We start from the raw sequence: 69,186 nt of genomic DNA on the forward strand, positions 1-69,186 counted from the left end.
AGCAAGACATTTTTGGACTCACCTCACTTGAACAGGAAAGTGGCGCAGCAGTCATTCTGGGCAGAATTTGTCAAACTGTCATCAGTCTGGCATTCTCTGGACTTATGGTGCTTTCAAGACAACTGGAAACTTGATGGCAGGGACCTAGCGAGCTCCCTGCCCCAGTGATGTACTTGGCCATACGCACTACCCTCTGTAGTCCCTTGCAGTCAGATGCCAAGTAGTTGCCATACCAAGCGGTGATGCAGCCAGTCAAGGTGCTCTCAGTGGTGCAGCTGCAGAATTTGAGGATCTGAGGGCTGATGGCAAATCTTTTCAGCCTCCAGAGGTGGAAGGGGCATTGTCGTGCCCTCCTCATGACCATGTTGATGTGTCTGGATCATGAAAGATCCTTAGGGACGTGAACACTGATTTCAGTTTCCCTGCATTAAAATCACCGGCCACTAAAAGCACCGCCTTCGGGTGTGCATTTTCTTGTTTGCTTATGGCCCTATACAGCTCGTTGAGTGTGGTCTTAGTGACAGCATTGGTTTGGTGGTGGTAAAATGGACAGCTACGAAAAATAGATAAAACTCTCATGGTAAATAACATGGTCTGCAGCTTATCATGAGGTTTGGGGACCCAAGCATGCAAAAACATTAGAGATCATGCACCAGTTGGTTAACAAAGAGACAGACCCCCCCATCTTACCTGAGGATGCTGACCAGTCTTGACAATGCATGGAAAAGCCAGAAGTATATTATCCATGTTCTTGTTCAGCCAAAACTCCATAAAACATAGAATATTAAAGTTCTTCAGGTCCCATTGATAGAATAGTCTCAAACGGAGCTCATCCAGTTTGTTCTCTAGTGACTGGCGGTTTATTTGCACACCAACGTATTCTAGTCAGAATGCCAGCTGGTCTGCCACAAATGCAGCAACCACCGTTGGATATTTTAACAAAATAAACAGGTACTTAAGTTAAAGGCTTTTTATTTTCAATTGGTAGGTTGATAGCGGTCTACAATAATAAAATACAACAAATCAGAAAAAAATAGGAGAAATAATCAATACAATTATTTTAATGTACAAAAGCCTAATCGCCCACACAGTCCCCAAGACTTATCCCCTCCCCAATCACCCTGATCTGGTTTAAAAAACAGCAGCAGCATACTTAAGTTGCTGTCTTCTGTGGAAATAATATCTGTGAAGATAATACGGCATGAGGACAAAACTGTTTTCTTCTATAGATTACAGCTGAGAGTTCATAGTATCAGGTCTGACGTGCCTTTAGCGTAATTGCAATATCGACCCAGTTGGAACGATAAAACTCACATCACTGAATTCCATTCAATAGTTAACATGGAATTCTGAGACACAGTGCAATTCAAGGAATTCAATCCGTGACAGTCTATGATAATATCCCTACAAAGGAGCAGAGTAGATGAATGACCGTTGAATGTGCACAAAGCTGCAAAACATTCATACAAATACACTGTTGGCTACAATTACATTTAATAGGAACAGTGTGTCCCATTTACTCACATCAAATAGAATTTGAGGGAGTAGAAATTAAAATCAGGAGTATTGGGGTGAAGTATAGAGATAGGGCTTCAATTGAAATGAAGGGCCAACAGTACTATTGAGTCAATTCATCCAATGCAACAATGTTAATCTACAAAAACAAATATGCATTTGGCAACATCAAATACTATCAAGGGAATGAGGCAGGACTGAGGTGGGATATTTCAAGAAAGAAAATGTTCAATATAACAGATCGAGAAATGCAAGTCCTGTTGGGAGAAGCTTGGGGGGGTGGGAGGGGATTGTTGACAGTAGGGACAATAGCCCAGTCCCAAAACCACTAACCCTTTGCAGATGACAACAAACCAGATAGGTTTAAGAAATATAGATAGATCCCCTAAAAGTATTACAAGATTCAGTCCAGAAGCATCTATCACTTAGGTTTTTGCAGATCTAAAGGGATGAGACGGATATAAACAAACTAGTGACAGCTCAACCTTTCAATGAGGCTTAGGGGAGCTTACATCATGTTGCTTATACACATCTCATTCCTTCAGATCTGTAAACACTGAAGAGGTAAGAGCTATGGTTAGTTCTGGACCAGACCAAGGTGAAGCCATTGTATTGTCATTTCTTAGTTACACCTATCCACTTCCTTAAGACAGCAAACGGGAAATTGGTGAGGGAAAGAGGCAACGGGCTATTTTTGGAGTGAACAAAATGGCTCTTGTGATTAGAGGAAATAAGGTGTTGTTGTTCTGGGAGGGATGACCCGCTCCGAGTCGGGCACGGCGCGGAACAGCTTGGGCTCCCGGGTGTTCACGTCTTTGAAGACCATGATGGAGGCAATGTTTCCACAGCGGTAACAGTAGTTGGGCGCGGACCACACCGTCACCAGCTTCTCGTCAAACATGAACTTGTAGCCCTCGTGGACCAGCTGGTGTGCACGGCAAATCAGCTTCAGATTATTGATGTGAACAAACTGAAATGGGTCAAACAGAACCACAGATGAGCTCAGTATTCAACATAGGTCTCTCTTTCAAATTGAAAAAAAAAAAAAATGCACAAAACAAATTGGGCAGCAGGGATCTTGATCCAGGAGGTGATTGTCTCTGCTATAACCAAGAAGCTTGAGCTTACAAGCTAGCAAGTTAGAGAACCAAATGCATAACTGGAGCCCTGAACTGAAGATGAGTTAACTATCTAAGATGTGCCAAATAAATTATATTTTATAAGCAGTGGCGTAGCATGCAAACCCCGAGCATTTTTACTGTATTGAAAATCATACCGGTATACTGTATATACCACCCAAGCCTACCGTCTAGGTCTATTCATATCATCATTATAAGCTGTAGTAGTTAGCCCTCTACTCAGGACAATTTGATGCGTTTACCTCATTAGTGACCTTGGCGCCAAACAGCCAGCCTGCACCTCGCGGACTGATGGCCCAGGTGTCCACATCCTCTGGGTCCGACCACACCAGGTCACAGAAGGCCCCCTTGTGGGGAATCTCTTGGTTGCGCTCGATTGTGCGGATCTGGTCCAGGGTCTTGATGTCAGGTGAAAGACCACCATGCACACAAAGGACCTGCTCGTCTATCAACTGTGGTAAGAAACTCTGTAAGTGATTGATTCATATGTGTGGGAAAATGTAAGATAGATAAAGCACATGTATTCAAAGAAGTGTGAATGGTCATGGTGATTGGACTTACAGCCGCTACTGTTAGCATGTCAAACACTTTAGTGCAGTATCGCCACGCATTTGCATTTCCATATTTAGTTTGGCACTCATCTGCAAAAAATAACAGGTAAAAATCGAGAACACTTTACAAATCTGGCAGCACTTATTATTATTATGTTTTTTACACTGAACGAAACTATAAGCATAACACGCAACAATTTCAAAACTTTAACTGAGTTACAGTTCACATTTATGTGTTCCCTAGTGGCACAGAGGTCTAAGGCACGGCATATCAGCGCTAGAGGCGTCACTGCAGACCCTGGTTAGATTCCAGGCTGTGTCACAACCGGCCGTGATTGGGAGTCCTATAGGGCGGCACACAATTTAACCAGCATTGTCCGGGTTAGGGTTTGCTGGGGTAGGCCGTCATTGTAAATAAGAATTTGTTCTTAACTGACTGGCCTAGTTAAATAAAGGTTAAATAATAAAATGTAGAGAAATCAGAAATTTGAAATTAATTAATTAGGCCCTAATCAATGGATTTCACTCGACTGGGAATACCGATATGCATCTATTGGTCACAGATAACTTTAAAAAACAATTGGGGCGGGGATCAGAAAACCAGTCAGTATCTGGTGTGACCACCATTTGCCTCATACAGTGCAAAACATCTCCTTCGCATCGAGTTGATCAGGCTGTTGATTGTGGCCTGTGGAATGTTGTCCCACTCTTTTTCAATGGCTATGTGAAGTTGCTGGATATTGGTGGGAACTGAGACACGCTGTGGTACATATTGATCCAGATCATCCCAAACATGCTCAATGGGTGACATGTTGGGTGAGTACGCAGGCCATGGAAGAACTCCAAGAATTGCAGTGTTCGTACAGACAGTGGCAAATCAAATTCAAGGACTTTTTCAAGCACTAATATTTTCAAGGGCCATCAATTTGTAATACTTAATGTTATAGAATTGTTTCTGGTCACCACCAGATGGCAGTATATCGCCACAACCGCATGAAAGAAAAACAACTACCATAGTATTTATCACTACCCTATAAGTTCTACTCAATAATACATTGTTTCACTACTTATTTACTCAATACGTGAGTGGTAAATCAGTACGGATTATTTTGTCATCTGAGTAGTGACGAATCTACATTTGCCCGGCATTTTAGCCATTGATGTGAGGTTTGGCGGCGTCAAATCAAATCTAATTTTAATAGTCACAGTGAAATGCTTACTTACAGACTCTTAACCAATAATGCAGTTGAAAAAAATAATAGCAAAAAGTACTTAAAGAGCAGCAGTAAAATAACAATAGCGAGACTATATAGAGGGGGGGTACCGGTACAGAGTCACCGGTTAGTTGAGGTAATATGTACATATAGGTAGAGTTAATAGAGTGACTATGCCTAGATGATAACAACAGAGATTAGCAGCGGCGTAAGAGAGGGGGAGAGGTGGGACAATGCAAAAAGTCTGGGCAGCCACTTGATTAGGTGTTCAGGAGTCTTATGGCTTGAGGGTAGAAGCTGTTTAGAAGTCTCTTGGACCTTGACTTGGCGCTTCGGTACCGCTTGCCGTGCGGATGCAGAGAGAATAGTCTATGACTAGGGTGGCTGGAGTCTAACAATTTTTAGGGCCTTCCTCGGACACTGCCTGGTATAGAGGACCTGGATGGCAGGAAGCTTGGCCCCAGTTATGTACTGGGCCGTTCGCACTACCCTCTGTAGTGCCTTGCGGTCGGAGGCCGGGCAGTTGCCATACCAGGCAGTGATGCGCAACCAGTCAGGATGCTCTTGATGGTGCAGCTGTAGAACCTTTTGAGGATCTCAGGACCCATGCCAAATAAGTTCAGTCTCCTGAGGGGGAATAGGTTTTGTCGTGCCCTCTTCACGACTGTCTTGGTGTGCTTGGACCATGTTAGTTTGTTGGTGATGTGGACACCAAGGAACTTGAAGCTCTCAACCTGCTCCACTGCAGCCCCGTCGATGAGATGCTTGGTCCTCTTTTTCCTGTAGTCCACAATCATCTCCTTTGTCTTGATCACATTGGGAGAGAGGTTGTTGTCCTAGCACCACACGGCCAGGTCTCTGACCTCCTCCCTATAGGCTGTCTCGTCGATGGTCAGGCCTACCACTGTTGTGTCATAAGCAAACTTAACGATGGTGTTGGAGTCGTGCCTGGCCGTGCAGTCATGAGTGAACAAGGGAGTACAGGAGTGGACTGAGCACACACCCCTGTGTTGAGGATCAGCATGGCGGATGTGTTGTTACCTACCTTTACTACCAGGGAGCAGCCCGTCAGGAAGTCCAGGATCCAATTGCAGAGGGAGATGTTTAGTCCCAGGGTCCTTAGCTTATTGATGAGCTTTGGGGGCACTATGATGTTGAACGCTGAGCTGTAGTCAATGAATAGCATTCTCACATAGGTGTTCCTTTTGTCCAGGTGGGAAAGGGCAGTGTGGAGTGCAATAGAGATTGCATCATCTGTGGATCTGTTAGGGCGGTATGCAAATTGGAGTGGGTCTAGGGTTTCTGGGATAATGGTGTTGATGTGAGCCATGATCAGCCTTTCAAAGCACTTCATGGCTACAGACGTGAGTGCTACGGGTCGGTAGTCATTTAGGCAGGTTACCTTAGTGTTCTTGGGCACAGGCACTATGGTAGTCTGCTTAAAACATGTTGGTATTACAGACTCGGACAAGGAGAGGTTAAAAATGTCAGTGAAGACACTTGCTAGTTGGTCAGCGTATGCTTGCAGTACACGTCCTGGTAATCCATCTGGACCTGCGGCCTTGTGAATGTTGACCTGTCTAAAGGTCTTACTCACACCGGCTGCGGAGAGCATGATCACACAGTCTTCCGGAACAGCTGGTGCTCTCATGCATGTTTCAGTGTTATTTTCCTCGAAGCGAGCCTAGCTCGTCTGGTAGGCTCGTGTCACTGGGCAGTTCACGGCGGTGCTTCCCTTTGAAGTCTGTAATGGTTTGGAAGCCCTGCCACATCTGACGAGCGAGCGTCAGAGCTGGTGTAGTACGATTCGATCTTAGTCCTGTATTGACGCTTTGCCTGTTTGATGGTTCGTCAGAGGGCATAACGGCATTTCTTATAAGCTTCCGAGTTAGAGTCCCGCTCCTTGAAAGCTCAGTGTGGATGTTGCCTGTAATCCATGGCTTCTGGTTGGGGTATGTACGTACGGTCACTGTGGGGACGACGTCATCGATGCACTTATTGATGAAGCCAATGACTGATGCGGTGTACTCCTCAATGCCATCAGAGGAATCTCAGAACATATTCCAGTCTGTGCTAGCATCTGCTTCACCTGACCACATTTTTATTGATCTAGACTGGTGCTTCCTGCTTTAATTTTTGCTTGTGAGCAGGAATCAGGAGGATAGAATTATGGTAGATCATGTGGTCTACAGCTTATCATGAGATACGCTACCTCAGGCGAGCAATAGCGAGACTTACTTAAATATCGTGCATCAGCTGTTATTTACAAAAATACATAGCCTTCTGCCCCATGTCTTACCAGACGCCGCTGTTCTATCCTGCCATTACAGCGTATAACCAGCCAGCTGTATGTTGATAGTGTCATCATTCAGCCATGACTCTGTGAAGCTTAAGATATCGCTGTTTTGAATGTCCCGTTGGTAGCTTAATCTTGCGCGTAGGTCATCCGTTTTATTCTCCAAAGATTGCACGTTTGCTAGCAGAATGGAAGGAAGTGGGGGTTTATTCGATCGCCTACGAATTCTCAGAAGGCAGCCTACCCGTTGGCCCCTTTTTCTCCACCTCCTCTTCATGCAAATCACAGGAATCTGGGCCTGTCTCCGAGAAAGGAGTATATCATTTGCGTCTGGCGCGTCAGACTCGTTAAAGGAAAAAAAGGATTCTGCCAGTCCGTGATGAGGAATTGCAGTCCTGATGTCCAGAAGTTATTTTTGGTCATAAGAGACGCAACATTATGTACAAAATAAGTATTTAAAAAAACAAAGTCAGTTCAGCCCAAATTAGAATTAGCAAAACCAATACATTTTTCTAATGTTTTTCATAAATGTATTTGATCATTATCTGTTCTCCTCATTTTAATTCAAGTACCAACTTGAGAAAATGTCTGAGTACTTAAATTTCAGAATGCCAAATTCACATACTTTAAGCACCTCAAGCTCCTTTTGCAAACCCTGGAATTGTGTACAGATCCTTGCGACATGGGACTGTGCATTATCATGATAAAATATGTAATGGCGGCGGATGAATGGCACGACAAAGGCCCCAGGATCTCGTCACGGTATGTTGTCTGTGCATTCAAATTGGCATTGATAAAATGCAATCATGTTTGTTGTCCGTTGCTTATGCATGCCGCTGCCATAACCATAACACCACCATGGGGCACTCTGTTCACAATCTTGATATCAGCAAACAGCTCGTCCACACGACACCATACACACGGTCTGCCTGGTACAATTGAAACCGGGATTCATCCGTGAAGAGCACACTTCTCCAGCATGCCAGCGGCCATCGAAGGTGAGCATTTTCCCACTGAAGTCGATTACAACACTGAACTGCAGTCAGGTTAAGAACCTGGTCTCAGAAGAGCATGCGGATGAGCTTCCCCGAGATGGTTTCTGACAGTATGTGCAGATATTCTTCCATTGTACAAACCCACAGTTTTATCAGCTGTCTAGGTGGCTGGTCTCAGACGACCCCGCAGGTGAAGAAGCCGGATATGGAGGTCCTGGGCTGGCGTGTTTACGGTTGTGAGGCCGGTTGGTAGTATTGTCAAATTCTCTAAAATGACGTTGGAGGCGCTTTATATTAAAGAAAGTAACATTCAATTCTCTGCCAAAAGCTCTGGTGGACATTCCTGCAGTCAGCATACCAATTGCACACTCCCTTAAAACTTGAGACATCTGTAGCATTGTGTTGTGAGACAAAACTTCACATTTTAAAGGGGCCTTTCATTGTCCCCAACCCAAGCTGCACCTGTGTGATGATCATGCTGTTTAACCTTTTTGGGATAGGGGGCAGCATTCTCACTTTTGGATGAATAGCCCAGAGTGAACTGCCTCCTACTCCTTCCCAGATGCTAATATATGCATATTATTATTAGATTGGATAGAAAACACTATGAAGTTTCTAAAACTGTTTGAATGATGTCTGTGAGTATAACAGAACTCATTTGGCAGGCGAAAACCTGAGATAAATCCAACCATGAAGTGGGAAATCTGAGGTTTGTAGTTTTTCAAAGATTGGCCTACCAAATACACAGTGTCTCTGGGATTAAGTTGCACTTCCTACGGCTTCCACTAGATGTCAACCGTCTTTAGAAACTGGTTTGAGGATTCTACTATAAAGGAGGGGCTCATGAGACCAGTTTGAGTCAGTGGTCTGGCAGAGTGTCTCAGGCTCGTGATGCGCGCTCCCGACAGAGTTTCCTCTCGTTCCAGTGCTTTTCTTCAGACATAGGAATTCTCCGGTTGGAACATTATTGATGTTTTATGTTAAAAACATCCTAACGATTGATTCCATACATCGTTTAACTTGTTTCTACGACCTGTAACAGAACATTGAGTTTTTGTCTGGATGAAGTGCTCTCGCTTCATAAAGATAAATTACTGGGCTGAACACGCTAACAACAAGTGGCTATTTGGACATAAATGATGGACTTTATGGAACAAATCAGTCATTTATTGCCGAACTGGGATTCCTGGGAGTGCCTTCTGATGATCAAAGGTAAGTGAATATTTTTTGTGTTATTTCTAACTTCTGTTGACTCCAAAATTGCAGATATTTCTCTGGCTGGATTGGTCTCTGAGTGCCATTCTCAGATTATGCTTTTTCTGTAAAGTTTTTTAAAAAAAATTTAATCTGACACAGCGGTTAAGGAGAAGTCTATCTTTAATTCTGTGAATAACATTTATCTTTTATCAATGTTTTATGAGTATTTCTGCAAAATCACAGGATGTTTTGGAATCAAAACATTACTGCACGTAACTCTGCAATGTAAACTGAGATTTTTGGATATAAATATGCACATTATCGAACAAAACATACATGTATTGTGTAACACGATGTCCTATGAATGTCATCTGATGAAGATCATCAAAGGTTAGTGATGAATTTGTATCTATATTTCTGCTTTTTGTGACTCCCATCTTTGGCTGTAAAAATGGCTGTGTGTTTTTTTGCTTGGTGGTGATCTAACATATACATACAGGTGTTGCATCTCAAGAAGCTGATTAACCTTTCTAGTGCTAGCCGAACCCCTCGACAACATTCCGCTGAAAAGGCAGCGCACGAAATGTAAAAAAAAAAAAATTGAAATATGTAACTTTCACACATTAACAAGTCCAATACAGCAAATGAAAGATAAAGCATTTTTGAAATCGGACACGATGGGTTTATCTTTCATTTGCTGTAAAGCATTTTTTAAATTGGACACGATGGGTAGATTAACAAGAAGTTTATCTTTCATTTGCTGTATTGGACTTGTTAATGTGTGAAAGTTACATATTTCAAAAAATATTTAGTGCGCTGCCTTTTCAGCGGAATGTTGTCGAGGGGTTCCGCTAGCGGAACGCCTGCGCTAGAAAGGTTAATCAGCTTCTTGAGATGCAACACCTGTCTGGTGGATAGATTGTCTTGGCAAAGGAGAAATGCTCACTTTGATAGAAATAAGCTTTTTGGACATATGAAGAATTTCTGGAATCTTTTATTTTAGCTCAAGGTTAAATGGTAATTACACCATAATAACTTAGAAATTCAGCTACTTGTTTGCTTCTTGATACCAGGTTAGTTACCAATTGTTCCAATAACTATGGCACGAGACCCTACAAGGATACATATGGTCTTATGTGTTGTTAGAGTTAATGTGCCCCCAGCAATTAGGCATGTTGCTCACCGTAAAAGCCGTACACCTGTGTTATCTGCCTGCTTTCGTGATTTCCTCGTAGAAGCGTGATGCGGTCCGGCCACTTGGCTTTTAAGGCTAGCAGATACGTGAATGTCTCCAAGCTGTAGTATCCCCTGTCCACAAAGTCTCCCTGGGCAAAACAGACAGGCATTGACCAGGGTTCAGATCAATCGCAAGTCAGATCCAGCTTATGTTCTAAATTCATTTTTTTTTTATGCAGGGCATAACAATATAATACAACTTCCCACTTACCATAAAAATGTAGTTTGTGTCTGGAACTTGTCCGCCAGTTCTGAAGAGTTCACATAGGTCATAAAACTGGAGACAGTGTTCAGAAAGAGAATTTCACATTTACTATAAAAATGGGGATATTCAGAATGTGCACAGTAGATATATTTGTTTGATCATTTAAAACAAAACAACCACACATTGGGATAATGCATTTAAAATCATGGACGATGATTTTTAATGTAGAAACAAAACAAAAAAGAGTTAAAGAACAAATTAATTTGGGAATGGTATCAAAAAGAACATTGGATATTACCTGGCCATGAATGTCTCCACAAACAGTGACTGGGGTGGATACTGGTTGAACATTTGATTCCTCGAGTAGCAAATCACATACATAGTCACATAATCTCTGAGAGGGATGAGACATGACAAAATTATTAGGCTGAATAATAAGGCTTGCACACTGGACCTACTGCTATTTCTAAAGGACCATCTTTGAATTGGCCAATTTTCGAATATTTGGCCATATCATCAGAAACCCTCTCTAAATGGGAGGCATCTTCATAGGTATCCAGGTTTCTCAACTCCACGATCACATCAATGGACCAGATGTAAATATCGTGGAGTTGATCAACCCAGCCTCTTCACATGTTATTTGTTAAAACTAGGTTTGCAATGGTAGTTAGCTACAACTTCCTGGGCCCTGATTGATACGTCTCACATTAGCTAACCAATACTGAAATAATGTTGTGGTTTCAGGTCACAACGTTACGTTTTCGAAAGACACCAATATTTGCTCTGTACTATACTAAGCTGGCTAGCTGACTATAAATGTACGTGCTGAAAGCTATTATCCTTCCTATATAGTAATCTGCTACATAGCTAACGCGTTAGCCTGTTAGTTAACAAACCATGGCTGAACCTGACATTAGCCCACGAACGTTAGCTACCGTTAACGTTAGTCATCTGCATATCTAGTTCACAGGTTTAACTAGTTAGCAAGATCTCTAAAGGCAATAATATACATCTATTCCATCGTGGTTATCCCAAGGTTTGACGTGTTCGGCTAACAGGCAAGCTACTGTACTGGCTAACGTTAGCTGCTTTCATTTAATTGAAGTCGGAAATCATGCTAGCTTAGCCAGCCATATTGATGTCGCAATATGATTGATATAGCCAGAGCGAATGTACTAACATATGGGTATTGGTTAAGTACACGAATAAAAATAATATTAATGCTCACCTTTAAGTCGTTTTCTGGTAAATATTTGCACTGTCTTGCAATCTCAACATACTTATCCAAGTCTAACGGCGCCATTTTAAAAACAAGAACTTCAGAAAAATAGGAAGTATAATGCGCATCTCGAGCAATGGGCCAGGGTTCCGGTCTAAAGGGACGGTTTCGACTGCTCCTACAGTTTTGCTTCGGTACTGCGGTTTAATTGACGCCCGGCCAAGAAATACAATTTCCAAAAACAGTCACATAAGAGATTTAAGACACTTTAGTCATCACCCGTGTGCACAAATAATCCATTGAATTATTCAAATAATTGTCGCTGAGGCCGACTTGTTTCCATCACTCACAACCGAAGATGTTAAACATTTTATTTTTATCCAATGTCTGCAATGTTTTTGGATGACTTGACAACGTAGACGCTGCTCACCATGCTCCCTGTGCACTGTGCTAGTGCGCATGTGATATTTGTCTGTATAAACAGAGAGAAGAGAGCGAACTCAGCGAAAAATCGGTCTCCCACCAGCAAGTTTTTGTTGTTTCGTCCACCAAGTAAGGATTCAAGGTGAGTGTTGAATTTGGTCAACACATTTTTTTTTAATATCTTACATGCTACTTGAGGTTTATTTGATCGAATATACATTTTGCAATGCTTAACTTGTTACGAGGGTACTGATATAAGTAGGCCATTTTGAGAAAAAGCACTTTATATCGGAGTTCTCGCGAGATGGCTATGCATATTCATGAATGGGCTAATAGCATATCTTCTCTCTCCATTGAATACAGGCGTTTGACGTCAACAACCCTCATCGCATATTCAAAATGAGATTACAATAATGAGATGTATCCACCAATCCAAAGAAAAGAAAGGTAGGAGCTGGACAGCCGGCCCGGGGGGGCTCGGGTCAGTCTGTCATATCTGGTATGATTCTCCTATCTTATCTGGTGTCCTGTGCGATCTTAAATGAAGTATGCTCCCTCTCTACCCTGTTGCACCCTCTATAACAGTCATCACCAACCCACTATTCAATCTCCAAGGATTTCCTAGTCTATTTTTCGGGCTATTAGCAGTCTGTGGACTTGATTCAGCAGCCCTAGTGCCGGGAAGGCAAAGTGTTCCCAATTTTAACAATTGCATGTGTCTGAAGGTAGATCTCTGCCTACCCAGCAGGCTCAGAGAGCAAATCATGTGCACTTTTAGGCCTACGGCTACAACCAGCACTGCAGCTGCAAAGAGCTCCGATAAGCTTGCGTTGATATTATTAGCTGCTTGTGTCTTTTTTAATATCGATGAATTGGTGCATGATCAGAAATAATGCAGAGATACTCAGTGGTGTGTATTCATGGATGCCAAAGGAAGCCAGGCTTTCCCCCAAAATTGACCAAGAAAATACATTTTCTTTAGTTTCTCTGTGTTTTCATGATTTCCTTCCAATTCACAAGAGGCTGAATGTATCTCACAAGAGAAAGCATTCCGAGCGAGCGGGGAAGTTAGTTTGGATTTGCGTTCACTCCTATCATATCTTATCAAGATAAATATATAATTGACAGAAACAACTTGAATTGTTGCATCTCATTGTGTTGTTGTCCTCCGGTGTCTAGCTAGCTAGCTAAAAGTGTCCCTTTCCTAAATTAGCCATGGATGGAGATAGGGATTTGGACTTGTGGTTTTACTTAATTCTCTGTACTGGCCGGTGATTGTAATCCAACCATAAATTCATACATTGTGCCCTTGGATTTAGAGGATGGATGTTCAATATGTAGCTAGATGTAGAAGGCTACATATTCATGGATGCCAAGGGAAGCCAGGCTTTCAACAAAAAATGACCAAGAAAAAACATGTAAAATAATTTACCTTTCCTCTCTCTGTGTTTTCATAATTTTCCTTCAATTCGCAAGAGGCCGAATGTATTTTACCAGAGAAAGCATCAGAGCGAGCAAAACAGCGCTCCTCTGTCTCTGTAAGTGTAGCCCATCTATCTGATGCACTCTGATCATAAAGAGTATGACATTGTTGCCACCCATAGCAGAGGGAGGGAGAGTGGAAGCCTCACCACTGTTCCCTCCCCTCAGAGTGACCATCAGATGCAGGCAATACTGCCCTTTCCCACTTGGACAAAAGGAACACGTACGTGAGAATGCTGTTCATTGACTACAGCTCAGTGTTCAATACCATAGTGCCCACAAAGCTCATCACTAAGCTAAGGACCCGGGGACTAAACAACCCTGGGACTCCCTCTGCAACTGGATCCTGGACTTCCTGACAGGCTGCCCCCAGGTTGTAAGGGTAGACAACAACACATCTGCCACACTGATCCATAACACTGGGGCCCCTAAGGGGTGCGTGCTTAGTCCCTTCCTGTACTCCCTGTTCACCCACGACTGCGTGGGCAAGCATGACTCCAACACCATCATTAAGTTTGCTGTCGACACAACAGTGGTATGCCTGATCACCGACAAGGATGAAACCGCCTATAGGGAGGTCAGAGACCTGGCAGAGTGGTGCCAGGACAACAACCTCTCTCTCAATGTGTGCATGACAAAGGAGCTGATTGTGGACTACAGGAAAAGGAGGGACCAACAAGCCCCCATTAACATTGATGGGACTGAAGTGGAGCGGGTCGAGAGTTTCAAGTTCCTTAGTGTCCACATCACCAACAAACTATCATCGTCCAAACACACCAAGACAGTTGTGAAGAGGGCACAACAACACCTTTCCTCAGGAGACTGAAAAGATTTGGCATGGGTCTCCAGATCCTCAAAAAGTTCAACAGCTGCACCATCAACCACCACTGGTTGCATCACAGCCTGGTATGGCAACTGTTCTCGGCATCTGACCGAGAGGCAATACAGAGGGTAGTGTGTAAGGCCAAGCTTCCTGACATCCAGGACATATATACTAGCCGGCGTCAGAGGAAGGCCCAAAAAATTGTCAAAGACTCCAGTCACCCAAGTCATAGACTGGCTATGACTTGGGTGACTGGAGTCATAGCCCTTTGTTTTTACAATGCTGCTACTCGCTGTTTATTGTCTATGCATAGTCACTTTACAAATGACCTCGACTAACCTGTACCCCCGTAAATTGCCTCGGTACCAGTACCCCCTGTATAGAGCCTTGTTATTTTTATTTACATTTATTGTGTTACTTTTTGATTGATTACATTTGTTTTAAACTTAATTTAATGGCTCAAGATATTTCAGCTTTACATTTTTTATTAATTTGTAAACATTTCATAAACCATAAATCCACTTTGACATTATGGGTTATTGTCTGTATGCCAGTGACCACTTTAAAAAAAAAAATATATATATATATATACAGTGGGGCAAAAAAGTATTTAGTCAGACACCAATTGTGCAAGTTCTCCCACTTAAAAAGATGAGAGAGGCCTGTAATTGTCATCATAGGTACACTTCAACTATGACAGACCAAATGAGAAAAAAAATCCAGAAAATCACATTGTAGTATTTTTTTATGAATTTATTTGCAAATTATGGTGGAAAATAAGTATTTGGCCAATAACAAAAGTTTATCTCAATACTTTGTTATATACCCTTTGTTGACAATGACAGAGGTCAAACGTTTTCTGTAAGTCTTCACAAGGTTTTCCACACACTGTTGCTGGTATTTGGCCCATTTTGGCCCATTCCTCCATGCAGCCACCACCATGCCACCACCAACATCACCATTGGCCTCACATGCTGACCACACCGCTCGCTTTGCAAAATAAATTTACACATACTATTCAATCATGTAATCTAAACTGCTCATGCTCGTCAACGAGCGTATGCGTAGCCAGGCACTAAAATATAACTTGGTTCTATTTTTGACACTTGATGTGGCTGCAAGTCCCGCCTCTCCCACCTTCTCATTGGTTTTTAGGAGCATATACATATATGGGTGATTGAAAGCTGAACTGAGGTCTACATTCCAGTCCTATTGGTGGTGGTAATGCACCTTAAAGTTGGTTGACAGCCGCCATATAAAGTCTGAAGAAGAAGACTGAAGGAGGAGAGATTACTAGAAACTAACTAGGTTTACCCTTTTATCTGTGTATTAATTGTCGGAGTAGAGGACCTTGTGCATTTCAGATAAAATAACAATCCAATGTTTATATTCCTGGACAAATTCGCTAGCAACAGCAAGCTAACAAGATAAAAGTCCATAAATGTTTAATGCTTTTCGACCTGTCCCCAAATTAATATAGTTGGTTCAGAGTTGGTTTTGATATTTTAATCTGTGTGTCATGATCGCGTCAGGTGTGGATAGACAAAATCAACATGCGCGCGATGGTGCACGGTCTAGTCGGCATGTCATGGTGAAATCTCTGAGCGGTTTCCTTCTCTGGCAACTGTGTTAGGAAGGAGGCCTGTATCTTTGTAGTGACTGGGAGTATTGATACACCATCCAAAGTGTAATAACTTCAACATTCTCAAAGGGATATTCAATGTCTTCTTTTTCTATTTTTACCCATCAACCAATAGGTACCCTTTGCGAGGCATTGGAAAACCTCCCTGGCCTTTATGGTTTGAAATGCAATGCTCAACTGAGGGACCTTACAGATAATTGTATGTGTGGGGTACAGAACTGAGGTAGTCATTCAAAATTCATGTTACACTATTATTGCAGTGAGTCCATGCAACTTATGTGACTTGTGAACCACATTTTTAATCCTGAACTTATTTAGGTTTGCCATTACAAAGGGGTTGAATACTTATTTCATACTTATTTCATGAAATGTTTAATTAGTAACATTTAGAAAAACATAATTCCACTTTGATATTATGGGGTTGTGTGTGTAGGCCAGTGACACATCTCAATTTAATCCATTTTAAATTCAGGCTGTAACACAACACAATGTGGAAAAAGTCAAGAGGTGTGAGAATTTCTGAAGGCACTGTAGGTGGGCTACTTTTATCTTTAGTTGTGTGCATGCATTCACAAATGGATGGATGGTGGTTCTAAAAATGTCCCCTTTAACCTCGGAAGATGAGTTACTGGATAAAGAAGCCATTTTAATAGAGCATCTCTACAACATCTGCTTTTTAGTCCTTAACGTAATTTGTGTCTGAGAAACAAACCCAAATATTAACATACCTTTTGGTTTTACATTTGATACATTGTTGCAATGTAGAAATTCACATTTGATATGAAGTGGAGAGCCTTGATTTTCTGAAGCAGGGCACCACTAAAAGGAATTATCTCTGGCATCACATTGGACATTACACTCTGTCGGAACATTCCATTAGCGGTAGATGCATGTCATTTGACCCTAGTGATGGATGGGAAAAGAAAGGAAAACCTATAGCTTTTTAAATCAAATCCAATCAAATGTTATGCACATGCGCCAAATACAACAGGTGTCATTACAGTGAAATGCTTCCTTACAAGCCCTTTAACCAACAATGCAGTTTTAAGAAAATACAACAAAAAAGTAAGAGATAAGAATAACAAATTATTAAAGAGCAGCAGTAAATAACAATAGCGGGGCGATATACAGGGGGAACCTGTACAGAGTCAATGTGCGGGGGAACCGGTGTCGAGTTAATTGAGGTAATACAATTGAAGTTGGAAGTTTACATACACCTAAGCCAAATCCATTTAAGCTCAGTTTTCACAATTCCTGACATTTAATCATAGTAAAAATTCCCTGTTTTAGGTCAGTTAGGATCACCACTTTATTTTAAAAATGTGAAATGTCAGAATAATAGTAGAGAGAATGATTTATACCAGCTTTTATTTCATTCATCACATTCCCAGGGGGTCAGAAGTTTACATACACTCAATTAGTATTTGGTAGCATTGCCTTTAAATTGTTTAACTTGGGACAAACGTTTCTGGTAGCCTTCCACAAACTTCCAACAATAAGTTGGGTGAATTTTGGCCCATTCCTCCTGACAGAGCTGGTGTAACTGACTCAGGTTTGTAGGCCTCCTTGCTCGCCCACAATTTTTCAGTTCTGCCCACAAATCTTCTATAAGATTGAGGTCAGGGCTTTGTGATGGCCACTCCAATACCTTGACTTTGTTGTCCTTAAGCCATTTTGCCACAACTCTGGAAGTATGCTTGAGGTCATTGTCCATTTGGAAGACCCATTTGCGACCAAGCTTTAACTTCCTGACTGATGCCTTAAGATGTTGCTTCAATATATCCACATAATTTCCCCCCCTCATGATGCCATAATTTTTTTTGTAGACCTCCACAAGTCTGGTTCATCCTTGGGAGCAATTACCAAATGCCTGAAGGTACCACGTTCATCTGTACAACAATAATACACAAGTATAAACACCATGGGACCATGCACCCGTCATACCGCTCAGGAAGGAGACGCGTTCTGTCTCCTAGAGATGAACGTACTTTGGTGCGAAAAGTGCAAATTAATTCCAGAACAACAGCAAAGGACCTTGTGAAGATGCTGGAGGAAACGGGTACAAAAGTATCTATATCCACAGTAAAACGAGTCCTATATCGGCATAACCTGAAAGGCTGCTCAGTAAGGAAGAAACCACTGCTCCAAAACTGCCATAAAAAGCCAGACTACGGTTTGCAACTTCACATGGGGACAAAGATTGTACTCTTAGGAGAAATTTCCTCTGGTTTGATGAAAAAAACAATAGAACTGTTTGGCCATAATGATCATCATTATGTTTGGAGGAAAAAGGGGGAGGCTTGCAAGCCGAAGAACATCATCCCAACCTTGAAGCACGGGGGTGGCAGCATCATGTTGTGGGTGTGGTTTGCTGCAGGAGGGACTGGTGCATTTCACAAAATAGATGGCATCATGAGGGGGGAAATTATGTAGATATATTGAAGCAACATCTCAAGACATCAGTCAGGAAGTTAAAGCTTGGTCGCAAATGGATCTTCCAAATGAACAATAACCCCAAGCATACTTCCAGGGTTATGAAAAAATAGCATAAGGACAACAAAGTCAAGGTATTGGAGTGGCCATCTGTCAATGGCGTGCGTACTGGGAGCGTAGTCAGGTGCAGGAGATCAGAGAGTTGTGAACAGGTGCACACTTTATTTAGGCAGGAGAAACCAACAGACGGATGCCACTGCGTCAAAACCACCAGCCAATGCAAAAGTGCAAACGCACAAACAGTCACAATATAAACACAATAACATACCTCGTGAAAATAAAACACGGAATAAATACATACCAGTAAAGAGCGTCAACATAGACACATAACACAAAACAATCTCACACAAAGACATGAGGGGGAACAGAGGAATAACTACATGTAGTGTGATTGGGGAATGAAAACCAGGTGTGCAGGGAACAAGACAAAACAAATAGATAAATGAAAAATGGAACGGCGATGGCTAGAAAGCCGGTGACGCCGAACGCCGCCCGAACAAGGAGAGGGGCCGACTTCGGCAGAAGTCATGACAGTACCCCCCACCCCTGTCGCGCGGCCTCGGAGATGCCCCGGAGGGTGAGGCGCAGGTCGATCCGGCCGGAGACGGTGAAACTGCCGCAGCAGTTCAGGGTCCAACACATCCGCCACCGGACCCAGCACCTCTCCTCCGGACCGTACCCCTCCCACTCCACAAGGTACTGAAGACCCCTCACCCGACGCCTCAAATCCAGGTTGGAACGGACGGAGTACGCCGGGGCCCCCTCGATGTCCAGAGGGGGCGGAGGGGTCGGAGGAACCTCCCGCACCTCAGACTCCTGGAGCGGGCCAGCCACCACCGGCCTGAGGAGAGACACATGGAACGAGGGGTTAATATGGTAATCGGGCTGTAACCTGTAACATACCTCGTTCACTCTCCTCAGGACTTTAAATGGCCCCACAAACTGTGGGCCCAGCTTCCGGCAGGGCAGACGGAGGGGCAGGTTTCGGGTCGAGAGCGAACACCGGGGCCTCACTGCGGTGACGGTCCGCGCTGGTCTTTTGGCGCAGCGCAGCCTGCTGGAGGTGACCATGGGCACCTTCCACCGCAGGAGCCTCGGTCTGACACTGATGCCACGGTGCCAGAACCGGCTGGTACCCAATACACACTGAAAGGGGGAGAGGTTAGTGGAGGAGTGGCGAAGCGAGTTCTGTGCCATCTCTGCCCAGGGTACGAACGCTGCCCACTCCCCTGGCTGGTCCTGGCAATAGGCCCGCAGAAACCTGCCCACATCCTGGTTCACTCTTTCCACCTGCCCATTACTCTCGGGTTGGAAACCCCCAGACATTCCATGAACGCCTTCTAGACTCTTGAAGTGAACTGGGGACCTCGATCAGACACTATATCCTCAGGCACCACGTAGTGCCGGAAGAAGTGTGTAAACAGGGCCTCAACAGTTTGTAGGGCCGTAGGGAGACCAGGCAGAAGGAGGAGACAACAGGACTTAGAGAAATGATCCACAACGTCCAGGATCGTGGTGTTGCCCTGTGAGAGAGAAAGATCCGTCAGAAAATCTACCGACAGGGGTGACCAAGGCCGTTATGGAATGGATAAGGGATGTAGCTTACCTCTGGGCAGGTGTCTAGGAGCCTTACGCTGGGCGCACACCGAGCAGGAGGAAACATAAACCCTTACGTCCTTAGCCAAGGTGGGCCACCGGTACTTCCCAGTGAGACAGCGCACCGTCCGACCGATCCCCGGATGACCAGAGGAGGGTGATGTGTGGGCCCAATAGATCCACTGGTCACGGACAGCAGACGGAACGTACCGACGCCCGACGGGACACTGGAGTGGAGCGGGCTCTGTACGTAACGCCTGCTCAATGTCCGCGTCCAGCTCCCACACGACCGGCGCTACCAGGCAGGAAGCCAGGAGAATGGGAGTCTGATCCATGGGCCACTCCTCTGTGTCATACAGCCGGGACAGCGCGTCTGCCTTCACATTCTGGGAACCTGGTCTGTAGGACAGGGTAAACACAAAACGGGTAGAGAACATGGCCCACCTTGCCTGATGAGGATTGAGTCTCCTAGCTGCCCAGATGTACTCCAGGTTGGTGGTCAGTCCAGATGAGGAAAGGGTGTTTAGGCCCCTCAAGCCAATGTCTCCACACCTTCAAAACCTTAACCACAGCCAACAGTTCCCGGTCCCCCACATCATAGTTTCTTCGAGAAGAAAGCACAGGGGCGGAGCTCCGGTGGCGTGCCCGAGCGCTGAAAGAGCACGGCTCCTATCCCAGCCTCGGATGCGTCCACCTCCACTATGAATGCCCAAAGAGGGCTCCGGATAGGCCAGCACAGGAGCCGACGTAAACAGAGTCCTCAGGTGATTAAAAGCCCTGTCCTCCTCAGCTGACCACTGCAGACGTACAGGACCCCCCTTCAGCAGTGAGGTAATGGAAGCAGCCACCTGGCCAAAACCCTGGATAAATCTCCGGTAGTAATTGGCAAACCCTAAAAATTGCTGCACCTCCTTTACCGTGGTGGGAGTCGGCCAATTATGCACGGCTGCAATGCAGTCACTCTCCATCTCCACCCCTGATGTGGAAATGCGATACCCCAGGAAGGAGACGGACTGCTGAAAGAACAGGCATTTCTCAGCCTTGACGTACAGGTCATGCTCCAACAGTCGTCCAAGTACCTTGCGCACCAAGGACACATGCTCGGCGTGTGTAGCGGAGTTTATCAGAATGTCATCGATATACACCAGTACACCCTGCCCGTGCACGTCCTTGAAAATCTCGTCTACAAAGGATTGGAAGACTGATGGAGCATTCTTCAACCCGTATGGCATAACGAGGTACTCATAATGCCCTGAGGTGGTACTAAACGCCGTCTTCCACTCGTCTCCCTCCCGGATACGCACCATGTTGTATGCACTCCTGAGATCCAGTTTAGTGAAGAAGCGTGCCCCGTGCATTGACTCAATCGCCGTGGCGATAAGAGGTAGCGGGTAACTGTACCTCACCGTGATTTGATTGAGACCTCGATAGTCAATGCACGGGCGCAGACCTCCATCCTTCTTCTTCACAAAAAAGAAACTTGAGGGGGCGGGTAAAGTGGAGGACCGAATGTACCCCTGAAGCAGGGATTCGGCAACATATGTCTCCATAGCTGCCGTCTCCGCTTGCGACAGGGGATACACGTGTCTCCTGGGAAGTGCAGCGTCTACCAGGAGATTTATTGCACAACCCCCCTCCCCGTCGATTGGGTGGTAATTGAGTCGCCTTCTTTTTACTGAAGGCAAGAGCCAAATCGGCATATTCCGGGGGAATGCGCATGGTGGAGACCTGGTCTGGACTTTCCACCGTGGTAGCACCAACGGAAACCCCTACACACCTCCCCGAGCACTCTCGCGACCACCCCGTGAGAGCCCTCTGTTGCCAGGAAATGGTGGGGTTATGACGAGCCAACCAGGGAAGGCCTAGTACCACGGGAAACGCAGGAGAGTCAATGAGGAAGAGACTAATTCTCTCCTCGTGACCCCCCCTGCGTCTCCATGGCCAGGGAGATTGTGGCTTCCCTGATTAGCCCGGACCCTAGTGGTCGACTATCCAGAGCGTGTACCGGGAAAGGTCTAACCACAGGAATAATGGGGATCCCTAAACTAAGGGCGAGCGCTCTGTCGATAAAGCTCCCAGCTGTGCCTGCATCATTGAGCGCCTTATGCTGGGAATGCAGGGAAAATGCAGGAAAACAAGGTACAAACAGGTGGACAAAAGAGGACTCTGGATGAGAGTGGTGCAGACTCAACTGGGGTGATGCCACAGTGCCCTGCCTGCTGCCTCAACTGCCAGAGGAACCAACCCGGCACCGACCAGCAGTGTGCCCTCTGCGGCCACAGATGGTGCACGTGAAAGCTCCTCCTCCAGCCTCCCTACGCGCAGCCCCTCCCAGCTCCATGGGTACCGGAGTGGGGGTGCTGGAAGATGGAACCGACAGAGCCCCCTCTGGACGTCCGCGGGTGACCAGCAGGTTATCCAACCGGATGGACAGATCCACCAGCTGGTCAAAAGTAATGGTGGCATCCCTGCAGGCCAACTCCCGTCGGACGTCCTCGTGCAGGCTGCATCTGTAGTGGTCGATGAGGGCCCTGTCATTCCATCCTGCTCCGCGGGCCAAGGTCCGGAATTCCAGTGTGAACTCCTGTGCGCTTCTCATCCCCTGCCTCAAATGGAAGAGCCGTTCCCCCGCCACTCTTCCTTTGGGTGGATGGTCGAAGACGGCCCGGAAGCGGCCGATGAACTCCACTGGTCCAACAACACGTCTCCTTCTCTCCATACAGTGTTTGCCCACTCCAGAGCTCTCCCCAAGAGGCATGAGACAAGGGCGGACACTTTCTCCCTTCCCAAGGGAGCTGGGTGAACAGTGTCCAGGTATAGGTCCAGTTCTAAGAGGAACCCCTGGCACTGTGCTGCCGCATCCCACTGGAACTGGATCCGGACGGGACAGGTAGAGGTAACTCTGGTTGCGCTGGTCGAGCACTGGAGAGACTTCCTGTCTCTCCCAGCGGTACATGGTCTGGACAAAGCAATCCATCATGGCACCGAGATGATGCAGCATTGCCGAGTGTTCCTGGATGCGCTCCTCGACTCCTCTGACCGGGGTACATGCTCCTGCTGACTCCATGGTTGGTGTGAGATTCTGTCAATGGTGTGCGTACAGGGAGCGGAGTCAGGTGCAGGAGAGCAGAGAGTTGTGAACAGGCGCACACTTTTTTTAGGCAGGAGAAACCAACAGACGGACGCCACTGCGTCGAAACCTCCAGCCAATGCAATAGTGCAAACGGTCACAATAATATTGTATAAACACAATAACATAACACATAAGACACATAACAATCTCACACAAAGACATGAGGGGGAAATGAGGAATAAATACATGTAGTGTTATTGGGGAATGAAAACCAGGTGTGCAGGGAACAAGACAAAACAAATGGAAAATGGAGCAGCGATGGCTAGAAAGCCGGTGATGTCGACCGCCGACTTCTGCGGATGTCGTGACACCATCACAAAGCCCTGACCTCAATCCTATAGAAAATGTGTGGGCAGAACTGAAAAAGTGTGTGCGAGCAAGGAGGTCTACATACCTGAGTCAGTTACACCAGCTCTGTCAGGAGGAATGGGCCAAAATTCACCCAACTTATTGTGGGAAGCTTGTGGAAGGCTACCCGAAACGTTTGACCCAATTTAAAAATTTAAAGGCAATGCTACCAAATACTAATTGAGTATATGCAAACTTCTGACCCACTGGGAATGTCATGAAATACATAAAAGCTGAAATAAATAATTCTCTCTACTATTATTCTGACTTTTCACATTCTTGAAATAAAGTGGTGATCCTAACTGACCTTTAACAGGGAATTTTTAAATGTCAGGAATTGTGAAAAACTGAGTATGTAAACGTCAGACTTCAACTGTATATACACATTTCAGTTCTGCTCTACTTTTGTTGACACTGACTACCCACTGTACTATACAATAATGTCAGTTTTATCTGGGGCGGCAGGTAGCCTAGTGGTTAGAGCGTTGGGCCAGTAACCAAAAGGTTGCTAGATTGAATCCCTGAGCTTTTCGTCAACATCACATCTGATGTTTTCTCTTTTGATGCGCCGGGGGGAAAATCTCCTTGCGTGGCGCAACCATCCCCTACTATGATCGCCTGTGATGTCCTCACAAGCAGCATTCATGGCATCTAACAGAGACATCTGATCTTGTGCTTGATAGTCATATTCTTTCCACCTCCATCTTCTATCGGATTTAGGAATGGGGAGGATGATGGAAGGAACTCCATTATTATCCTTTCATGCACAACAAACCATACCCTAACAATGTTGGTTCGGTGGAGGCTGACATTGTCCCAAACAATTACATAATTTGGTAAATCTGGTCTAACTAAACCTCTTTCATGTTCTGGTATTAGGTCTCTGTAAAGTGTATTTAGGAAGGCCAGGAGAAGTTAGGTGTTATAGGGCCCAATGTGTGGAATATGTGTGCTCACAGCATTCTCAGAAATGGCAGCACACATTGTAATATTGCCCCCACGTCGGCCTGGTGTGCCAATTGTGGTTCGGTGTCCAATGAGATTGCGGCCACGTCTCCTGCCTTTGGCCAGATTGAACCCAGCCTCGTCCACAAAAACAAGAAAGTGGGTAATTTCATGTCCTTCCAGCTACATTATTCTCTATATAGTAACACAGAAACAAAATATAAAGTTAGTTTTACATAGCCTATTCTAGAATCAGACAGTTTAGTAAAGTAGAAATGTTCTGTTCTTATGGGTATCTACAACTTCAAGAAGTACATACAGGCATCATTGAAGTACAGTAAAACTCCCTGTACAATATACCATGTGCACACACCAATGATTTATCTGGACATACTGGTACCACAGCTCCTTCACTCTGTCACTTTTCCTCTCAAATGGCACCTTGTAGAGTTGATTCATAAGTCATTAGATTTTTTGGGAAAACTCTTTCTATAGTGTAAATGCTGACCGAATTGATATTTGCGAAGATATTGTTGTCATTTATGATTGCACTTTGGATCCCTTTTAGCCTGATGGAATTGTTGGCTGTGACCATGTTGCAAATTTCTTGTTCTTGCTGATGGCTGAATACTGCTGCTCTGTCATCAACATGAGGTCGTTGTGCAGTCCTATATATGACATGTAGAGCTGCTCTGTCATCAGCATGACGTCGTTGTGCAGTCCTATATATGACATGTAGAGCTGCTCTGTCATCAGCATGACGTCGTCCTATGACAGAGCTGCTCTGTCATCAGCATGACGTCGTTGTGCAGTCCTATATATGACATGTAGAGCTGCTCTGTCATCAGCATGAGGTCGTTGTGCAGTCCTATATATGACATGTAGAGCTGCTCTGTCATCAGCATGAGGTTGTTGTGCAGTCCTATATATGACATGTAGAGCTGCTCTGTCATCAGCATGAGGTTGTTGTGCAGTCCTATATATGACATGTAGAGCTGCTCTGTCATCAGCATGAGGTTGTTGTGCAGTCCTATATATGACATGTAGAATTCACAAATAGATACAGATAGTATATTGTAATTCAATTGTGCTGTATTACTGTATTACTGTATATTCCTCATACATATCTTGTGATTTTGACATTGTGATTTTCACAATAGTTGCTGTATTGTTGTGAATGAAATGCTGTAACAAAAGTAAAGAACAAGTACATATAAATCGGTTTTCCCTACGGAATGTTTGCATAATTGATGACACTATGGACCTGTTTACATTAGGCTGTACTCTCTGACCAGCCTCTTCCATTGGTTCATGACATGGTCCACAATTGTGGCTCTGTTTTCATCAGGGACTCTTATTCTTTGCCTTCTACCTCTTCCTCTATTATGTCTTCCCTTAACACCACCACCACGCATTCTTACTCATCTTCTTATTTCTCTTCCACAAGCATGTAGCTGCTGTTCAGGGTAGTGATGTTCCTCCATGTTCAAAAATGGTAGTGATTGTGCTGTGGGCAAGTTCCATATATAGTTGAAGTTGGAAGTTTGCATACACCTTAGCCAAATACATTTCAAATCCTTTTTTCACAATTCCTGACACTTAATTCTAGTTTAAAAAATCCCTGTTTTAAGATGCCATAGATGAAGTCTGGGTGATTCACATGGTCTATTGATGGGTCACTGCATAGACTGAACTTCACTACATCCTTTGCCCAAGGCTTCCGATTTGAACTCCTCTCCAAGGTAAACAATCAGCAGGCATGGACATGATCGTACTGGAGTTCATGCGATCTTACATTTATTTGTATTTTTCTTGGACAGACAATTGCACACACCACAGTTTTAGTTGACTTGGCTTCTCTCACACTATTCATTCAATCAGCAAGAAACAGCCTGTTATATTATTCTTGTTTGGATCATGTAGTATTTTTTCTTTTATAATGCATACCAGCTCCATATAAAATTATCAAATACAAATGTACAATAACAATTACATGGAACAAATACAAATTATCCATAGAAAACACATTAAGACTTATGGCTTCTTTCAAACAACTACAACATAAAATGATTTTTTTTAAACCTACAAAAATGTTGAACCTTTTAGGTTTGGACGGTGCGTAAATGTTGAAAATAAACTAGCTAACAGTGTACATAAAAGGAAGAGAGCTAGCATAGCTAACAAGTTAGCATAAACCCTGTTAAAACAACCAAAATACAATTTGCATGTCATTACATTGTACATTATTCAGACAACAGCTTTGTGACAGTTTGGATGTAATTATATGAAAAGAAAGTGCCTTTAACTGGGAAAGGAGTGGAGAAGCAAGAACCATAAATTCCATCAGCATTAAAATGTAAGAGGAAAAGATGGCGCCAGAGCAAGAAGGCAGACGTTTATCGTGCCCCCAACCGATTGTGTTTATTTCTCCGTTTATCTGCGTTGTTGGTAACTTATTTTTTTTACTCTTTTTGTACATAATGTTGCCGCTACCGTCTTTTATGAACGAAAATAACTTCTAGACATCAGGACTGTGATTACTCACCATGGACTAGCAGAATCCTTTTTCTTCTTTCACGACTCTGACGAGCACGAGGTGGAGGATATACGGCTCCCTCGGGAACAGGCCCTGACCCCAGTGATCTGCGTGAAGAGGAGGAGGAGAAAGAGAGGCCGGAGAGCAGGCTGCCTTCTGAGGAGTCGGAGGCGATCAAATAAACCCCCACTTTCCTAAATTCTGCTAGCAAACATGCAATCTTTGGACAATAAAATGGACCAGTTACTGGGAAGATTAAACTAAAAACGGGACATTAAAAACTAACACCTTATGCTTCACGGAGTCGTGGCTGAACAACAACAATATCAACATACAGCTGGCTGGTTATACAATGTACCGCAGGATAGAATAGCGACGTTTGGTAAGACACGGGGTGGCAGTCTATGTAGTTTTGTAATCAACTGCTGGTGCACGATATCTAAGGAAGTCTCGAGCTATTGCTCACCTGAGGTAGAGTTTATCATGATAAGCTGCAGACCACACTACCTACCTGGAGAGTTTTCATCTATATTCCTTACAGCTGTTTACATACCACCACAGTCAGAGGCTGGCACTAAGACAGCATTGAATGAGCTGTATTCCGCCATAAGCAAACAAGAAAATGCTCACCAGACTTCCTAGTAGTCGGGGACTTTAATGCAGGGAAACTTAGAAATTTGGTAAAACTGATTTATCAGCATGTTAAATGTGCAACCTGAGAGAAAATAACTCTGGACCACCTATACTCCACAGAGATGCATACAAAGCTCTCCCTCGCCCTACATTTGGCAAATCTAACCATAATTCCATCCTCCTGATTCCTGCTTACAAAAATTAAAGCAGGAAGCACCAGTGACTAGATCAATAAAAAAGTGGTCAGATGAAGCAGGTGCTAAGCTACAGGACTGTTTTGCTAGCACAGACTGGAAAATGTTCCGGGATTCCTCCAATAGTATTGAGGAGTACGCCACATCTGTCATTGGCTTCATCAATAAGTGCATCGATGACGTCATCCCCACAGTGACCGTACGTACATGCCCCAACCAGAAGCCATGGATTACAGGCAGTATCCGCACTGAACTAAAGGCTAGAGCCGCCGCTTTCAAGGAGCAGGACTCTAACCCGGAAGTTTATAAGAAATCCCGCTATGCCCTCCGACGGCACAATCAAACAGGCAAAGCGTCAATAGAGGACTAAGATTGAATCATACTACACTGGCGCCGATGCTCGTCGGATGTGGCAGGGCTTACAAACCATTACAGACTATAAAGGGAAGCACAGCCGAGAGCTGCCCAGTGATACGAGGGTTACCAGACGATCTAAACTACTTCTATGCTCGCTTTGAGTCAAATAACACTGAAACATGCATGAGAGAACCAGCTATACCGGAAGACAGTGTGATCACGCTCTCCACAGCCAATGTGAGTAAGACCTTTAGACAGGTCAACATTCACAAGGCCGCAGGTCCAGATGGATTACCAGGACGTGTACTGCAAGCATGCACTGACCAGATAGCAAGTGTCTTCACTGACATTTTTAACCTCTCCCTGTCCGAGTCTGTAATACCAACATGTTTTAAGCAGACCATCATAGTGTTCTTTGGCACAGGCACTAAGGTCACCTGCCTAAATGACTACCAACCTGTAGCACTCACATCTGTAGCCATGAAGTGCTTTGAAAGGCTGGTCATGGCTCACTTCAACACCATCATCCTAGAATCAAATAAAATCAAATGTATTTATATAGCCCTTCGTACATCAGCTGATATCTCAAAGTGCTGTACAGAAACCCAGCCTAAAACCCCAAACAGCAAGCAATGCAGGTGTAGAAGTACGGAAACCCTAGACCCATTCCAATTTGCATACCACCCCAAGAGATTCACAGATGATGAAGTCTCTATTGTACTCCACACTGCCCTTTCCCACCTGGACAAAAGGAACACCTATGTGAGAATGCTATTCATTGACTACAGCTCAGCGTTCTACACCACAGTGCCCCCAATGCTCATCATCAGGCTAAGGACCCTGGGACTAAACACCTACAGTGTTAAATCTGATCACTGACAACAACGAGACTCCCCTGTTCACTCATGACTGCACGGCCAGGCATGACTCCAACACCATCATTAAGTTTGCTTATGACACAACAGTGGTAGGCCTGACCATCGACGAGACAGCCTACAGGGAGGAGGTCAGAGACCTGGCCGTGTGGTGCCAGGACAACAACCTCTCCCTCAACGTGATCAAGACAAAGGACATGATTGTGGACTACAGGAAAAAGAGGACCGAGCACACCCCCATTCTTCTCGACGGGGCTGCAGTGAAGCAGGTTGAGAGCTTCAAGTTCCTTGGTGTCCACATCACCAACAAACTAACATGATTCAAGCACACAATGACAGTCGTGAAGCAGGCACAACAAAACCTATTCCCCCTCAGGAGACTGAAAAGATTTGGCATGGGTCCTCAGATCCTCAAAAGGTTCTACAGCTGCACCATCTGGTTGCATCACTGCCTGGTATGGCAACTGCTCGGCCTCTGACCACAAGGCACTACAGAGGATAGTGCAAGGACCTCAATACCAGGCGGTGTCAGAGGAAGGCAAATTGTCTAAGACTCCAGCCATCCTAGTCATAGACTGTTCTCTCTGCTACCACACAGCAAGCGGTACCAGAGCGCCAAGTCTAGGTCCAAGAGGCTACTAAACAGCTTGTACCCCCAAGCAATAAGACTCCTGAACATCTTGTCAAATGGCTACCCAGACTGTTTGCATTGACCACCCCTCCCCTCTCCACACCACTGCCACTCTGTTGTCATCTATGTATAGTCACTTTAATTAACTCTACCCACATGTACAAACTACCTCAACTAACCTGTGCCCCCACACATTGACTCTGTACCGGCACCCCCCTGTATATATTGTTATTTTTTACTGCTGCTTTTTAATTACTTGTTACTTTTATCTCTTATTCTTAGAAACTGCACTGTTGGTTAGGGGTTCATAAGTAAGCATTTCACTGTAAGGTCTACTACACCTGTTGTATTTGGTGCATGTGGCTAATAACATTTGATTTGATTTGAAAATGGTGTGCAAAAATAAAACCGCTAGAATGCAATACCATCAACTAACCACACGATGTCAGTCAAGTACCATAAATTAAACCTGTCAATTGGCATAATTGAAACCAAGACATGTTGAAACCTGAACTCAATTACATGAATTCAATGCTGATGGAACCAATTTTGGCAAAATTCACAAATAAAACAGGATATATTTTCTTACTCTGTTACATATGCACTATTATAACCTGGGTGGTTTGAGCCCTGAATGCTGATTGGCTGACAGCCGTGATATATTAAGCAATAAGGCCCGAGGAGGTGTGATATATGGCCAATATACCATGGCTAAGGGGTGTTCTTATGCACGACGCAATGCGGAGTGCCTGGATACAGCCCTTAGCCGTGGTATATTTGCCATATACCACACCCCCCCGGGCCTTACTGCTTAAGTATACCACAGGTATGACAAAACATGTATTTTTACTGCTCTAATTAAGTTGGTAACCAGTTTATAATAGTAACAAGGCACCTCGGGGGTTTGTGGTATATGGCCAATATACCATGGTAAGAACAGCACTTAGCGTGTATTGGCCATATACCACACCCCCTCAGGCCTTATTGCTTAAGTGTAAAACTGATGTTACAGTCAAAAAGAAGCATAACCTATGAAGGTGCTATGATGACGTTCTGTGGTCAGATCCATGGCACTTGTTGCAAGAAGGGTGTCCTGGCAACATTCCCAACTCAACCCATCATATAGGGTGCATGATACGTTTTAATACATGCAAATATATATACACTACCTTTCAAAAGTTTGGAGTCACTTAGAAATGTCCTTGTTTTTGAAAGAAAAGCAAAAAAATTGTCCATTAAAATAACATCAAACTGATCAGAAATACAGTGTACAGTGTACAGACATTGTTACTTTTGTAAATGACTATTGTAGCTGGAAACGGCTGATTTTTAATGGAATATCTACATAGGTGCACAGAGGCCCACTATCAGCAACCATCACTCCTGTGTTCCAATGGCAAGTTGTGTTAGCTAATCCAAGTTGAACGTTTTAAAAGGCTAATTGATCATTAGAAAAACCCTTTTGCAATTATGTTAGCACAGCTGAAAACTGTGGTTCTGATTAAAGAAGCAATAAAACTGGCCTTCTTTAGACTAGTTGAGTGTCTGGAGCATCAGCATTCGTGGGTTCGATTACAGGCTCATGTAGATATTCAATTAAAAATCAGACGTTTCCAGCTACAATAGTCATTTACAACATTAACAATGACTACACTGTATTTCTGATCAATTTGATGTTATTTTAATGGACACATTGTGCTTTTCTTTCAAAAACAAGGACATTTTTAAGTGACCCCAAACGTTTGAACGGTAGTGTATATACACACTGAACAAAGAAGTTTGGAACCACCAAGACTCTTCCTTGAGCTGGCCGCCTGGCCAAACTGAGCAATCGGAGAAGAAAGGCCTTGGTCAGGGAGGTGACCAAGAACCTGATGGAGAACCTTCCAGAAGGAAAACCATCTCTACACCACTCCATCAATCAGGCCTTTATGGTACAGTAAGTGGCCAGACGGAAGCCACTCCTCAGTAAAAGGCATGACAACCTGTATGGAGTTTGCCAAAAGGCAACTAAAGGACTCTCAGACCATGAGAAACAAGATTCTCTGGTTTGATGAAACCAAGATTGAACTCTTTGGCCTGAATGCCAAGTGTCACGTCTGAAGGAAACCTGGCACCATCCCTACGGTGAAACATGGTGGTGGCAGCATCATGCTGTGGGGAGGTTAAATCCGCGGCATGGACTGGGAGACTAGTCAGGATCAAGGGAAAGATAAACGAAGCAAAGTACTGAGAGATCCTTGATGAAAACCTGATCCAGAGCGCTCAGGACCTCAGACTGGGGCGAAGGTTCACCTTCCAACAGGACAACGACCATAAGGACACAGCCAAGACAACACAGGAGTGGCCCAGCCAGAGCCCATAGCACTCGCTCTCTCACATTTATTATATGTCAATCACTACTACACAACATTATAAGAATTGGTAAAAGATGGGTGTCAACAGAAGTTGTGTAGTGTGGTCAGGTACTTTATTTTTCTGCAACATTAATTTGTTGATATAATATATAAAAGGCGTAGTCAGATTTTTTTAGGCCAAATAAAATGCCTTTTTTTTTTACTGTAGTCCTGCTATTGAGATGCACCATTCTAGAACCCTTAACAGTATAACTCTCTTTTGTCTTCAATCCAGACATTCAGATATTGTGAAGACAAATAAATCAGCCAAATTAAGAAAATGAAATTAGGTAATTAGGTAATTGGCTGGTGGACATCCTTTACCCCCATCCTGCTTGCCCCCTTCTCTTGTCAGTAACCATGTCTGTCACCACTGAGCCCACCTACAGTTTCTCCATCCCCTACAAAAGCATACAAACAAGCCAGCAGTGATGTGCAGACAGCTCATAAAATCACAGGGTTTGTTGTTTTAAGATTCTAATCTCTTATGGAAGGATACACGTCACGCCCTCTCATCGTCTCCCTCTCAAAACCCATTGGAGGTCAGAGGGTAGGGACCTCTGTTCTCTCATCCAATTAGTTTTGAGCAGGGGACCTGAGGAGTATACAATCGAGTCCTTCTCTGGGTCTCTGGTTTCATACAGGTAATTGGCAAAAATAAATGGAAACACTTGAGTAAATGAGGGATACAAAGCATATTGAAAGCAGGTGCTTCCACACAGGTGTGGTTCCGGAGTTAAAAAGCAATTAACATCGCATCATGTTTAGGGTCAAGTATAAAAATGCTGGGCAGGACATTAATTTGCCCATTATTTTGGCTACCATGTCTAAGCCCCAATAGGATGACAATGCCCCCCATCCACAGGGCACAAGTGGTCACTAAATGGTTTGATGACAATGAAAACCATATGCCATGGCCATCTCATGTACCAAATCTCAACCCAATTTAACACTTGAGATATTCTGGAGTGTTGCATGAGATAGCGTTTTCCTCCACCATCAACAAATAAAACAAATTATGGAATTTCATATGCCATCTCTCCAATAGGTCCAGACACGTGTAGAATATATGCCAAGGTGCATTGAAACTCTTCTGGCCCAACACCCCAAATAAGACACTTTATGTTGGCGTTTCCTTTATTTTGGCAGTTACCTGTACATACCACCTTAATGGATACGTGTGGCATACAGACACGAACTCAAAAGGTATTAAACATTGGCCCTCTCTTCAGGCTCCAGTTTGGCTAGTCAGAGCATCTAATGATAGTAATGAAGGTAGAGACTGGTCTTCTCTCATAATCAACCCGCTGCCTGTGGCTTGCCATCACAGACAGTCTATTCTCCGGCTCCATCCGCAAAAGGACAGAGAAACTCAATGGGGCGTCTTGCTCCTCTTCCAGCAACTGCCGCGTGTCAAAGGCACTGGCAAACTGGTCCGTACGCTCCTGGTAGGTGAAATCCAGCTGTAGCCTTAGGTCCCTGGTGTCATTCCCTGCTGGCAGCTTAAAGGTGGCTTGGACAAAGACCACATACCAGCCTGCCATGGTCACCTGGATGTGGGTCCTGTTCTTGGTCAGGAACATGCTGCCAATCTCCTTCCCCTCCTCCTCCCACTCCAGCTCACCAAAGATCTGTTTGGTCTGTTTGGTGGGGTGAGAGGCTGTTGCGAACCAAACAATAGAGACAGCAAGGTCAACAAACGGAAGTAAAACAATTACTAAAACAATCAAACGGTCTGGGTCAAACAACAACATCCAAGGTAAGTAGAAAAGGGTAAGTAAAGAACATCTGTATTTATATTTTCCTTTTTTAGTTACTCATGAACTGACGCAGTAGGCCTATCAACAATGCAAAGTAATGGCTGGGTCACCTTTAAGGAACAAACTGGAATTGGAGGAAGGACTTCTGAGAAATTTCCCCAAGTCTGTGGGACATGGAAGACGGTTTTTGTTTACATTTTTTCACAACAACAAAAGACACAAACATGCTCACTCAAAATATATTGTTCTTCTAATGCCAATGAAGCTTCATCAAGCTTCCAAAGTATGGGTCATTCCCTAAACTTGAATACTGCAAACAGGTGCATTCACAAAATCTCACACAATCATCAATTGTCACACCCCCACAGTATGATGTAAATATACGCAATCACGCACACACACAAACACTTCCTGCCTTAGTGTGGGGGTGCAGTTTCCTGTAACTCCAGGCTCAGTAATAAACATGTTAAGTGTCAGAGAGGAATGCTGTAGCATCGTTTTGACAAGAAAATATCTGTGCCTTCAAACAAAAATGATGGTTGTCTTTTTAAATGGCTGTATATATGTCTAACTTTCATTTCCATCCACAGAATGAAGCTTACCATGAATTAGACCTCCACCAGCTCCTGACGGTGATTCAACCGGCTAAAATTAAAAACAGGAAAACCAATTTAACATCCTCTCATATACTGTTGTTATAATATAACAATTATAACCTAAATAGGAAAACATGTTGATGGAATATATTGTAGACAATTCTCAATGTTTTCTATTATTTATTTTAAGTGTAAAGTTTGAATCAAACTAATCTTTTGATTTAGCTGTTTTGGCAAATAGGCTGTATAGAACCCTAATCATTTTAACAGATCTGTGCTCAAATACAGCTTTGTATGTCTTGAGTCTGACTCTGGGCTTTGAGATGTTAAAAATTGTTCTCACCTCAAAGCCCAGTCAGGCTTAATACATGCAGTAACAAAGCTATGTTCTTTTCAGACTGAGCAAAAACAGTAAACTATCCAGCACGAGAGAAGTAACTACATAGAGTAGATACTATAAGACTTATAACCCACTGTCCTCTAATTGAAAATTAATTCAAATAAATATCCGTTCCATGTTGGAAGTATATGGTCTGTACAGCATTACTCAGCATATAATTTACCTTAGGAGAATAAATCCAGATCAAACACGCTGCATTGACAATCAATGCTGCAAGGACAACCCCGGCAAGTCGAAAGCCTGTGAGACAAGTGTCTTGTGCCATCCCCTCCAGACAGGCTTTTGCAGAACTGCTGATGTGACTGGAAATGAACCAGTTTTGATCAGGTCTCTGACTTTAAGCTGCTATAGGATTTCCTATTCTGTGTTGGGGATTCCAGTAAGAGAGAGAACTGACGCATGAGGGGGGCGTGTTGCAAGTGTGATCATGTCAAATGCATGGGGGGGGGGGGGGGGGGCTGATTAGTATTTTTTTATTAATGATGTATTATTTTTTAGTCTTGCTAAATCTGGTTGGGTGGGCCTGGCAGGGTCTGTGTCCAACCAGGCCTATGCCCCTGGGTGACTCCAATGCTTCCCACATCTAAGTTGGCTGGATGTCCTTTGGGTGGTGGGCCATTGTTGATACACACAGGAAACTGTTCAGCGTGAAAACCCCAGCAGTGTTGCTGTTCTTCACACAAACCAGTGTGCCTGGCACCTACTACCATCCCCTGTTCAAAGACACTTAAATATGTTGTCTTGCCCATTCACCCCTGAATGGTACACATACACAATCCATGTCTCAAGGCTTAAAAATCCTTCTTTAACCTGTCTCCTCCCCTTCATCTACACTGATTGAAGTGGATTCAACAAGTGACATCAATAAGGGATCATAGCTTTCACTTGTTCAATCTATGTCATGGAAAGAGTGATTTTAATATTTGTATAGTCTGTGCAGACCATGCCTTCAGGGTTGTTCGTGGAACATTTTTCTGGTGAACAAGATTTGTTAAAGTTGCCAATGTGGTTAACCCTCCTCATCCCATCAAGAGAATAAGGTCATAACATATTAGTGTCTAAATCTATGTATGACCTGACAGGTGTGGGTGTAAGCAAACACTTGCATCGTACATGTTATTGTTGGAAGACAGTCACAATGAAGTGACTCATATTGGTCACAACAACCATGTCAACTTTCCCCTCTGGAGGGAATCTCTAAAAAGTAACCCACCAACTAAGCCCTTTCTTAAGTAACCCATTGTAGTTTTCCACTTGCTTTTTCCTTAAGTACTCTATAACAGTAGTGATGTCAATAAGCCCGTTCCTGTGATTATTTAAATAATAAACATGAATTTATAACATGCAGGAAGTTACTTAGTGGTTATGAGGCTCTAACCACACAAAACAGTAGATGGGTGGGCTTTGCCAGGAAATAAGATAATGGGGTTAAATGCATTTACACATACAGTGCCTTCGGAAAGTATTCAGATCCCTTGACTTTTTCCACATTTTGTTACCATACAGCCTTATTCTAAAAATGGATTAAGTTGTTTTTTCCCCTCATCAATCTAAACACAATACCCCATAATGACAAGCAAAAACTGGTTGAGAAATGTTTGCTAATTTATTAAAAAACTGAAATATGACATTTACATTGTCTGTAAATGTCATGTCTGATGAAACCAAGATTGAACTATTTGGCCTGAAAAGTCAAGGGGTCTGAATACTTTCCGAAGGCACTGTGTAACACAACCAATGACTGAAAGAATACTATAGGCTACACCAAGACCGAAACAAGAGTTCTAGAAAAATGTACAATGTTTATTAAAGTACAACACAGGTGCACCTGAATGTCCTCAAATAAAGAGGATTGTTATTAGCACTGGGCCTTCACAGCAAGCAGTGAAAATGTTCTCATTAGCTAGGTTTCCATCCAATTGGCGACAGATTTTCATGCGAATATTAAAAAATCCACAAAAACAATATGCGCATTTTCCCACCAGAGGTGTTTTCATCAAATTGACTTGTTGCAGATGAAAGGCTGTGTGTGATGACAGAGAACACACAATACCTTTTGTGGATATATTGCCATGTACCGAATAAAAAAAAGAAGTTAAATGGGTTTCCATCACATTTTCAACTCTACTGATGGTTTTCTCACAAACAATTTGGCCTTATATAGAGAGTGTGTCCACCATATGCACGCTGTTGGCTAGAGCTCACATTTAGCCTACATGATGACATTATTATGAACAAAAGAGCAAAAAATATATATTTGTCAAAATGGCAGCCAAGCATCGATGATCATGTCACCAGAATAAGACCCTCAATATTTATTGGAAAGAAGCATCAAGTTCATCACCTTGCACTTTCACCTCCCTGTGAAGTTCATCATAACTTATTTCATCTGTAGCCTAATAAACTGCATGCTTTCCCAATGAGTCGTAGTGAGAGGGCCACACAACATGTCATCGTGTGACTTCAACTTTTATATGATGGTTATTATATCAATATTTGAGCATAAAAGGCGTTTTCACAGATGTTTCTCGCATAATTGATTTTACAGACACAAAAATATCCCACTTTGTCTAGCGTATTTTGTTTTGGCAACATTTGGAACATTTACAAAAACATTTTCCATTACCATTAGGCCTGTCATTATGTTTTTTTATCCAACATGTAATTTATGCATAAAAGGGTTGGATGGAGACCTAGTTAATGAGTGATTGTGATGATTCTCGGCTCCAATCAGAGTTGATTTAATAAAATAGAATGACACACCAAATGTTCCATCCCTACAGCTCTGAATGGTTAGCCGAAACAAGACATTTTCAGGATCGTTAGCGAGTTGCAAGCCCGTTGAAGACTGTAGTATGTGGATCATGAAAAGAGTGCTGGAATCCATCCAGAAAAATGCAGTTTCACATTTCCATCTTGATATGCTGTATACACAGTTGTTTCTGCTCAACATGATTTGTTGTGGCTTTATGGTGTTTCATTTGAAAGCTTAAAAACAGAAAATGTCTATTATAAGGGGATTGAAAAAACAGGACTATAATCAAGTAAGATGACTTTTGGCCAAAAGGGCTGAACAGGTACAATTCTTTGCATTATCAGTATTGAACAGGTCATTCTTAAATTAGAAAAACTACTCACCAATTGAAAGTCATCAACATAAGAGTATTTCTCTTCGTTATAGATGTTTTTTTTCGTCATGCATGTCAGCACAATCCAATCACAAACAACAGTCACCTTCAAAGAGTATAACCTTGCAATTAATAAAAATAAACAATCGTATGCAACGGATCATGTTCTAGTGATACCATCTATATACCCTTTATAAAGGGTAACATTTTACCCATTTAACATATGTATACTGTTGCCATAACGACAACACATACAGCATGTGATAGAAGTACTATATTTACCAAGCCAAGGAGGGCAAGACCAGCACCAACATTCAGCAGTGTTGGCACTATGTTAAATTTTCCAGCCTGAAGCAGAGACATTTAACCAGTTTAACTAGAATACCATGATTTTATAACTATAACACCATTTCATTCATTATTTTATGACATTAAAATAATCATATCAAAGTTAAAAATGGCTTAGATTGTTTCTATGAAAGCTCACCTGACCAAAAACCATGACATCAAAACGTATTCCGAATCCTTTGATTAATGTCCTTGTCTCTTCATTGTTACCATTTTTGTAATATTTGGCAAATCTGTGAGAAAAGAAAGGCACAAAGAGTGTTGCCAAAAATCGTCTTAAAAAAACAAATGGACATCAATATTTACACTACCTATGGTTGTAATAATTTGGGGTCAGAGATAAATCTGATAAATCTATCTATCGATGTGGTTGTAGTCAAAAAACTAAAGTTCAACCCCTATACCTGAAGTTGTATCCAGGCGCCACATTGTTCACTGGGTCCTTGTTGTCCAGGCGACGGAAGGTGTACCTAGGCACACACCAGCTGCTTGGCATGTCCAGATCACATTCCCAACGGATCTGGACACCCATAACCCCACCCTAGACAAAGACAATCAACGTAGATAAGGAGTACACAGTTGACATGGATTTTACAAATGAAAACCAGCTGAGACATAAGATGCTATGCTGCATGTTAGATAACTCGACATGCATCAAAATGCCATAAGATATATCATGACATTTTTACTAATATACACTGAGTATACCAAACAGTAGGTACACCTTCCTAATACTGATTTGCAACCCCCCCTTTTTTCCCTCAACATAGCCTGAATTCATCGGGGCATGGACTCTGCAAAAAGCACGTCGAAAGCATTCCGCAGGGATGTCGGCCCATGTTGACTCCAATGCTTCCCACAGTTGTGCCAAGTTGGCTGGATGTCCTTTGGGTGTTGTACCATTCTTGACACACACGGGAAACTGTTGAGTGTGAAAAACCCAGCAGCGCTGCAGTTGTTGACAGAAACCGCCGTGCCTGGCACCTACTACCATACCCCGTTCAAAGTCACTTAAATCTTTTGTCTTGTCCATTCAACATATGAATGGTACACATACACAATCCATCTATCAATTGTCTCAAGGCTTAAAAATCCTTCTTTAACCTTTCTCCTCCTCTTCATCTACACTGATTGAAGTGGATTTAAGAAGTGACATCAATAAGGGATCATAGCTTTCACCTGGTTCACCTGTCTGTCATGGAAAGAGCAGGTGTTCTTAATGTTTTGTACACTCAGTGTTAAATACCTTGGGAGTTTTTATAAAAAAGCAGGCACTTACATGGACAGCCATGGTCTGAAAGTCCTCATTGGCCTCTGTGACCATGTCTTTGAGTCTGAAGATCGGGCAGTCTGGGTCAGTGATGCGATTGAATACACATTGTTCCAAGTAGGTCTTGTTGACATAGGGTAAGATATTCCTTCTGCAGAACAGACAAAAATATCATAGTTATAGTGTTACATGCAGTTGTTCTGACTGCAATTCCACATTGTTTATTACTGGATGGCCCAATGCAACAAATCTTGGTATTGCTTTATTTAGATAGTCTGTAGAGGATCTACAGATGGACTATCAGTAACATTTCAACTACACTATATATACAGAAGTATGTGCACACCCCTTCAAATTAGTGGATTCGGCTATTTCAGCCACACCCGTTTATGACAGGTGTATAAAATCGAGCGCACAGCCATACAATCTCTGTTGGCAGTAGAATGGCCTTACTGAAGAGCTCAGTGACTTTCAATGTGGCACAGTCATAGGATGACACCTTTCCGACAAGTCAGTTGGGCAGATTTCTGCCCTGCTAGAGCTGTAAGTGCTGTTATTGTGAAGTGGAAATGCCTAGGAGCAACAAGGACTCAGCCGTGAAGTGGTAGGCCACACAAGCACACAGAACGGGACCGCCGAGTGCTGAAGCACGCAGCGCGTTAAAATCGTCTGTCCTCGATTGCAACACTCTCTACCAAACTGCGTCAGGAAGTACTGTTCGTAGGAAGATTCATGAAGTGGGCTTCCATGGCCGAACAGCCGCACCCAAGCGCAATGCCAAGCACCATTGGACTCTGGCGCAGTGGAAGCATGTTTTCTGGGGTGATGAATCACGCTTCACCATCTGGCAGTCTGACAGACGAATCTGGGTGTGGTGGATGCCAGGAGAACGCTATCTGCCCCAATGCATAATGGTAACTGTACAGTTGGGTGGAGGAGGAATGATGATCTGTTTTTTTTATTTTTATGGTTCGGGCTAGGCCCCTTAGTTCCAGTGAAGGGAAATCTCACCGCTACAGCATACAATGACATTCTTGACGATTCTGTGCTCCTACTTTGTGGCAACAGTTCGGGGAAGGCCCTTTCCTGTTTCAGCGTGCACATAGCAAGGTCCATACAGAAATTTGTTGAGATTGGTGTGGAAGAACTTGACTGGCCTGCACAGAGCCCTGGCCTCAACCCCATTGAAAACCTTTGGGACGAATTGGAATGACTGGGGGACCAACTTCATATTCATGCACAGGATTTTGGAATGAGATGTTTGACGAGCAGGTGTCCACATACCTTTGGTCATGTAGTGCATCTACTTATCCTAACCCTAAACTTAACCCTTATCCTAACTTTAACCCTCACACTTATTCTAAACCTAACCATAACCTTAGCAAGCAGTTAATTATCCAGAATATGCCAATAAAGTGTGACCCAAATCTTACATGGAATTTAGCTCGTAACATATTTATCAAGTCACAGAAATGTAAAACCTTGACTTACTTATTGAAGTTGAATTTGGGGTACCGGATGCTGTTCTTTATAAGCACTGTGAAGTTCTCTGCATCTGCCAACATTGGAGGACTAAAGAAAATTATATTGTGAAATTATTAAAACATTCTAGATGGATTATGTAAAATGAAAGCAAACACAACCTTTTCCACCTTGGCACTCAATAGTTCTTACTTGGGAGGTTCCTTATCTAACTCCAGCGGGCACCAAGCCAGAACCTCACATGTCTTATCCACAGCTGAGTACTTCACACATTTCCCAGTCTGAACACCTGAGGGGAGATGGTCACTTTAAAGGAGAACGTCAGTGAAAAACAATAATGTGACTCTCATTCTACAAGTAAGTGGTAGACTGTCTTTAAATCTAATTAACACATTGAGAGCTTGGGACTATAAGGTTCTATCTGCAAAAATATGACTGAGATAATTGGCTTTACATTTCCAATGTCGTCAGCAATTTGTATAATGTATTATTTTTTAAATTAACATAAATTGGGGTATTTAGAGTACTATATATATAGTTGAATTCGGAAGTTTACATACACCTTAGCCAAATACTTTTAAACACAGTTTTTCACAATTCCTAGTAAAAAATCCCTGTCTTAGTCAGTTAGGATCACCACTTTATTTCAAGAATGTTAAATCTCAGAATAATAGTAAAGAGAATTATTTATTTCAGCTTTTGTTTCTTTCATCACATTCCCAGTGGGTCAGAAGTTTACATACACTCAATTAGTATTTGGTAGCATTGCCTTTAAATAGTTTAACTTGGGTCAAATGTTTTGGGTAGCCTTCCACAAGCTTCCCACAGTAAAGTTGGGTGAATTTTGGCCCATTTCTCCTGACAGGTGGGTGGGATGACCTGAAATATTCTGCTTTTACAAAATGTAATGCTGTTTTCAAATGAAACACAATACCTTGCTCTAAATCAATTCTAAAAGCTTTAACAAGAGCATGGTAGTGTGTTTCATTTGAGTCAGGTTTGTATGCCTCCTTGCTCGCACACGCTTTTTCAGTTCTACCCACAAATTTTCTATGGGATTGAGGTCAGGGCTTTGTGATGGCCACTCTAATACCTTGACTTTGTTTTCCTTAGGCCATTTTGGTTGAAAAACTAGTTTTAATGACTCCAACCTAAGTGTATATAAACGTCCGACTTCAACTGTAGGTAGAGAACATTGAACAGAACAAGGCTATGTCCCCCCAAAATTGTTTAAAAAAAAATGCAGATAGAACCTCACAGTGCCTTCAGAAGGTATTCACACCCCTTTACTTTTTCCACATTTTGTTGTGTTACAGACTGAATTTTAAATGGATTAAATTGAGATTTGGTGTCACTGGCCTACACACAATACCCCATAATGGCAAAGTGGAATTATGTTTTTAGAAATGTAATTATAAATGAAAAGCTGAAGTATATTGAGTCAAAAAGTATTCAACCCCTTTGTTATGGCAAGTCTAAATAAGTTCAAGAGAAAAATGTGCTTAATAAGTCACATAATAAGTTACATGGACTCTGTGTGCAATAATAGTGTTTAATAATGATTTTTGAATGACTACCTCATCTCGGTACCCCACACATACAATTATCTGTAAGGTCCCTCAGTCGAGCAGTGAATTTCAAACACAGATTCAACCACAAAGATCAGGGAGGTTTCCCAATGCCTTGCAAAGAAGGGCACCTATTGTATCAATACATCTAATCACTACAAAGATACAGGTGTCCTTCCTAACAGTTACAGAGTTTAATGGCTGTGATAGAAGAAAATTGGCACTAAAGTAAAACTGCAAAAAAATGTGGCAAATAAATTAACTTTATGTTCTAAAAAGAAAGCATTATGTTTGGGGCAAATCTAACACAACACATCAATGAGTACCACTCTTCATATTTTCAAGCATGGTGGTGGCTGCATCAAGTTATGGGTATGCTTGTCATGGGCAAGGACTAGGGAGTTTTACTAAGCACAGGCTAAATCCTAGAGGAAAACCTGGTTCTGTCTGCTTTCTAACAGACACTGGGAGACAAATTCATTTCACCAGGATAATAATCATCTAAAACAGTGTTTCCCCAACCCCGGTTCTTGAATACCCCCAACAGTACACAGTTTTGTTGTAGCCCTAAAACACAAGGCCAAATGTACACTGGAGTTGCTTACCAAGACATTGAATGTATGGCCTAGTTACAGTGTTGACTTAAATCAGCTTGAAAATGTATGGTAATACTTGAAACTGGCTGTTGAGCAATGATCAACAACCAACTTGACAGAGCTTAAAGAATGTGTGCAAAACTCTTAGAGAGACTTACCCAAGAATACTTACAGTTGTAATCACTGCCAAAGGTGATTCTAACATTTATTGACTCAGTGGTGTGAATACCTATGTAAATTAGATATTTCTGTATTTCATTTTCTATAAATTTGCAAAAACGACTAAAACATGTTTTCACTTTGTCATTATGGGGTATTGTGTGTAGATGGGTGATTTTTTTATTTATTTAATCCATTTTGAATTCAAGCTGTAACACAACAAAATGTGAAATAAGTCAAGGGGTATGAATACTTTCTGAAGGCACTGTAGTGCCAAGCTCTCAACATATGACATGGTACTGTAATGATTATTGAATGGTAATGCTCAGTTGGTAGATCATGGCACTTGCAATGCCAGGGTTGTGGGTTCGATTCCCACGGGACCAGTATGAAAAAAGTATGAACATGTATGCAGTCATTACTGTAAAGTTGCTCTGGATAAGAGCGTCTGCTAAATGACTAAAATGTCAAATGTAATGCTACCCTCTAGTGACAACACAAGGCCTTTTTATTTTACAGAAAGCCTTATAGTCTACATCTCAAACGTTGGCTGGCCCTCGCTTCATACTCGTCGCCAAACCCACTGGCTCCATGTCATCTACAAGACCCTGCTAGGTAAAGTCCCCCCTTATCTCAGCTCGCTGGTCACCATAGCATCTCCCACCTGTAGCACACGCTCCAGCAGGTATATCTCTCTAGTCACCCCCAAAACCAATTCTTTCTTTGGCCGCCTCTCCTTCCAGTTCTCTGCTGCCAATGACTGGAACGAACTACAAAAATCTCTTAAATTGGAAACACTTATCTCCCTCACTAGCTTTAAGCACCAACTGTCAGAGCATCTTACAGATTACTGCACCTGTACATAGCCCACCTATAATTTAGCCCAAACAACTACCTCTTTCCCAACTGTATTTAATTTATTTATTTATTTTGCTCCTTTGCACCCCATTATTTTTATTTCTACTTTGCACATTCTTCCATTGCAATACTACCATTCCAGTGTTTTACTTGCTATATTGTATTTACTTTGCCACCATGGCCTTTTTTGCCTTTACCTCCCTTCTCACCTAATTTGCTCACATTGTATATAGACTTGTTTTTTTTTTTGTTTTTTTTACTGTTTTATTGACTGTATGTTTGTTTTACTCCATGTGTAACTCTGTGTCGTTGTATGTGTCGAACTGCTTTGCTTTATCTTGGCCAGGTCGCAATTGTAAATGAGAACTTGTTCTCAACTTGCTTACCTGGTTAAATAAAGGTGAAATAAATAAAAATAAAAAACGTAGAACAAGGATTAGATCATAATATATGATAACTCAGATATAGAAATGGATCAATGACAAAATCTTAATATCCTTACCATTGCCTCGGGTATCACGTGAGCCAGCCTTGCAGTCCCTGTCTGAGGTGCAGTCAAAACCAGTTTTTGGGACCTGAACGCATGACAGCATGAGTGTCATTTCTTTAAGCTTAAAAATACATCTTAGACACAGTACAGAACTTCAACCTCTATGAGAACCAAAAACAGGTCCCCTAAAAATGTTGTCCAGAAATGACCTCAATGGACAGAAAGGGGTACACCTCCCTAGACCCAAGAACAAAAGCATGTTTTCCTAAAACAGGATGTGTGATTTAATGAGAGACAACATAAAGCTAATAATACATTGCTTATGTATATAAATCCTACAGCCAATTTTCTAAGAAAAAATTTGACGTAAAACATTTGCAAATAGATTTTTATAGTGTATCTTTAACTTGTCTATCATGCACATGACTCGAGGGCTGGACTTCATCCAATAGAAAGCATTAGTATTGGTGTCTTTTTGTAGGCACTAATGGAGGCTTTACTCGTTGGCCAAAACCTATAGATTCTGACTGGTCTGATAGCGAACAACAATGACAAGAAGCTGAGGAATTGTAGGTGGCTCATTTCAGCTCGTGGGTATCTTATTATTAATACCATGTCTTGTTTTGATTTATGTCCAGACCCGGTGTCAGAACCAAATCAGTTGGACGGGCATTTGATTTCCAAAGGTGGGCCCGTTTCCATTTCACGGGACCTCCTATGTGTGCACACACTTTTTACATGAGTGTTATAGTAAAGCCCGTAGGCAGCTCATGAGTGTTATAGTAAAGCCCGTAGGCAGCTCATGAGTGTTATAGTAAAGCCCATAGGCAGCTCATGAGTGTTATCGTAAAGCCCGAAGGCAGCTCATGAGTGTTATCGTAAAGCCCGTAGGCAGCTCATGAGTGTTATAGTAAAGCCCGTAGGCAGCTCATGAGTGTTATAGTAAAGCCCGAAGGCAGCTCATTAGTTTTGGGTAGATGGTGGAAGTGGTTGATGAGTTCGAATTAAGCAGCGTGTTGAATAAATTTGGTAAAGACGAATGTTCTGAATGGACAACAGTAGTGTCGAAAACTGGAACAAAAAGTTAAATTGTCTAAAATGACAGTGGAGGATACGTGTTGTGAAGTACAGCAGGTCAGCCACCAGGGAGAGACTTGTCGAGGCCTGGTGACAGACGGAGTATACATCACGAGGCGATGGCTCCCTCTGCTGGACGTGCCAGGTCTCGACGGGCTCTCCGGCCAGGACTAATTGGGGCTGATTGTGGTTTGCGAGTAATCAAGGGCTGATTGCTCACCAGCTGGACGAGTCCCATAAAGCTGCCAGAAGGGCAGCACATGGGAGAAGGGACTGGGGGAAGAAAGGTTACTCCCGTAAAGTTGGGGATGGTACAAGAGATAAAAGTAGTGTGACCAAACCCCCTGGTCTACCACAAGTGGTGGAGAATGCGGGCACACTGATAACGTGATCAGATCAGGGTTGACGTTTACACAGCATCAGCATGGACGAGTTGAGAGCTCAGTTCGTCCCGGCCCAAAAAGCACAACAGGCGGGGTTCAGGTACGAACGCTGGAGGAACAGCGGCTACGAAATGTCCGCCTCGTTGAGGAAATCAGGAAGCTACAAGGAGGAGTGTCTACTGAATCACATCCAAAACAGTTTTTAATCAAGCTAACGGAAGACGACGTCAAAACATACCTCTGTATGTTTGAACCGACAGCACTACGGGAAGGATGGCCAAGGCCGAAGTGGGCCAGTCTGCTGGCCCCGTTCCTCTCTGGGAATGCCCAAAAGGCGTATTGGGACCTGAACGACGAACAGGCAGCTAACTACGACGGATTCAAATGGGACATACTCAGCCTCTATGGGTACAGCCTGGCCCATCGGGCTCAACTGTTCCACAACTGGAGGTTCGTAGCCGACGCATCCTCCCGAGCCCAGATGAGTGACCTACTGCACGTCACCAGGGCATGGCTCTTAACTGACCTATCCACCATCTCCATCCTAGACAAAGTGGTCCTGGATTGCTTCTTACAGGCGCTACCCCACGACATGAAGAGGGCAACGAGACAATGCACGCCCCAGACCTTGGAGGGCATCCTGGAAGCAGTGGAGATGCATCAGAACACTCAGGCCCTGCTGAGTGGGAGCCGGGCTGAGTCGGGGGCGGAAGGACAGCCGGCAGGGCCAAATAACCGCAAACCCGTGGAGAGACGGCTGGGGTAGGGCCGACCCGCCACCGACGACCCCAGGTAGATGGAGACCAAGGCGGTGTTTCGAGTGTGACGCCTGGAGGCACATTGCCTGGAATTGCCCAGCTTGAGAGGAGTCGATGCTACGTCGCCTCCTGTTGGGCGCACCACGAATCAACTGCACCCATGAAGCTCTATTAGACTCCGGATGTATGGTTACGCTCGTAAACCACAAGCTTGCTGAACCAGGGGACCGAACGTGGTATGGAGATGTCCATTTCCTGTGTTCATGGTGACACAAAGCGATATCCAACCGTATGGACCAACATCATGATGCCACAAGGGAACTGCCAGATGATGGTGGGTGCAGTACCAGAGTTGCCGGTACCTCTCCTATTGGGACGAGATTGTATGCTGTTCGCGGCCCTGTGGAGGCACAAGCTGAGGAAAAAGGCCCGAGCCGGCCGAAGACGAGAGCGAGGACGACCCATCATCGCCTGTCTGGCCCGAAAGCAAATGGTTGACCAACCTGTATCTACAGGTCCGGAGTCGGCGGGGGCGCCGGAACCGAAACCCCTGGGGAACCACTGGAGAAGGAGCCCAGCCTCCCTCTCCTTGATTTCGAGGAGCCAGTCGAGACACCCGCTGGGGGCCAACTGAGGGGACAATTCGGAGGTTCAGAGGATCCGAACTTGAAAGCCGCCGCAGCCCAAGTGATAGCGGTCGATGGACAGCTACTTCCGGGGGTGAGTGACAGGCGATACCCCCATTTCCAAATCAAGAATAACCTTTTGTATCAGATGTCGCACCAACAGGGGGAACTTCAAGAGGTATTGTTGCTGCCCTGACGCTATGTGGGAACCATTCTTCAGCTGGCCCTCACCCACCTGTTGGGGGTGCTCCTGGGAATGGAGAAGACCCGGGAACGGACCGCCGCCTGGTTCCACTGGCCTGGGATGAGGAGGGCCATGGGAGACTATTGTCGCAGCTGCCCGGAGTGTCAAATCACTGTGCCAAAAGCACACTTCCGAAACCCGCTGGTCCCTCTACCGATCATCGGGGTGCCCTTTGTAACACATCACCATGGACATAGTGGGACCCCTGGTAAAAACAGCACGAGGACACCGGTACATCCTGGTAATACTAGATTATGCCACCCGGTATCCCAAGGCCATTCCCCTACGGGTGCAGGTATCCATAGGAATCACCCGGGAACTGTTCTACCTCTTTAGCCGGGTGGGCATCCCGAACGAGATCCTAACAGAACAAGGTACTGAGTTTATGTCCAGCCTAATGAAAGATTTATGTGCTCTCCTGCAGATCAGGCAGATCCGGACCTCCGTCTTTCACCCACAGACGGATGGGCTCGTCAAGCGGTTCAATAAAACGCTCAAACGAATGCTGTGGAAGGTCATCGAGCAGGACAGGAAGAACTGGGACCTGCTACTACCCCAACTAATGTTCTCAATCTGAGAAGTACCTCAGTCCTCCCCTGGTTTTTCCCCTTTCAAACTCCTCTATGGGAGGAGGCCACGTGGCCTACTGGACCTCGCCAAGGAGGTGTGGGAAGCCCAACCGACCCCCTTACGCAGCGTGGTAGAGCACGAGGAGATGATGAGGGAGCAGATGACAGCCATATGGCCAGTGGTAAGTGAACATATGGAGAAGGCCCAACGCGCCCAAGCCCAGGTCTACAATTGGGGAACCCAGCCCCGAGAATTCCAGGTGGGAGACAAGGTGTTGGCCTTAATCCCCACGGCCAAAAGTAAGTTCCTGGCAACATGGCACGGGCCATACGAGGTGATAGAGAAGCTGGGACCCGTCAATTACCGCGTACGGCAGCAGGGGAAACGGAAACCCCAACAGATTTACCACGTGAACCTGTTGAAGAAGTGGCACGAGAAGACAGCTTTGGCCGTGTTATGGTCAGGACCCAGGACGCCAATGGTACCAGTGGTGGTCCCAAGCAATGAGGACCCTGGCCCAGAAGCAGGCACTCAGGGAGCTCGTCGATCGGAACACGGCAGTGTTCTCCGAGAAGAACGGCACGAAACAGGCCATATCGGATTCCTGAGGCCCGAAGGAAGGCCGTGAAGCAGGAAGTGGAGGCTATGCTGAGGATGGGGGTCGTTGAAGAGTCCCACAGTGCATGGTGCAGCCCCATCGTGTTGTTGCCCAAACCGGACGGTAGCCTGCGCTTCTGTAATGATTTCCGGGGTGTGAACAAAATCAGCTTGTTCGACGCCTACCCCATGCCTAGGGTGGACGAGCTCAACAACCGATTGGGAAAGGCCTGGTATATCAGCACTCTTGGCCTGACCAAAGGATATTGTCAGGTACCGTTGGCAGCCTCCTCCGGGGAGAAGACGGCGTTGTCGACACCGGATGGATTATATCAGTACTGGGTGCTCCCGTTCGGTCTCCACAGAGCCCCGCCCACATTCCAGCGGACATGGACAAAGTACTTCAACCCCACCAGCAGTACGCAGCGGCCTATTTTGGATGATTTCATCATCCACAGCAAAGGTTGGGAAGTGCTCAGGCAAGCCAGCGAACCCCAAGAAATGCAAAGTTGCGTTGGAGGAGGTGGAGTACCTTGGGTATTTGATCGGATGGGGGAACGTCAAGCCCCAGGAGAGGAAGGTTCACGTGGTACTTGACTGGCCCGTTCCACGCACCAAGACACAGGTCAAGTCCTTCCTGGGACTGGGAGGATACTCTAGCCGGTTTATCCCCAACTTTGTGGCTATAGCTTCCCCCCTCACCGGTCTAACCAGGGCCCGCCTCCCGAAAACAGTGAAATGGACGGGCGAGACAGAAGCGGCGTTCAGGCACCTGAAGGAAGCGCTGTGCTCCCATCCGATTCTCGTAACGCCTGATTTCCAGGTGCCGATGTTGATCGGCACCTGACGCAGGCCTCCTAATTGTACCAAGGTGTCAGCAGAATTTCTAAGCAAACAGCTGGAGGCAGGGCTTTCTCCTATAGAGCTCCATTTTTATGGAACGGTCTGCCTACCCATGTCAGAGACGCAAACTCGGTCTCAACCTTTAAGTCTTTACTGAAGACTCATCTCTTCAGTGGGTCATATGATTGAGTGTAGTCTGGCCCAGGAGTGGGAAGGTGAATGGAAAGGCTCTGGAGCAACGAACCGCCCTTGCTGTCTCTGCCTGGCCGGTTCCCCTCTTTCCACTGGGATTCTCTGCCTCTAACCCTATTACAGGGGCTGAGTCACTGGCTTACTGGGGCTCTCTCATGCCGTCCCTGGAAGGGGTGCGTCACCTGAGTGGGTTGATTCACTGATGTGGTCATCCTGTCTGGGTTGGCGCCCCCCCTTGGGTTGTGCCATGGCAGAGATCTTTGTGGGCTATACTCAGCCTTGTCTCAGGATGGTAAGTTGGTGGTTGAAGATATCCCTCTAGTGGTGTGGGGGCTGTGCTTTGGCAAAGTGGGTGGGGTTATATCCTTCCTGTTTGGCCCTGTCCGGGGGTGTCCTCGGATGGGGCCACAGTGTCTCCTGACCCCTCCTGTCTCAGCCTCCAGTATTTATGCTGCAGTAGTTTATGTGTCGGGGGCTAGGGTCAGTTTGTTATATCTGGAGTACCTCTCCTGTCCTATTCGGTGTCCTGTGTGAATCTAAGTGTGCGTTCTCTAATTCTCTCCTTCTTTCTCTCTCTTGGAGGACCTGAGCCCTAGGACCATGCCCCAGGACTACCTGACATGAGGACTCCTTGCTGTCCCCAGTCCACCTGGCCGTGCTGCTGCTCCAGTTTCAACTGTTCTGCCTTATTATTATTCGACCATGCTGGTCATTTATGAACATTTGAACATCTTGGCCATGTTCTGTTATAATCTCCACCCGGCACAGCCAGAAGAGGACTGGCCACCCCACATAGCCTGGTTCCTCTCTAGGTTTCTTCCTAGGTTTTGGCCTTTCTAGGGAGTTTTTCCTAGCCACCGTGCTTCTTCACCTGCATTGCTTGCTATTTGGGGTTTTAGGCTGGGTTTCTGTACAGCACTTTGAGATATCAGCTGATGTACGAAGGGCTATATAAAATAAGTTTGATTTGATCCAGACGGATGCATATGACATGGGACTAGGGGCCATTCTGTCCCAGATGCACGATGTGGAAGAGCACCCCCTCATGTACATAAGCCAAAAGCTGATACCCAGAGAGAAAAAGTACTCTATTGTTGAGAGTGTCTACCGGTGAAGTGGGTGCTAGACACCCTCAAGTATTACCTGCTAGGTACCCACATCACCCTGGTTACTGACCAGGGGAAGGGGCACAAACGATCGGGTCACCAGGTGGTTCTTGTCCCTTCAACGCTTCTCTTTTTCTGTTGTGCACAGGTCAGGGGCGAAGCATGGAAACACACTGTACAGGTCAGCAGCGAAGCATGGAAACACACTGTACAGGTCAGCGGCGAAGCATGGAAACCTGAATGCCCTATTGAGAAGGGAGACATACGTCGCACTGATGACAGCCCCCTCCCCGACAGAGCTAAGGGGGGGGTGGAGTACAGCAGGTCAGCCACCAGGGAGACTCGTCGAGGCCTGGTGACAGACGGAGTCTACATCACGAGGCGATGGCTCCCTCTGCTGGACGTGCCAGGTCTCGACGGGCTCTCCGGCCAGGACTAATTGGGGCTGATTGTGGTTTGTGAGTAATCGAGGGCTGATTTCTCACCAGCTGGACGAGTCCCATAAAGCTGCTAGAAGGGCAGCACACGGGAGATGGGACTGGGGGAAGAAAGGTTACTCCCGTATAGTTGGGGATGGTACGAGAGATAAAAGTAGAGAGCTCAGTTTTTGTTCCCCACAGGATACAGCAAGACCCGGAGCCCAGAAGACGGTATCCCAGAGAGGGTCTCATATGGGAGACCTACTCTTTTCTTTTGGTTTGTTATTCAAATAAACACCCTTGAAACCGAGCTAATCCTACTCTGTTCGTGTCTGATCTGTGTTAACATTTTGACCAAACCCCCTGGTCTGCCACAGTGTGTAAATTATAATGAATCGCTTCTTGTTGGGAAGCGGTTGTTGAGTAAGGATGCATTTGAGGTGTCATAAATGGTGAAGTATGTGCTTGGAAACGTGGAGTCTGTTAGTGACCAGGAGTGGTCTTGTTTTGATTCATTGTATTTCTGACAAGCAGAGAAATTGCAGTGGGCCTCAAAAGAATCCGGACAACAGAAGATTTGTGTTTTGAACTTTGGAGTAGAGCACGCGTCAAAGGACTCATCTCAGGGATGACGACGGATGTTATCGTGGAGAAATTACAAGATTATGTTAATGTTATTGCATCAAATGGTTGTTTTATGCAACCAAATAACATTTTTAAAACTCTACTGTGTCTGTGTGAACTGAGAGGAGCTTCTGAGATTAAACTCTAGCAACTGATTTATGATGGTCTTGTCCTCTCTCGGAGCCCACACTCCATAGAATGAGTTGGTGTTTGTGTGCCGGGAAGTACCAGGGTGGAGATGGCTCCGGTATGGATAATGATGTTGTATTCGGCGCATGTGACTAATAAGATTTGATTTGATGAGAGGAACTTTGTTTTGGGAGCCCGACCCTGGTTTCTACACAATGAGAACAGTCTTTACAGTCTGCTGTGAATTATTAGTATCTTTCATACAAATCTTATCCTTGTGACCCATTCCATACATCTGATGTTTGTCATGAACATTCAGGAAGGTGTACTTTGCTATGAAATGCTGTGGCTCAAATCCACTCATTGGGCTCTCAACGAATCATCTAGGGGTGATTCGTCGACCAGCTTCATTATTGCAATAATGAATCAATGTTATTAATACGTTTTGAATAAAGTAATATCCTGATTGGTGATTGATCTTGTCTCTCCTCATTATTGATTAGAATGTCCACGACAATGTTCAGGTTGAATACCTGAAGAGAATTCCTGGCGTGGTTGGTGCCCGGCGTCTGACCTGCTGGGTGAATGGAGAAAAAGGAGAAAGTCTGTCGGTCCTGTTGTTTTTTGATGAAGAGCAAATACCTACGCATGTGAAGCTTGGTTATGTAAGATACACTGCAGTGGCTTGGGGACAAAAGCTCTTACGGCGTAAGTATCGTAAAGGATTTGGCCATGTTTGAAGTGTGTGCAGACGAACAGAGTATACTGAAGAACGGTGTGCAGAAGGACGACAGTGTTGCAATTGTGGTGGGGATCATGATCCTGAGTTCCTGGAGTGCCTTGTAAGGGTGAAGAAAATTGAGGTGGCAAAAGTTTGACCGCTCTATCAAATCTCCTATGTTTAGGTGATCAAAAGAATTAAGGAAACAAGAGATGCCAGTGAAGAGATGGTAGTGGATACACCTCAGCCTGTAGTAAATGTTTGCTGCCAGACAAAAGATACCCTGTGTGTTAAAAAGGTGGATTTTGTTGAGTTCATTGCCATAGTTATAAACTGTACAGCACAAGTCTTAAAGAAGTCGACGAAACTAGACATTATTGTGGCTGCAGCAGAAAAGTTTTTGGGACTCCGGGATTTTACATTGGAAGACTTGGAATGGGTACTGGCGCCAGAGGACCCGCCCTCCCAGGTTCCCCTTGAGCCTGTGTAAGGACCAGATCTGTTTGATTTATTTTTAACAGAAAAGTTGTTTGACTTTTTATTTATTTATTTTTTGGTAGTTCGAAGAAGAAGCTTATTGGTTTCAAGTTTGGGGAAGCTTGCAATTTATCCTACCATTTCTACCGACCTGCGTGCCAGTTATGACTATTTATATATTTCCGTGGAACAGTTTCATTTTAATAATAAAGTTTTTGTTTCTCAAAATCATTGTCACGTGGTTAATCATAAAAATCTGAAGTAAAATTATAAAAATCTCAAATTAAACTATGGTGGGTGCACTAGACTCTGCAATATGGACACATTGATACACTGTGATCCATTGGTGGCTAAAGAAATGAGAGCATAGAACTAAAAAGATAGCCTATAGGCTAATGCAACAGTAGGCCTATAACTTCCAACATGAACTAAGTAAAATACATAGACCTAAAGCCTACAAATAAAAGAGTAGAAAATATCCTGACAAATTCTGGTTCTTTCAATCACATTCATCTCTCTTCTCTGCCTGTCTGCCACCTTTTCTATCTGTCTTGACTTGAACTATTGCTAGTGAAGTTCAACATTGTATCAAATTATCACAGGGTCTGGCCAGAAGCTGTCGCTAACAAACTTGCAACATATCACTAGCCTATTCCAGGCCCTCAAAGTTTCCTGTGCCAGTGAGATTTATTTTTATTTTTATGACATTTCCACTGGATATATGGGATCATCAGATTTTGCCCTTTCACACTGAGGCTTGGTGAAAGAGCAAAATATGATGTTGGAAAAACAGATTAAATACAGAGGAACTACAGTATCATTCACGATGGATGTTAAAAAACAGACTTTGTTGACTTGTGTGAGGCGAAGAAAAAATGTGTGGTGTATGTGGTGAGTTAAGACAATCAGAAATAAGATATATGCAATGCATTCTGGAGACTCACCATGTCTTCGCCACACCCCCCTCCCCTTCTTCTTGATGCAATATTTTAAATTATACTCAAGACACGTTATCTTCACACGCTTTTCACAGACAGCCACAACTCAAATCAGCTAGACCTATTCAGCTAGACCTATTGCCCAGCGCACTCCCCAAATAGAGGCTTCCTAAACACACTTGTGATTTGAAATTATCCACAGCTATTTATTTTTTTAAAGAAGGTAATGTTACTATGTGGCTAAGTCATGCTTCCTGGTGAAGTATTTTGAATGATTTTACTTAGACAAGAGTAATTATATATATATATGTTTGGTGAAACATCACTTTACATCAGGGCAATCCAGCATCCTAACAGTGCACTGTGCACCTGCCAACTTTCTTTTCTAGAGGCTGAAACCAGAGATCTGTATATAATGATGACAAGTTCATGTCTCCGGCATTTGTTCCAAAGGAGGGAAGGCAGGCGACAAGCTTAGGTCTGCATATTAATTCCATAGAAGCCCATTGAGCTTATAAAGGACAGATTTTGGTGCGAGTGAGCCCTCTCACTTCGCCTCTTCCTCTCTGCTGAAACTATATTACTGGAGAAAGCGTCAGAGCGAGTGAAACAGCGCCCCCCCTATATTTAGCCCATTAATCTGATGCTGTCTGGTCAGAAATAGTATGACATGCGATACTCTTTTGTTCCAGACAGCATCAGATACATGTTCTACACATAACAAGACAGAGAGATGCTGTTTTGCTCACTTGGTGCTTTAACTGAGATTGATGCGTCTTTCTGTTGGCGCACGTCTTGGCCATCATAGACTCAGTGAGTTTTGTCCAACATGTCTCCGGACCTACACTACAGGTGAAAAGTTTTAGAACACCTACTCATTCAAGGGAATTTCTTTATTTTTACTATTTTCTACATTGTAGAATAATAGTGAAGACATAAAAACTATGAAATAACACATATGGAGTCATGTAGTAACCAAAAAAAAGTATTAAACAAATCAAAATATATATTTGAGATTCTTCAAATAGCCACCCTTAGATCTTATCTGTCGCGAAAGATGTCAGTTCATCACTGTGGATGGTTTGTACTCTGACAACTTGACTGTAAGTTTCAGTGTTCCTTAAGGTTCTGTTATAGGACCACTATTGTTTGTATAATATATTCGACCTCTTGGTGATGTCATTCAGAAACACAATGTCAACTTTCACTGCTATGCGGAGGACACATCTGTACATTCCGATGAAACATGGTGAAGCCCCAAAATTGCCTACGCTGGAAGCCTGTGTTTCAGACAAAGAAATGGGTGGCGGCAAATATTTTACTTTTAAACTCAGTCAAAACAGAGATGCTATTTCTAGGTCCCAAGAAAAAAAAATATCTGCTGTCGGATCTGAAAATTAATCTTGATGGTTGTACAGTCATCTCAGATAAAAAACTGTGAAGAACCTTGGTGTTACTTTGGACCTCTCTCTTTTTATGATCATAAGCTTTACTGTCTGGTTACCCAGATAAAGCACTAAATAAACTTCAGTTAGTGCTAAACACAGCTGCTAGAATCTTGACTAGGACCCCCAAAAATTATCATATTAGTCCAGTGCTAGCCTCTCTACACTGGCTTCCTGTTAAGGCTAGGGCTGATTTCAAGGTTTTACTGTTAACTTACAAAGCATTACATGGGCTTGTGCCTACAGTACCTATCTCTCCAATTTGGTCCTGCCATACATACCCAAAGGTAGACTACTGTCTCAAGACGCAGGCCTCCTTATTGTCCCTCGAATTTCTAAACAAACAGCTGGAGGCAGGGCTTTCTCCTATATAGCTACATTTTCATGGAATGGTCTGCCTATCCATGTGAGAGACGCAGACTCTGTCTTGACCTTTAAGTCTTTCCTTATAATTTGTTATTGTGCTTTTTCCCCTTTTTCTCACCAATTTCGTGATATCCAATTGGTAGTTACATTCTTGTCCCATTGCTGCAACTCCCCTACAGACTCAGGAGATGCAAAAGTCGAGAGCCATGCATCCTCCGAAACACGACCCTGCCAAGCCGCACTGCTTCTTGACACACTGCTCGCTTAACCCGGAAGCCAGCCGCATCAGGAATACATGGCCTGATGACTCCTGGTTGTGCCCAGTCCACCTGGTTGTACTGCTGCTCCAGTTTCAACAGTTCTGCCAGCGGCTATGGAACCCTGACCTGTTAACTGGACATGCTACCTTGTCCCATTAATTTCTCCCATAAGAATGGCCAACGAACCAGAGGTAGAAAATGAAAATGGAAAAAAATTCAATTCAATTTTCTAGGACTAAAAGCTGTCGAGCAAAATTACAAGACAATAAAACAATATTGAGTAATGACTAGCTGCTATGAAAACCTTAGGAATGCATACTGTTAGCCAAATAGAGGCTTTCTGTTATCTAACTCACACACAAACATTTTGGCTTTAGCCATTGTCCTTGAAAATATCCATTCCGGGTGCACACAGGCACAAGCACTCAGACATTCTCACTTCCCCAAAGTCATTGGACAACTTATCCTAGATCCCCAAAGTCAATTAGAAACTACATTCTTATAGCACATCTTTAACTTCTCTATCATGCACATTGAGGGTTGGACTTCATCCAATAGAGAGCAATAGTAATGGTGTCTTCTTGTAGGCACTAAACGGAGGCTTACTCCGCTATGGCTCGTTGACCAAAGTATATAGACGAATTGGCTGACCAACATCATGACAATGAAGGCACGCATCGATGTGGCCGGAAGGCGTGCATTGTTATGATTCTGAACGGTCACATAGCTAGCAACAATGACAAGAAGCTGCCATGTGGGGAATAGTAGGTGGCTCGTTTCAGCTCATTGTATCTTGTTATTGATACCATGTCTTGTTTTGAGGCATTTTGACTGACGTCATGTCTATGCTAAAATGGCTAAAATTGGCTAGCTAACTAACCAACAACTGTAATTAAGTATTTGAGAGACAAAAAGTGCTCATTGTACAAATGTATTTAGGTTTTCAATAAACATTTGGACATGAAATATAGTTTACATGTTGTCGAAATTCTAAGCCAACCATCTGTTTTGCCCCATAGTTTTGCACGTGTCGGTTTAGTTGCTAAACAACCAACCAGTATTGGGAAATTAATGGGTTTTTGTAGGATTTGGGGATAGACACCGAAAATAAAGTATATGGTAAACACAGGCTAGGAGATCTTGTATGTTTTGTTCTATGAGAGGATCTTAATCAACTAACATCGCTTTTTGTGCTTATTTTGAAGCGTTGAATCAAAATAAGCACAAAAGCACATAAAGGCTTCAAAATTCATGAAGGTCATGTTAACTGACTGATATTATCTCATAGAACAAAACATATAAGATCTACTAAGCCTGTGTTAACCTCAGACCTTATTTTCTCTGTTTATCCCAAAACCCATTCTTTCCACATTCATTTCCCCCAAAAGAAACGGCCAACAAACCTGAGGTAAAAAAATGCAAAAAAAAAGTATAATAATTTAGGACTACAAGCTGTCGAGCTCTATTACAAGACAATAAAACAATAGTGAGTTGCAATAAAATCCTTTAGGAATGCATACCGTTAGCCAAATAGAGTCCTTCAGTTATCTAAGTCACACACATACATTTAGGCTTCAGCCATTGTCTTTGAAAATATCCATTCCGTCTGCACACAGGCACAAGCACTCAGACATTCTCACTTCCCCAAAGTCATTGTACAACTTATCCTAGATGTTGTAATAAAATAAGTTTTAGATCAAAATGTATAAAGTAGAGCCTTTTCCATTAACATTAACTTATCTTCAGGTGGATGGGATATTCAGTATGTTAGATAGGCCGTCATTGTAAATAAGAATTTGTTCTTAACTGACTTTCCTAGTTAAATAAAGGTTCAATTTTAAAAAATGTCTTACCTCTGGACAGTGCGACTGAGTTTGGTTCAGAGTGATGAGCATGTTCGTCAACACAAAGAAAGAGTTCTCCTCCTGCCACAAATAAAAAAACTCAAATTACTTCTCTCAAACATACAATCATCATGGGTTTGGCCTATTCACATGGCTTTTGCTTGAAATAAAGTTAGTAGGACACAGTTGTTTCATCTCTGACACACATTCCATGTTTTAGCCTGAGCAGCGGTACACCACTCCCAATGGATTTTATATTTTATTTTTGTACAAGGTCACCCCAACTGACCCAAAAGCCCAAATGTGCACAAAGCTAAAGTGAAACAAGCAGGAACCATAAAACACCACTGTGCCAGTGAAGTTGAGGTCACACCCACCAAGATGGGTGGCAGTATTTGGGTGGCTCCCCGTATTTGGTGGTGGTGATTGCAATAGAGCAGGCCTATACCTCATCTTCTATACGTATGGGTGATACCTGTGGTGGGATGACATAGTCTGCCACATCCCAGATTCGCAGACCCAGGTCAGAAGTGTTGGTCAGGGCGATGCCCTTCACCTTGGTCGTGACAGAGCTGAGGACTGCATCCATGTCCTGGTAGCCTTTGTTCAGCACACAGACATACCTGCATAGGTGTGCAAGGGGGATGCAAAGAGGTGGTCAATGCATTATGGGCTTACCTTTATTCCCAGGTCCATGGGGCTTAAAAGTATAACATGGGGTGAATCACAGAGATATCATTGTATTTTTTTTATATAAAATATATGAAAATAAGTTAAATATTGCCCAAAACAAATTGTGGCTATGATGGCAGTATAGGAAGGGGTACTGACGAAACCACTTTGTTTGATTAGTAAACGTAGGTCAATATGAAATTGTTAGAATGTCATGTGGTCTTTATGCGACACTTACCCGATCACATATGCAATCACTAAAGCCTGCGTGATTCTGTTGAGGGTTCCAACCTTGAAGCTCCTAATTACAAGAATTTTCGGTGTTGAATATTCGAAAAAACATTGACAGATGGACGCACAACATCCCCTCGTTTTCATCATGTTTGCTGCCTCCGAAAAAAGGGATTAAAAACGCTATTTTGTATCCTCTTAAAAAACGAGATAGCCCGACCGGTTTAAGGATATCTTCCCTGTATGTCACGGGTTTTCGAAAAAAAAAAAAAAACAGGGCAGTTTAACTTTCACGGTCCGTGCTACCTGGGATCCTTGGGACGTCCCGACCCCCAGTGAAGTTGAAATGTAAAATGTTTGAGGGTTATGGTTAGGTAGCCTAAGGGTTGTGGTTAGGGTTAGGGCTTATGGTTAGTAAGGGTTTAGTTTAGGGAAGTCCCAAGGATCCCGGATAGCACGAACCGAACTTTAACCCCACTGTAATGTCACTGTCTTCCGCACACGTTTAGATTGAAGCGGTTCCCTTTTTATTTCCCAATAATGAAACAAGCTACTTTGAGCTGACGCATAATTGTTCATATTTGGTACCCTTTGCCAAACTGTTGGTAACGGTAGGCAGGGGCGCCACTTTGGTTTCAGAAGTGGGGGGAACATAACCTGGCAGGGGGTCCTCCTATCAACCTTTGGTACCCTTTGCCAAACTGTTGGTGGCGGTAGGCAGGGGCGCCACTTTGGTTTCAGAAGTGGGGGGCACATAACCTGGCGGGGTCCTCCTACCGAATTTTTGGGGCCATCTAAAGCTAATTTCCTGCCTTTTTACACAGGCCAATATGCCATCTCCCATTTAGAACAAAAAGTAAGCAAAAATGCCCACAGTCATCAAGCTAGGTAGGAGATTATTATTAAATATGTTTAAGTGGTTTTAATAAGACTGAACTAGATCAAAGGTAATTAAATAATATGTGTTGCCGTGTTGCACCTTTAACCAATAGCCTAACAAATGAACAACTCTTTAAAAAAATAATCATACTTTTGCATGTCTTTATTAAGACAACATCTATATCAAATTTCAGCCAGCCCGACCAGCCAGACCGACCAGCCAGACCGACCAGCCAGCTCGAGCTGCCTGCACACCTGACCCCCACCAGTCTAGTCAATACCTCAACTCTCTCCCAACACAATTTCCTTCCCAGTTTACACCTTAAATGTTTTTAATTCCCAAGGGAAAGGTTTGGAAACAAAAAAATAAACAAAAAACCCCATACACCTAAAACATACATTATCACATTATCAAATTCTCAATATAATTCATCTCATAATAGTACTGTAGAGCCATTTTTAATTGCACACAATATTGCTGGGTCGCCCCATCCTGTCCCTAGGGGTCCACCACCCTGTAGCACCTCAACCCAACACACCTCACTCAGATTTAGGATCTTAGTGAAACATTCAATATTGGTTTTGGGTGTGTTAGGCCAAGGCCAGAGCGTCAACCCACAGGACAGCAGACCCCCAAGGCCAAGAATCAGCAGCCAAGCCTCTAGGGATTGCCAACATAGGTATCTCCCCCAATGAGGGCATGTTTTCAATACAGGTTTCTTATTCCATATAAGGCAACCAGACCCTATGAAAGTTGCCTGGTATACATTTAATCTTGTAATAAATCAAATCTAGTAATAAATAACTTGACATTGTGGGAGGAAAACCAACCTTACAACTAATGGCAATGCATTTCTTAGCCGCTATAAATAATTGGTTACACAGTTTCTTCAGATAAATCTCCACCATCAACATTTCCAAGTAAACTAAAACAGGGAGAAGGAATAATCTATAGACATGCTGAGATTAAAGAACATACTCTTTGCCAGAATTCAGCCAGCCTTCACAAGAACATTAACATATGCAAATATGTCACATTTTGTGTTTTACACCTCCAGCAGAGGAATTACATTTCTGAGTGCATGTAATTCAGTTTCACTGACATATAATACATTCTATGGATGGCCTTAAACTACAGGGATTTATTTCTGAGATGATATGAACATGACTGGTGTCGTGGCTTGACTTTAAGATTCATCTGAAGAATGTTATTTATCTAATAACCTAACTATGTTTAATTGTTACCCGATTAAATGAATCATGTAACAATTAACTCATTAGGATCTGGGGCACCACGAAAGCGGTTCTAGAGTTACCATCTCCCGAATTAAATCCTGAAAGGTCTTTACCTATCACATTCATAAACAGTCAACTTATTAATCATAACCTCGTATCAATCATATCATCATTCTGAACATTCGTAACCTCCTTGCTTCTGCAAAAACCAGAGCCTTACTTATGATTCAGTACAACACAAATTGGTTTAATGATTTATTTACTAACTAATTAAATGGGAACACAGGATAAAAATACACACTTTGCATCGGTTATTGACTAGAGACGTAATACACTAAAACAGGCCCCTAGCGGAATGACAACAACATGGCTGCTTGTTAAAGAAGAGATGGAGAGGGAGAGAGAGAGAGGGACAGAGACACTTAACATTGTTACATTCAGAAACTACTCACATTTACAGTAATCATATACTTTGCAAATCACCCCCCTCAAGGGTAGGCTATATCCTATAGGACTATGCTAAATGTAGCAAATATTGCTGTCATCATTCTTGCTGCATTCAGTTCAGTAGCCATACCTGCGAGATCAGGTGCGCATGTGGTCTCAATTAAATAGAGTAGGCTATAGCCTATGCATGGGCAGAGAAGCACGGGGCAGTTATCTTTCCAAGGAAATGTACTTCCTAAATAGGCCTATGATTAGGCTATAGTTCACTACATTGCCCAGAAATAGGCCTAAATATTGATCACCCATATTTCTCTGTCTGAAAATCTTCCCACTCCTAAAAGGTAGGCTATAAAAATAGCTCAAGAGAAAGTGCAAGTCTCTCCAACTGCTCTCTTCAAACTACATCTAGTATAGTGGCTGATATATTGTATTACTGGGCTATAAGGGCCATGTGAGAATCTCTGGTAATTGAACACATTTCTTACTTTTTTTGCGCATATTGCCTATAGGGTTCAAAATTGCTAGAACCATGGTTGGCAAGTGAGCTGCATCACATTGCAAATAACATTGCGGTACTGCGATTGGGTTTGGGCCCAGGGGTGGGAGTCAGACAGAAAGTCAACGGGTGAAGGCGGGAGTTCATTACTGTGTCAGTGTGAAATGTAGGGAATTAGCTATTATTGACAGATCAATAATGTAACATTGCCATACTGACTAAAAAACTCACATTGCACTGAAAAAAGGTCAGACTATAAGACTATCAATGGTTTCATCGTTTGATTCAGGTCTAGTGTGATTGAGGCAAAAAGAATAGCTAACATTAGCCAACCTTTGGCCAGCTCTCTCTCTCTAACGTTACATCAACTCGTGAAAGATTGACAAGTTCATTTACTTCTGAAACGGGACAAAACAAAGGCTACAAAACATTTTCATACAAATAACACCTGTTAGATAGTGATATGAGGTGGCTATTATTACTATCTGACAGATAACTACAGGCTAGAGCTGATCTGGCTGTGGTAGCTACTACCTAGCGTAGCTTATTCATTCACCTCAGTTGAGATGGGATGAAACAGTAGAGAGGGATGAAACATTAGCTAACGTTACATGTCAGTTACAATACTAACTCAGCTCTGTGAATAAACACTAGTTTAGATTTTTTCTGTTAAGTTAAACAGCAGTTACCTTGCCAGCTACATCAGTCAACTAAAGAGTAGCCAGTTTCTGCTCTGCTTGCTTTTACAACTCGGTGAAACAGTGCAACAGATACACTCTGAACTATGCTCAACTCTCCCGTGCTGGTCCAGCTAGCCTTCCAGAAGCTTTGCCTTCACACAGCCTGTCATCGCACAGTCCTAAATCCAGCTGAATGAACATGCCAAACAGCCTACCCGACCGCTCGGAAGCTTCCGCATAGGCCTAAATTACACTGATGCCACACGGACAAAAATACAATTTCTGAATATGTGGGGACATGAAATGGTTTGTTGAGATCGGTGTGGAAGAACTTGACTGGCCTGCACAAAGCCCTGACCGCAACTACATCGAATACCTTTGGGATGAATTGGAATGCGCCAGGGAAGGGAACCTTCTGCTAATATTGAAGCATTGCATTTTTAAAATTTTGAAATTAATTTATTTCACCTTTATTTAACCAGGTAGGCTAGTTGAGAACAAGTTCTCATTTGCAACTGCGACCTGGCCAAGATAAAAGATAGCAATTTGACACATACAACAACACAGAGTTACACATGGAATAAACAAAACATCGTCAATAATACAGTAGAACAAAAGAAAACAAAAAGTCTATATACAGTGAGTGCAAATGAGGTAAGATAAGGGAGTTAAGGCAATAAATATGCCATGGTGGCAAAGTAATTACAATATAGCAATTAAACACTGGAATGGTAGATGTGCAGAAGATGAATGTGCAAGTAGAGATACTGGGGTGCAAAGGAGCAAGATAAATATATAAATAAATACCGTATGGGAATGAGGTAGGTAGACAGATGGGCTGTTTACAGATGGGCTCTTTACAGGTGCAGTGATCTCTGAGCTGCTCTGACAGCTGGCGCTTAAAGCTAGTGAGGGAGATATGAGTCTCCAGCTCCAGAGATTTTTGCAATTCGCTCCAGTCATTGGCAGCAGAGAACTGGAAGGAGAGGCGGCCTAAGGAAGAATTGGTTTTGGGGGTGACCAGAGAGTTATACCTGCTGGAGTGTGTGCTACAGTTGGGTGCTGCTATGGTGATCAGCGAGCTGAGATAAGGGGGGACTTTACCTAGTAGGGTCTTGTAGATGACCTGGAGCCAGTGGGTTTGGCGACGAGTATGAAGTGAGGGCCAGCCAACAAGAGCGTACAGGTCGCAGTGGTGGGTAGTATATGGGGCTTTGGTGACAAAACGGATGGCACTGTGATACACTGCATCCAATTTATTGAGTAGGATATTGGAGGCTATTTTGTAAATGACATCGCCGAAGTTGAGGATCGGTAGGATGGTCAGTTTTACAACGGTATGTTTGGCAGCATGAGTGAAGGATGCTTTGTTGCGAAATAGGAAGCCAATTCTAGATTTAACTTTGGATTGGAGATGTTTGATGTGAGTCTGGAAGGAGAGTTTACAGTCTAACCAGACACCTAGGTATTTGTAGTTGTCCACATATTCTATGTCAGACCCGTCCAGAGTAAGTGATGCTGGACGGGCGGGCAGGTGCAGGCAGCGAATGGTTGAAGAGCATGCATTTAGTTTTACTTGTATTTAAGAGCAGTTGGAGGCCACGGAAGGAGAGTTGTATGGCATTGAAGCTCGTCTGGAGGGTTGTTAACACAGTGTCCAAAGAAGGGCCAGAAGTATACAGAATGGTGTCGTCTGCGTAGAGGTGGATCAGGAGGCTGAAGAAATTTGGCTTGTTACCAAAAACACTCACACACTTCTACAGATAAACAATCGAGAGCATCCTGTCGGGCTGTTTCACCGCCTGGTACGGCAACTGCTCCGCCCACAACCGTAAGGCTCTCCAGAGGGTAGTGAGGTCTGCACAACACATCACCGGGGGCAAACTACCTGCCCTCCACCCGATGTCACAGGAAGGCCATAAAGATCATCAAGGACAACAAACACCCGAGCCACTGCCTGTTCACCCCGCTATCATCCAGAAGGCGAGGTCAGTACAGGTGCACCAAAGCTGGGACCGAGACACTGAAAAACAGCTTCTATCCCAAGGCCATCAGACTGTTAAACAGCCACCACTAACATTGAGTGGCTGCTGCCAACACACTGACTCAACTCCAGCCACTTTAATAATGGGAATTGATGGAAATTGATGTAAAATATATCACTAGCCACTTTAAACAATGCTACTTAATATAATGTTTACATACCCTACATTATTCATCTCATATGTATATGTATATGTACAGTGGGGCAAAAAAAGTATTTAGTCAGCCACCAATTGTGCATGTTCTCCCACTTAAAAAGATGAGAGAGGCCTGTAATTTTCATCATAGGCACACTTCAACTATGACAGACAAAATGAGAGAAAAAAAATCCAGAAAATCACATTGTAGGATTTTTAATGAATTGCAAATTATGGAGGAAAATAAGTATTTGGTCAAAAACAAAAGTTTATCTCAATACTTTGTTATATACCCTTTGTTGGAAATGACAGAGGTCAAACGTTTTCTGTAAGTCTCCACAAGGTTTTCACACACTGATGCTGGTATTTTGTCCCATTCCTCCATGCAGATCTCCTTTTCACAGAATCGCCCACGCACCATAACTTACAGGAAACCACATGAACTTTGATTACATTCCACACAGGGAGGGAAAGGTAGTGTTACGCAATAGCTGGATAGTGTTACGTAATAGCTAACAAAGCACTATATTGCGTGCTAGCTAGGAAAGCACTGTTGCGTTCCAGACTTCTCCAGTCATGGTATATTGTTGTGTGAGAAGAGCCAGTGCGAGGAAGTTGCAGACAGATCCATATGAATGTAGAAAGCAAAGAATGGACATACCCTATAAGGCGAGACCCAGATGCAGACACAGGAGGCAGATGGTTTGAGTCTTGATATTTATTAAACAATCCAAAAGGGGTAGGCAAGAGAATGGTCGTGGACAGGCAAAAGGTCAAAACCAGTTCAGAGTCCAGGAGGTACAGAGTGGCAGGCAGGCTTGAGGTCAGAGCAGGCAGAATGGTCAGACAGGCGGGTACGGAGTCCAGAAAACAGGCTAGAGTCAAACCAGGAGGACTAGCAAAAGAGAATAGAAGCAGGAGTACGGGAAAAATACTGGTTGACTTGAAAAGCATACAAGACAAACTGGCACAGAGAGACAGGAAACACAGAAATATATACACCAGGGATAATGTTCTATTTATTTAACTAGGCAAGTCAGTTAAGAACAAATTCTTATTTTCAATGACGACCTAGGAACAGTGGGTTAACTGCCTTGTTCGGGGGCAGAACGACCTTTCGGTTACAAGTCCAACGCTCTAACCACTAGGCTACCTGCCACCCCATAATAAGCAAAACCTGGAGGGGGTGGAGACAATCACAAGACAGGTGAAACAGATCAGGGTGTGACAGTACTCCCCCTCTAGGGGCGCCACCATGGCATCCTACCTGGGCGCATACCTGGTTGACCGGGGTGTCGGCGGTGGAAGTCGGCAATGAGGGCTGGAACCAGGATGTCTCTAGCGGGAATCCAGCACCTCTCCTCCGGGCCGTAACCCTCCCAGTCAGCCAGGTACTGGAAACCCCTGCCCCGTGTTCGAAAACCCAGGAGATGTTTCCCCGTGTATGCCGGATGGCCATCAATGTCACAGGAAGAGGGTGGGCCTGGGGACAGAAGACTGAGACACGGGCTTAATCCTAAACACATGGAACGTAGGGTGAATACGGAGGGTACGGGGTAACAAGAGATGGACAGCAGTGGAATTAAGGACTCTAGAGCTGGGAAACGGACCAATGAAACAAGGGGACAGTTTGCGGGACTCTAAAGAGGCAGGTCCCGTGTGGACAGCCATATCCTCTGCCCAATGCGGTAGCGGGGAGGTGGAGTCCAGCGGCAGTCCACTGGAGTTGGTCTTGAGAAGTGCTACCCGAGCTCTTTTCCAGGTACGTTGACAGTGGGGGACGAACATCTGGGCCGAGGGTACATTGACTCCCGGTTCTTGTTCTGGGAAGAGTGGAGGTTGATACCCCATGGAGCACTCAAAAGGTGAGAGTCTCGTGGCTGAACAGGGAAGGGTGTTCTGGGCATACTCCACCCAGACCAGTTGTCAGCTCCAGGTAGTGGGGTTGGTTGAGACCAGGCATCTTAGGGTGGTCTCCAGGTCCTGGTTAGCTCACTCTGGCTGGACGTTTGACTGGTGATGGAACCCGGAATATAGGCTGGCCGACGCCACAATAAGGGTGCAGAACACCTTCCAGAACTGAGACGAGAATCAAATCAAATCAAATCAAATGTATTTATATAACCCTTCGTACATCAGCTGATATCTCAAAGTGCTGTACAGAAACCCAGCCTAAAACCCCAAACAGCAAGCAATGCAGGTGTAGAAGCAACTGAGGACCCCAGTCGGAAACCATAGACACCGGGAGTCCATGGATCCTGAAGACGTGCTGCACCATGATCTGGGCCGTCTCCTTGGCAGAAGGTAGTTTGGGGAGAGGGATGAAAAGAGCGGCCTTTGAGAATCGATCCACCACTGTCAGAATGACGGTGTTGCCATCAGACGGGGGAAGCCCAGTGACAAAATCCAGAGAGATATGAGACCAGGGACAATGAGGGACTGGTAGTGGCTGAAGGCCAGAAGGAGCTTGCCGTGGAGTCTTGTTCTGGGCACCGTGCATGCGGAAACGAAGGCAGCGACGTCAGGAACCATTGTGGGCCACCAGAAAAGTTGTCATAGGAATGCTAGGGTAAGGCGGGAACCGGGATGACAGGTCAGCCTGGAGGAATGAGCCTATTCCAGAACCGGACTGAGTTAGGGACAAACAGCCAGGTTCTCAATATCCCAACCCACTGAGGCTGCAAGGCATGAGGTAGGGAGAATGGTTTCGGAGACTGAGTGTTTGTCAGAGGAACTGTATAGGTGGAAGGAGGGTCAGACTTCATATTCTTGGACCCTGGGCGGTAGGAAATGGTGAAGTTAAATATTGTATACAGGAGAGGCCGCCAGGCCTGCCTGGAGTTAAGGCGCTTTGCTGAACGGAGATATTACAAATTTTTATGGTTGGTCCAGACCAGGAATGGCTGTTCTGCTCCTTCCAGCCAGTGCCTCCACTTTTCCAACGCCATCTTGACCGCCAGGTGTTCTCAGTTGCCTACATCGTAGTTCCTCTCTCCAGGATTGAGACGATGGGACAGGAAGGCAGGGTGCAGTAACTTGAATGAAACGGCGGTAGAAGTTAGCAAAACCCAAGACACGACATGTTGCAACTGCACCCTGGACGTAGGTTGAGGCCAATCCACCACTGCTTTCACCTTTCCATGATCCATCTGGAATTTTCCGTCAGCGATGACATATCCCAGAAAGGAGATTGTAAGAGCGGTGAAACTCATACTTCTCAACTTTCACAAAATTGGTTCTCCAGGAGGCGCTGAAGGACCGGTCTGACATGAAGAACATGTTCTTGGGCAGACCGGGAAAAAAACTGGATGTCATCAAGGTAGATGAACACAAAATGGTTTAGCATGTCCCGAAGCACATCATTTACCAGAGCCTGGGCGACAGCTGGTGAGTCCAAAATGCATGACCTGGTACTCAATGTACGCTGGCTGTGTTGAATGCTGTCTTCCACTCATCTCCTTCACGTATCCGAACCACGTAGTCGGCATTTCGAAGGTCCAGCTTGGAAAAAATGGTGGCCCCCTGGAGAGGTTCAAAAGGAGAGGAATGGTAGGGGGTAACGATTCTTAACCGTAATGTCATGTAGACCCCGTTAGTCAATGCAATTCCCCACAAAGAAAAACCCTGTGCCGGCAGGAGATGCAGACAGACGGACAGCCCCAATTGCCAGAGACTCCTCTATGTACTCATCCATGGCCTTGGTCTCTGGCCCGGATAGAGAATATAGCCTACCACGAGGTGGTGTGGTGCCTGGGAGGAGATCAGTGGCACAATCATAAGGACGGTGTGGGGGAAGAGAAGTAGCCCATGCCTTGCTGAAGACCTCCAGGAGGTCTTAGTACTCTGTGGGGACGGCAGGGAAATCAGAGACTTGACTTAAGCCCTGAGGAGGCCGTCTCGGAGAAGGCTGCGCTGCTTTGAGGCAATGGGAATGGCAGAACGGACTCCAACCCAGGTTTGAACTTGTGGTCCAGTCAATAACGGGGTTGTGTTCTTTGAGCCAAGACAATCCCAAAA

At 43.9% G+C, this 69,186-nt stretch overlaps 3 protein-coding genes and 1 long non-coding RNA gene across 4 annotated transcripts; 1 reads left to right on the forward strand and 3 right to left on the reverse strand.

Annotated features, from left to right (window-relative positions):
* Positions 1–2,145: 2,145 nt before the first annotated feature.
* LOC115119053 (serine/threonine-protein phosphatase 6 catalytic subunit) lies at positions 2,146–11,728 on the reverse strand. Its single transcript, XM_029647792.2, has 7 exons — positions 11,577–11,728; positions 10,647–10,742; positions 10,355–10,420; positions 10,091–10,232; positions 3,216–3,295; positions 2,897–3,106; positions 2,146–2,485 (listed from the first exon to the last, which is right to left on the reverse strand). The coding sequence occupies exons 1-7, from the start codon at positions 11,649–11,651 to the stop codon at positions 2,237–2,239; spliced, it is 918 nt and encodes a 305-aa protein (XP_029503652.1). The 5' UTR covers positions 11,652–11,728; the 3' UTR covers positions 2,146–2,236.
* Positions 11,729–32,126: 20,398 nt separating this feature from the next.
* On the reverse strand, positions 32,127–35,278 carry LOC115119064 (uncharacterized). Its single transcript, XM_029647803.2, has 4 exons — positions 34,994–35,278; positions 34,437–34,479; positions 33,945–33,998; positions 32,127–33,734 (listed from the first exon to the last, which is right to left on the reverse strand). Exons 1-4 carry the CDS (start codon positions 35,093–35,095, stop codon positions 33,319–33,321), a joined length of 615 nt encoding a protein of 204 aa, XP_029503663.1. The 5' UTR covers positions 35,096–35,278; the 3' UTR covers positions 32,127–33,318.
* A 1,334-nt stretch (positions 35,279–36,612) lies between these two features.
* p2rx4a (purinergic receptor P2X, ligand-gated ion channel, 4a) lies at positions 36,613–59,732 on the reverse strand. Its single transcript, XM_029647813.2, has 12 exons — positions 59,259–59,732; positions 58,824–58,971; positions 58,358–58,429; positions 44,742–44,814; positions 41,251–41,347; positions 41,068–41,148; positions 39,586–39,727; positions 38,711–38,847; positions 38,446–38,539; positions 38,241–38,306; positions 37,969–38,064; positions 36,613–37,818 (listed from the first exon to the last, which is right to left on the reverse strand). Exons 1-12 carry the CDS (start codon positions 59,399–59,401, stop codon positions 37,798–37,800), a joined length of 1,170 nt encoding a protein of 389 aa, XP_029503673.1. The 5' UTR covers positions 59,402–59,732; the 3' UTR covers positions 36,613–37,797.
* On the forward strand, positions 41,335–44,724 carry LOC135571373 (uncharacterized). The gene is made up of 2 exons (XR_010463748.1): positions 41,335–41,415; positions 43,901–44,724. It is a non-coding gene; the product is annotated as an uncharacterized LOC135571373 (long non-coding RNA).
* Positions 59,733–69,186: the final 9,454 nt, after the last annotated feature.

This window comes from Oncorhynchus nerka, linkage group LG4 (genome assembly GCF_034236695.1).
Source record: "Oncorhynchus nerka isolate Pitt River linkage group LG4, Oner_Uvic_2.0, whole genome shotgun sequence".
Classification (NCBI taxonomy): domain Eukaryota; kingdom Metazoa; phylum Chordata; class Actinopteri; order Salmoniformes; family Salmonidae; genus Oncorhynchus; species Oncorhynchus nerka.

Bases quoted from the DNA above. Each gene is read 5' to 3' on its own strand.
- LOC115119053 (XM_029647792.2), bottom strand. From the start codon at position 11,651: ATGGCGCCGTTAGACTTGGATAAGTATGTTGAGATTGCAAGACAGTGC. The intron at 10,743-11,576 runs GTGAGCATTAAT...CATCCCTCTCAG, and splicing joins TACCAGAAAACGACTTAAAG to AGATTATGTGACTATGTATG. The intron at 3,107-3,215 runs GTAAGTCCAATC...TTCTTACCACAG, and splicing joins ACATGCTAACAGTAGCGGCT to TTGATAGACGAGCAGGTCCT.
- LOC115119064 (XM_029647803.2), bottom strand. From the start codon at position 35,095: ATGGCACAAGACACTTGTCTCACAGGCTTTCGACTTGCCGGGGTTGTC. The intron at 34,480-34,993 runs GTAAATTATATG...TTTTAATTTTAG, and splicing joins TCTGGATTTATTCTCCTAAG to CCGGTTGAATCACCGTCAGG. The intron at 33,735-33,944 runs GTGACCCAGCCA...GGTTCGCAACAG, and splicing joins TTCCAGTTTGTTCCTTAAAG to CCTCTCACCCCACCAAACAG.
- p2rx4a (XM_029647813.2), bottom strand. From the start codon at position 59,401: ATGATGAAAACGAGGGGATGTTGTGCGTCCATCTGTCAATGTTTTTTC. The intron at 58,972-59,258 runs GTAAGTGTCGCA...ACACCTATGCAG, and splicing joins GTGATTGCATATGTGATCGG to GTATGTCTGTGTGCTGAACA. The intron at 38,307-38,445 runs GTGAGCTTTCAT...TCTCTGCTTCAG, and splicing joins ATGTCATGGTTTTTGGTCAG to GCTGGAAAATTTAACATAGT.